The sequence below is a fragment of the Alnus glutinosa genome, chromosome 4 (assembly GCF_958979055.1).
Source record: "Alnus glutinosa chromosome 4, dhAlnGlut1.1, whole genome shotgun sequence".
NCBI lineage: Eukaryota > Viridiplantae > Streptophyta > Magnoliopsida > Fagales > Betulaceae > Alnus > Alnus glutinosa.
The window spans coordinates 10728681-10800769 of NC_084889.1; the positions used below are offsets into that span (position 1 = coordinate 10728681).

At 38.3% G+C, this 72089-nt stretch overlaps 4 protein-coding genes across 5 annotated transcripts; 1 reads left to right on the forward strand and 3 right to left on the reverse strand.

Moving 5' to 3' along the window:
* Positions 1-727: 727 nt before the first annotated feature.
* Positions 728-8974, reverse strand: LOC133866119 (uncharacterized). Its single transcript, XM_062302676.1, has 7 exons — positions 8790-8974; positions 7582-8706; positions 4921-5061; positions 4285-4695; positions 3709-3849; positions 2036-2125; positions 728-1930 (listed from the first exon to the last, which is right to left on the reverse strand). Exons 1-7 carry the CDS (start codon positions 8826-8828, stop codon positions 794-796), a joined length of 3084 nt encoding a protein of 1027 aa, XP_062158660.1. The 5' UTR covers positions 8829-8974; the 3' UTR covers positions 728-793.
* An 8279-nt stretch (positions 8975-17253) lies between these two features.
* Positions 17254-27340, forward strand: LOC133865571 (uncharacterized). Of its 2 annotated transcripts, XM_062301992.1 has the most exons (9): positions 17254-17489; positions 17630-17676; positions 24357-25242; positions 25426-25670; positions 25771-26004; positions 26114-26206; positions 26321-26422; positions 26515-26935; positions 27043-27340. In XM_062301992.1, exons 3-9 carry the CDS (start codon positions 24363-24365, stop codon positions 27213-27215), a joined length of 2148 nt encoding a protein of 715 aa, XP_062157976.1. In that variant the 5' UTR covers positions 17254-17489; positions 17630-17676; positions 24357-24362; the 3' UTR covers positions 27216-27340. The 2 variants fall into 2 exon arrangements, with proteins under 2 accessions (XP_062157976.1, XP_062157975.1); XM_062301991.1 differs by lacking the exons at positions 17254-17489; positions 17630-17676 and adding an exon at positions 24034-24179.
* Positions 27341-28777: 1437 nt separating this feature from the next.
* Positions 28778-31036, reverse strand: LOC133866459 (3-oxo-Delta(4,5)-steroid 5-beta-reductase-like). The gene is made up of 2 exons (XM_062302994.1): positions 30861-31036; positions 28778-30104 (listed from the first exon to the last, which is right to left on the reverse strand). The coding sequence occupies exons 1-2, from the start codon at positions 30897-30899 to the stop codon at positions 28971-28973; spliced, it is 1173 nt and encodes a 390-aa protein (XP_062158978.1). The 5' UTR covers positions 30900-31036; the 3' UTR covers positions 28778-28970.
* A 21692-nt stretch (positions 31037-52728) lies between these two features.
* On the reverse strand, positions 52729-54418 carry LOC133866458 ((S)-8-oxocitronellyl enol synthase CYC2-like). Its single transcript, XM_062302993.1, has 2 exons — positions 54227-54418; positions 52729-54115 (listed from the first exon to the last, which is right to left on the reverse strand). Exons 1-2 carry the CDS (start codon positions 54263-54265, stop codon positions 52982-52984), a joined length of 1173 nt encoding a protein of 390 aa, XP_062158977.1. The 5' UTR covers positions 54266-54418; the 3' UTR covers positions 52729-52981.
* Positions 54419-72089: the final 17671 nt, after the last annotated feature.

Sequence of the window (72089 nt, forward strand, 5' to 3'; positions counted from 1 at the left end):
TTGCTAACAAGGCTTATGTTGAACAAATGCTGCTAATGCTACTGATGGAGATAAGTTTGAGGAAATTGCTGACTGTGCTGCTTCTTTAACAACAACCCCCAAATTTTTTTAAAGGATATTGATCGATTAATGAGTTGAAGAGAATACCCAAGTTTTAAAGACAACATTTGCAGTGAAAAAATAAATTGAAAAGTTTTTTTTTTTAAACTCAATTTGCATCAAGGGAAGGTAGACAATTTATTGGTGCTATAGGAAGTCCATTGATTAATTTGTTCGTATTTTTACTCTGTTAATTTACATCGATCTTCCTTTGTCAAGGGAAGGTAGTTAACCAACAAGGGCCTGCAAAATATGCATTTCAACCACAAAAACCTCAGCGGTTGCCCTTGGAAAAGGCTGCCTATCAAAATCCCAAGTCACCAGAGCATTCATACCTCCGTGTTTGATGACTGTAATCCACTGTGGAATAGCAAAGTTATATATGTATATATTTTATTGAATTTTCTTAGAGACTTGATGGTAATGTGATTCCTTCTAGCAGGTAGCTAGTCAGCAAGCCATTTTTATGGAAGGCCCTACAGCTTTGAAGGCTTTCTAGAAGGCCCTCAAAACTTCATATCCGAAAACTAGGAGGCTCCAACAGAAAGACAGGATAAAAATTAGTTTGGTAGCCTTGACAGGATAAAAATTTATCCTCAAGCCCCCTTCCACACGTCAACAGAGAGAAAAAGGAAAGCATGCCTCTCTCGCATGGTTATTATTTAAAACAACAAAAACATTCCATCTACCTCTTTCAAGGCACAATTTTGTTAGCTTTCATCTTATCTATCCACGCAACGAACGAATTCTTGGAGTTTCTGAACCCCAAGAATCCATGCTCCTTGCTCTTATTCATGCTGTCAACGAAATCACCCCCAGAAAGTACCGCGTCCGCAAACCACCACAACCCAATCTCTTCAAACTTTGTGGGCTGCAGTTGATTCTCCCTCACAATCTCCTCCCACACAGGACCCTTGTCCTTCATCATCTCCACCAAGCTAACCTTCTCACCCTCCTCGAATCCGTACTTGTCAATCCCAAATTGCTCTGCCAACGCCTTCCAAAGATGCTTCCACTTGAACACGTCTCCGTTGTTGCAATTAAACGCTTCGTTCCTTGCATTCGGCTCCACCGTCGCCCATATATACTGCTCCGCAGTAAGATCAGCATCGGAAGCCACCGAGTAACAGTCCCAGGCGACTTTGCTTCCAGGGAATCTCAAGGGAAGCCCCTCGTGCTTGCATATAGCAGCATATGCGCAAAGTGTGCCTATTATATTCATCAAGCTATAGGGGGAAAATCCGAAAATCAGGTTGGGCCGGTGGATGGACCAAGTCAAGCCCTCTTTGTTCTTAGCTTCTTCAAATAAAATGTCTTCCTGAGTGTAGTAGAAATTCGGCACGTTCAATCGGGGCAAATCTTCCGTAAAAGGTGGACTGTGGGTTTTGATGTTGCCGAGGGTCTCGAAGGGTCCGGCGTAGTGTTTGGTGCCGGTCTGGAGGCAGATGTGGCGGAGATTCGGAGCGTTTGGTATTAGAGCGCGAAGCACGTTGCGGAACATGGCACCGTTGGGCTCGCAATTCTGGGACTCAGTGCCTCGGTTAGTCCACGTGGCGTAAAAGATGTGGGTGACATCGGCTAATTGGGAGAGCTTGATTTGGGTGTCCTGGGAGTTAGAGACGTCGCATTGGATGTATTCTACTGCAAGATGATCCGAGTTCCATTTGGGGCGTCGACGGCGGGCCACGCCGTAGACCTTCCAGGGTCCGCCTGGGGTGTTTGGAAGTGTGAGGATTTCAGCTAGGCTGTTGCCGACGATGCCAGTCACACCGATCACAAGGCCTACGCTCTGGTAGCTTCGAGCTGGTGCCTCTTCGTCGTCATGTTTCTCCTGCAAAATTCACAATAGCTGAGAGTTAGCATGTGCACGTATGATTAGTATTAGCATGTGCCCCCCCACACTTATCATAGAAAGGATAAGATCTAGAGTTCGTACCTTTGCAGCGCCGATAGCTCTAGCCCACCACCAACTCATTCTGAGGCTATTGCAGGCTAGTAGATGGAAGCTTGACACTCGGTGATTCAACTACTAAAGAACGAAAGGAAAAATCGATAAAAATCCAAAAGAATATAGTCTACAAGACTATGGCACGAGCCATGACATATACAGTTTGCTGCCTACGAGTCAATGAAATCAGCTGGAACTTTATTAAAGTCATCGATAAGATTTCCTGCAATGTGACTGGACTGAAAATGTCGACATATACTAAGTGACCTGTGACCACAACTAAAGACATGAGGCCAGGGGTTTGTACTGGTTTTTGTTATGTACACGTAGTTGAAAAAACTTCAAATTACACGTACCATATCTTCCGAGGTTACTCAAGTTGGCTTTGTTCTCTTGTTTCTCTTTTTTTGCCGCTTTAGTCCCTAAGTTTAATCTCCTGTCTCTTTAGCCCCGGCCCCCCAATTGAAAGTGATGGCCAGCCCAATTTCATTGACGATTGAAATGGCGCAAGGTTTTTTTGACGCGCACAGTTCATGATAAGCAAGAGAAAATGAAACGACAAAAACAAGATGCCATATAGTCAAAAGATGTCCCTTAGCTTGCCGTAAACGACAAAGAGCAGATGTCATTTGATCAAGGTCCCCACACCATTGTGGTATAACTAGTAAGAGAGCCCCAGAGGGTTTGCCTGTCGACGTCTTTGCCAAGAGGTGGTAGGAGGCTAGGAGCACAACAACTATCATGGAAATGAAAATGAAAATGAGGATTAGAAGAGGTGAAAGTAGGATGATAAGGAAAAATAGATTCATGGAAAACAACGTCACGAGAAACGAAAATAGAATGAGTAGATAGATCAAACAACTTGTATCCTTTGATGTTATAAGGATAACCAATAAAAAGACAAGGCTTAGCTAGGGGATCAAACTTAGAACAATTTCGGGTAAGAGTAGACGCAAAACATAAGCAACCAAACACACGGAGATAAGAAAATTGAGGAAAAACAGAAAATTAAAAAAAAATAATAATAAAAAAAAACATTCAAAAGGAGTTTTGTTAGACAAAGTGGGAGTAGGAATGCGATTGATAATATGAGCAGCGAAAAGAACACACTCACCCCAGAAAAACAAAGGAAGATTAGCCTGAAATCGTAGAGCTCGGGCAACATTGAGTAGATGCTGATGTTTTCTTTCCACAACAGAATTCTGTTGTGGAGTTTCAACACAACTGAGTTGATGCACAATACCCTTGGATTGATAGAATTCAGGCATCTAAAATTCAATACAAGTGTCCCTTCTTAATATTTTGACCATGGTATTAAATTGATTGGCAACAAGATTAATGAAAGAAACAAGTAAAGATCGGGTTTGAGACTTAGAAACCATTAAATGTACCCATGTGAACTGAGAAAAATCATCAATTATGGTGAGAAAATATTTAACACCATTAAGAGAATCAGTGAAAAAAGGGCCACAAATATTACAATGAACCAAATCAAAGATTTTATTAGATGTGGAATCACTTACAGGGAAAGGTAAGCGATGTTGCTTAGTCAATGAACAAACAATACATCAATTATTGGTATTAATAGAAATGCTAGGATCATACTGACTAAGCAATTTTATTCTAGAATCAGACAAGTGTCCTAAACAAAAATGCCATACATCAGAAGAAACTTGTTTAACAGAGAGACTATGAGCTGAAATAACAGGTGAAGTAAAAGAAGGCAACACTGAATTATCGAGCAGGTGGAACAGGACATCATTCTCTCTACCCACTCCAATCATCTTCCATGTCAACAGGTTCTGAATGAAACAATAGTCATCAAGAAAGATAAGACAACAAGAAAAGAACTTTGTGAGTTTACTTGCTAAAATAAGATTGAAAGAAAATGATGGAACACATAAGACATCAGTTAGAATTCAAGATGCAGAAATTCTAATAGTGCCTATATGTGTAACCGAGGCAAGTTGGCCATTTGGTAGCTTAACAAATTTAGAAGTAGTGGCAGTGATAGTGGTAAAAAATGAAAGGGAACAAACCATATGGTCAGTAGTGCCCGTGTCTATAATCCACGGTTGATCAACAAGTCTAGAAGCAACTTGAAATGTGGAAATGGAAGAAAAAACCGAATGATGAGAATAATTGGGCAAAGAGGCAGAACAAGTAAAGAGATTGCCTGACATGTTGGCAACAAGGCGGTTTGAAGGCACGATAACCTAATTCACTGATGAAACTACATCAGGATTGTTGGATTTGATCAAAGCAAACAGTTGCTGAATTTGTTCTTGGATAATTGGAAAAGCATCAGTAGATGAATCAGCTTCAAATACTTGATGAGCAGAATGATGTTCTGCAGTCGACTGTCCTTTGGTGAACTTCAAACCAGGAAAAAATACATGTAGCCTGTAGCACTTTTCCATAGTATGACCATACACACCACAATGCGTACATATGGGATGATCCTTGTGGATGGTATTTGGCTTACCAGTCCGAGGATTTGAAGAACTTGCAGTAGGTCGATGATAAGAAGATGGAGAAGGAGAAATGGAAGGACCTTTTGTGAACAAAGCAGATGCATTGTTTTTCATTGTGCTCAATGAACCAGATATCTCTTTTTGTCGTTCATGTTGAACAACTAAAGAGAAAACCTTGTTAATGGGTGGAAGAGGATCCATTAACAAGATTTGTCATTTCACATGAGAGAAAGATTCATTCAATCCCATAAGGAATTGAAGAACATATTCCTGATGATGGTATTCAGTGAGAGTTTTTAACACACCACAGGAACATTTTTCACAGAGGCAAACAGGTAAAGGACGATAGATGAGAAGTTCATCCCATAGTCCTTTGAGAGAAGTAAAATAATTGCTTACCGATTTATCCTCCTGAGACATAGCTGAGATAGCCTTCTGAATTTGGAATATTAATGGTTCATTTTCCTGAGAAAACCGATCACGAAGATCATTCCACATGGTTTCTGCGGAGTCAACAGAGATTACACTTACTGCGATCTCCTTAGATACAGAGTTGATGATCCAGGACAACACCATATTGTTGCAACGAGTCCAAACATAAAAAAATCTGGATCAAAAGAATGAGGTTTAGGCAAAGCTCCATTGATAAATTGAAGTTTGTTCTTGGCAATCAAGGCCATGACATTGATTGGCTCCAGGTATAATAATTGTCGCTGGTGAGCAATTGACTTACTAGAAACGAACCAGGGCTGTCGCCGTGATGAAGATACAATGGATTAGAATTCATTGTAGAAATTGTTGAATTTGAAGAATTTGATTCCATGAACAATATGAAATCAGATTATGAGAAGAAGAAAAAAATGAGGAAAGCAAGATTGAATGTTTGAGCGAAAAAAGAACTAGGGTTTACTATTGCTCTGATACCATATCAGAAATGAGAACAGAGAGAATTTGGAATGGTATTTGATAAATGATCAAGAGTTTACAAAACTGCATATATACATTCTACAGAAAAGAAGTAAACTAACTATCTGAGGTAAAACTAACTAGCCAAGTTAACTAACCAACTGGTATAACAGAAAAGAGCCAGCTAATCTGCTAATCTAACACGTGATTTACATGTGTAACTTAATAACAACCCTAGTGTAAACCTACTTAGACAAATCAACAAAGAGTATGAAGGGCGCGCGTGATGCAAGACCATAGTTGATGGTGACCTATCTGATGCAGACGATGGCGCTGGCATACTTAGAGAGAGAAGACCAGCGCAAGGATCGGAGGATAAAAACCAGCCTAAGTAGACATGATTGGGGTTATAACGTGTATTGTACAGTTAAAAGAACATAACTTTTGTTACACTTAATTGGAATCGGGTCTATGACCCAAATTCGAAAATCTTATTTCAGTGTTCATGTTGTGGCCAACCAACTATGCTTCTTTTTTTTCTTTTTCTTTTTTGCAATTTTAGAAAGAGAAATGATAAACAACAGTCACTTTTTAATAAAAAAAAGTATACTATTTTATCATTCTTTTATTTTTTTTTATAAATAAAATACACTTTTAATAATAAGTGACGGACAAGGGATGGTTGAACGTCCCTTGTCTATCATTTCTCTTTTAGAAAATATTTCAATTAACATTTTAGGGAGGATTAGGGCACTCGATTTTGCCTGATTTTTGGCAGGATCCTAATTTTGGTTTGTAAATTGATTTTGTTTAGAAATTACTTTTTTGCTATTTTTGTATTTTCCCTAGCTATTTATTTAAACCCGACTTGTGGGTTAGGATGACCATTCGAATTTTAATAATAATCCAGTGTTTTCCAGATAATTAAGAGTGAATTCTTTCTCTATATATTGGGCGACTAGGATTCTTTCTCCAACTCTTTTCTCTCTCTCTCTCTCTCTCTCTCTCTCTCTCTCTCTCTCTCTCTCTCTCTCTCTCTCTCTCTCTCTCTCTCTCTCTCTCCCTCTCCCTCCCTCCCTCCCTCCCTCCCTCCCTCCCTCCTGACATACCTCCAACCTTCAATCCCCATTCTCCGTTTCCCATTCTTATGGCATCAAAGCCACAACCCTTCTTCTTAGTAACTCCAAAAGATTAAACAACATAACCCGTGGGAAAATTCAAAGAGATATGATACATTGTCACCCTTAAATACAATTTCTAGCTACCTTTGTCTATGTGACAACTTTTTTTTTAAAAAAAAAAAACTCTAAAGCTAGCTAGAGGACTACCTTACCACATATGTAAGGTGATCAAGAGTTGTATCTTAATTGGGGTGGCAAAAGATCATATCTCAAATTCAAATTGAGACATGACATTGTCAAACAACTTAGAATGGTTAATGTCCTTAAACTTTGCAAGGTCAATTTATTGGCTTTTACATTTGAAGAAAATAGTAAAGATCATATCCCTTTAGGTGATATTAATCCTAGTATGGGACTCCAAAGTGGTAAGGGGTCATGCCTTTTCTTGATTTTCAAATTTTCTCTTCAATTTTTATTTTTTTTATTTTTTATTATTAAGTTACATATAAATGCTTAAAAATTAGGCTTAACCCTGATCAAAATTGGAATATAATTACTCCAAAAAAGTCAAAAAGTTGGAGTCCAATCCATTAAACTAATCAGCCCCTCAGCTCTTAATTTTTGTTGTCACATTATCATAAGTCGTATATAGTCTACCGAATAACATTATTCTAAATCAGAACATAAAAGAGAAAGTTTTGTCGAATTTTACCCACCTGTGGCCTGCCATGCCTGCAAATGCAATCTGCCCTCCCCCAAGTCCACAATAAGAACAAAACAAAATGTGAAATGTGAATCGAGTCTTGTCGGACATACCTACCGGGACTTGTAAATTCTGATCTTACTATGTTAGTTTATTAATGATATTACAAGATCCTTAAAAAAAAAAAAAAGTCCACAGTAAGAACAGAGAGAAAAAGGAAAGCAAGCATCTCTCGCATGGTTAATATATATATTTAGAACAACAAAAACATTTCATAGCCGACTTGACGAGCGTATCCACTGACATTCGTATTTACCTCTTTCAAGGCACAATCTTGCAAAATTTCATCTTATCTATCCACGCAATGAACGAATTCTTGGAGTTTCTGAACCCCAAGAATCCATGCTCCTTGCTCTTATTCATACTGTCAACGAAATCACCCCCAGAAAGTACCGCGTCCGCAAACCACCACAATCCAATCTCTTCAAACTTTGTGGGCTGCAGTTGATTCTCCCTAACAATCTCTTCCCACACAGGACCCTTGTCCTTCATCATCTCCACCAAGCTAACTTTCTCAACCTCCTCGAATCCGTACTTCTCAATCCCAAATCGCTCTGCCAACGCCTTCCAAAGATGCTTCCACTTGAACACGTCCCCGTTGTTGCAATTAAACGCTTCGTTCCTACCATTAGGGTCCACCCCCGCCCATATTTGCTGCTCCGCAATAAGATCAGCATCCGAAGCCACTGAGTAACCGTCCCAGGCCGCTTTGCTTCCAGGAAATCTCAAGGGAAGACCCTCGCGCTTGCATATAGCGGCGTATACGCAGAGCGTGCCTATTATGTTCATCAAGCTATAGGGGGAAAATCCAAATATCACGCTGGGTCGGTGGATGGACCAAGTCAAACCCTCCTTATTCTTGGCTTCTTCAAATAAAATATCTTCCCGAGTGTAGAAGAAATTCGGCACGTAATTCAATCGGGGCAAATCCTCTGTGAAGGGTGGACTGTGGGGTTTGATCTTACCACGTGCCTCAAAGGGTCCGACGTAGTGTATGGTACCGGTCTGGAGACAGATGTGGCGGAGATTCGGGGCGTTTGGGATTACAGCGCGGAGCACGTTGCGGAACATGGCGCCGTTGGCCTCGCAGTTCTCGGCCTCAGTTGGTCGGCTGGCCCAAGTGACGTAAAAGATGTGGGTGACATCCACCAATTGGGAAAGCTTGTTCTGGGAGTCCTCGGAGTCGGAGACATCGCACTGGATGTATTCAAGCTGATGGTCCAAGCTCCATTTGGGGGGTGGGCGACGCGCCACGCCATAGACCTTCCAAGGGCCGCCTGGGGTGTTTGGGAGTGGGAGGATTTCAGCTAGGCTGTTGCCTGCTATGCCAGTCACGCCGATCACCAGGCCCACACTCTGGCAGCTTCGAGGAGGTACTGCTTCTTCCTCCTTTTGCTTAAAATTCATAATAGCTGAGAGTTAGGATGTGCACGTATGGTTACAATTCATATAGAAAGAGTTAGAGATAGAGTTTGTACCTTTGCAGCGCCAATATCTCTAGCCCACCACCAGCTCATTTTGAGAGTATTGAAGGGGACGAAATATAAGGAGGATGTTAATAATGGAAGGCCTTAATCAAAAAAGAAAATCCCGAAAATCTAAATGAAGATTGTCTAAATAGATGACAGGGGCCATGAGGCCCATGACATATTGGTGTACCGGGGGAGACGTTGCTGCCTGGGGCTGGGAGTTAATGGACTGATTCGGAATTTGTTAGTCAAAAGTGTCGGCACAGAATAAACACTTTAACATGGTTGGTCAATTATCGTGGCATTTCATTTTGACAGTTTTGCTCATTGAATATTCTTCCTTCTTGGAACTGGAAAGTAGTTCAACTTGATATATAGCTGTATTTTTGTATTTATTTCTTCGGGTTAAGTACGTATTTGCCCAATGTGCTTTACGACCTTTATTTTTTGCCCTCTCAGTTTCACATTTTACCAAATTTGGTACCTGTGGTATATGAAAAGACGGAAATGGTACCTCCGTCTGATTTTCCGTCCAAAACTAACGTCCACCCACATCATTGGGTACCTAAAAATTTGAAGCCCAGAACTCAATTCTTTACACATCATTTCCAACAACATCCAAACAACAACATGATAGAAAATGCCGTGGGTGGACGTTAGTTTTGGACGGAAAATCAGATGGAGGTACCATTTTCGTCTTTTCATATACCACAGGTACCAAATTTGATAAAAAGTGAAACTGAGGGGGCAAAAAATAAAGGTCGTAAAACACAGAAGGCAAATATGTATTTAACCCTATTTCCTCCAATGTTCTTTGTTTTTTTTTTTGGTTATTGTTTTGATCTTATGGAATCTTTGGCACTGAAAATTATTATAGGTTTCTTTGGATTCTTATGCCAGGTAAAAAGAGTAACCCAAGATTTTGTGGCCCATGAGAATTGGAATTCAGCATTTAGGTGGCTTGAACATTCCTTCCTTTTATGGGATAAATTTTAGGTTATGGAGAATTTAGACATTTTCAAATATAAAGTTTGGAATTAATTTTGTTTATCGAAGAACATGAGTTGAGTTCCACAACTCGAAAAACAACTCATATATATTATGACTCGACTAAGTGGAGATAAACATCTATTGGAATTAAACGTCTATAAGCAATAACATAGATATGGAAATAACTCCTATATGAAAATAAACTCCTAATGAGAAATCAACTTTCCTACGATCTGATGGCCCATAATACAATAAATTACTTGGAATTAACTCATATTCTAACTTTGAGATAAACTACTATAAAGAACAATAGAAATCTACATAGTGAAAAAAATAACAAAAAGATTCTTGACTTAGAAGGATAACTATAACTATCCTTATTTAATTAAACTACAACTACTCTAAAATAAGTTAGAGCAAATATAACTTTAAGAGTTTCACTAGATACGTGCTTGAGTCATGCCAACGTTTTTTAGCTACTTAAAATTCTAGCTATTTTCATAATACAAAGGATAAGATATGTTGATAGGATTAATCATAGAAGATAATATAATTGATGTAGGACGGAATTTATTAATATTTTTGATGAAAATGAAAATAGAAAAGGTGTTCAAAATAATACTGAAGCAGCACCGTTTAATTAGAAGCTTACCTATTCGCAGACAATGGAAGTACAAAAGGAAAGACTTGATCGTCAAGCCAAGACTCTATGTTTTTTTCTTTACTAGGACTAGATTTGCTAGTAGCTTTATTTCTTTCCTTACTAGGATTGAATTTGTTTTATTTCTTTTCCTTTTAGAATAAGTTTTACTTTTACTACTAGAATAAGGTTTACTATTGGTATTAGGAAAGGTTTACTTTTACTACTAGGGATAGGTTTACTTTTTTCTACAAGTATTTCTCTTCTATAAATAGGTTTGCTTATTATGTAAAACTCAGAATCAATTGAATTGTTATAAAATCAGAGAATTCTCTCTCAAATACTCTGCGGAGTTTTATCTTTCTTTTAGCCTGCGGGCTTGTTTTATCTTTTGGGGTAGAAGACGAAGACGCTTCTCCTTGCAGAATCAAAGACGCTGTTCTTTGGTTAGTTACCTTAGTCTTCCGCTACGTCAATAATTCAATTGAACAATTTGATCTTGATCTAACAAACATCCTTAAATATATACTACGCTCTTTCACTCAATTGAGTAAGGCAGAAAACATTCACACATACTGAGATTTTATAAGGTATCAATTAAAGCTATTGCGACTAATTAACGTTCTCTTGGCCTCCTCTTTAAACTTACACTTCTCGTTCCACCACTACCATTCCACCGAATTTGGATTCTTTCCATCTGAAATGGAGAGAATTCTCTCCCTTTCGTATAAAAATGATGGTGTAGTTGTATTTTTCACATTCCATAAAAATGTGAAAAGACAATTATACCCTCACTATTACACTAGATGAAGAGACCCACCCCTCCTACTAGTCTTTCTAATTCCAATATCATCATGCTAATTATTAAGATAAAAGTTACATTATAAATTAGATTTATTGTTATTAATGTATAAGTAGAAGAGACTTGTAACGTTTAGACAATTTTCTTTATAAATAGTATCTTGTATACAATCAAACAAATAATCAAGAAAATATGTAGCAAAGAAAATATTTTGACATATGGATGTAGGCAATAGGCCGAACTACTTAAAATTTATGTTTTCTCTCATTTTCATTTATCTCTCTTTAAGTTATTATTAGTTGTTAAACTAATTAACAAGATATAATTATCTCTTGTGGAAGGCTATATGCAGCTAGTAGTTCCTCGCCTCAAAAGTGTTCATCTCTTTGGATATATGCAGGGCAGAGCCACGTTGGGCCCCCGGCCCAAGGTGGTCCCTAAAAAAAAATAAAAAATTAATTAAATTTTATCTCTAAATATTTTTTATTTATTTTTTTTAATTTTGACCCTTCATATTTTTTTAATTTTTTTTTTTCAATTTGACCCCAAAAATCTCAAATCCTAACTCTGTCCCCCCGATATATGTGGATGGCACAATCTGCCTGTGACTACCACCACCAATAATGTAACCATCACATTCACTCCAAACCCAGAATTGATGGCTAGCTTGGCATATCCAAGACCAATTAGTTCTCACTGAAAACATACATACCCACGTTCTCGTGGAAGTACATAAATTAATGAAAGTAAAATAAAAAAATTATATAAAAAATTAATGAATTCTTGGACACGAATGTTAATATGTTTCTTAGATAAATATTATTTCCTATTTATATAATAAGTTTTGTAAAAGGGAATACAACAATTTTATCCTCAAGATACAATACTGTCCGAATTTAGTGTGCAGATTACAAATTTTAAACACTACTAAAAAAATACACAAATAATAAGTTAAGTGCGTTTAAAGCGTCAAAGCGACATTCGCGAAGGTGACACAACTAGTATGTGTGTACTTAAAATCAAATATAGCATAAAAGCAAGATAAATGCTTATAAAAGCATTAAAAAAAAAAAAAAAAAAAAAAAAAAAATCATAGCTTTTCAATATAGAATAAAAAGTAATTAAAAAAATAAGAAAAAACATTCAAATTAAAGGAAAACTTAAATTTTTATGTAATAATTTCCAACAAATCCATTAAAATCAGCTTACTACCTTGTAGAAAGCCAACTCTAATATTGCTGATTATTTCCACAAGTTCACGTGCCTGACTGCAACTCAAATTCCTCTATTCCTGTTCCACATCAGCCCAACATCCAATACTCATTGCATGACCATGAGCTCCAAAAATGATATTTCAAAGCCAAAGGTGTTTAATGATGGCACCACTTATTACCGACTCCCTTAGCCTCAATGTAAAACTCCGAAATAAAAATATTTCCCCGCTTGCGCCAATCATATATATAAGCCAAATTAAAAATGTGTGGGGGTATGCTTTGGGAGTCCCAAGATGATATTGATAAGACTTTTATAAATTATTTTAATAATTTGTTCACATTAGATACCCCCTATGATATGGAGGAGTGTCTTAGAGCCACAAAAAGAAGAGTCACAGCTGATATAAAATACTCAACTTTTGAAAGAGTTCACAATAGAGGGGGTTGGTTAAGCCTTAAACCAAATGCCTCCTCTTAAAGCTCCAGGACTTTATGGGTATGCAGCTTACTTCTTCCAGCAAAATTGGGCAACTGTGGGCGTTGAGGTTAGCAGTGTTGTACTTGGAATTCTAAATTCTAGTAGTATGACTAAGGATTTGAATTCCATCCACCTACATTGCTCTCATTTCAAAAATAAAAAATCCATCTTGTGTGGTTAAAATTAAGCCTATTAGTCTATGTAATGTTTTGTATAAAATAGGATCTAAGGTCATAGTTAATTGGTTGAAGGTCATGCTCCTGCATATTATTTCTCCTTATTAGAGTGCCTTTATACCTAGAGGGTTGATCGCTGATAATATCTCAATAGCGTATGAGACTCTACATTCTATGCATAACCGGTTGTGGGGCAAGAAGAGCTATATGGCTATAAAAATAGATATGCGCAAAGCATAACTAGGTGGAGTGGAGATTTCTCGAAGCGGTAATGGGGAGAATGGGTTTTGATTCCAGATGGACACAACTCATCATGTCTTGTGTCCGGACAGTGAGTTATGTTGTGATTGTGAATGGTGTTCCGACGAAGCAGATTTCTCCTACTAGATGAATTCGACTAGGGGACAAAATTTCTCCATATTTATTTATTATGTGTACGGAGATGCTTAGTCCTCTCCTCTATCATGCTGACGAAATTAGAAATTTGAAGAGTGTCCCACTTGGGCCACTTCAAAAAAATAGACCTCGTCTAAACCTTTTTTTTTAACCGATGATAGTTTAACTTTTTGCAATGCAAATCCTTTACAGGCGCAAGTTGACCAAGCTTTTAGAGTTCTATGGAAGAGCATCAGGGCAGAAGTTAAATAGGGAGAAAACATCGATCTTTTCAGTAGGAATACAAGTTTAGTTAATAAGCAGAAAATGTTGGAACTCTTATAACTAGATGGATATCCCTTGCCACATATAACTGTATACGAACAAATTGTGGGTGCTCTTTAATACTGTACACTCACCAAACTAGATATTGCCTTCTCTGTAAATCAATTGGGTCAGTTTATGCATAATCCTACAACTCATGGGATTGTTGCAAAGCGTGTTCTTCACTATCTCAAAGGTCCATTTCATCATTGGTTATTTTTTTGCAAAGGTTCCCTTCTTCTTAATGCATACAGTGACTTAGATTGGCCGGAAATCCTGATGATCGATGATCTACCAAAAGATATGCTATTTTCCTTGGTCCATGCCTCATCAACTGGAGTGCAAAAAAGTTGCCCGTGGTATCCAAGTCCAGCACCGACGCTGAATATCGGTCTATGGCATTTACTATTGCTGAGCTTTATTGGCTTAGAATGCTTTTTCATGAACTTGAGTTACAAATTAAAGTTCTCCCAATTTTATGGTGTGATAACATTGGTGTTTTATCCTTAGCTTCTAATCCTATCTTTCATGTTAGGACGAAACATGTTGAAGTGAACTATCATTTCATTTACGAGAAAATTGTTCGCAAGGATCTTATCACTCAGTATCTCCGTACTCTTGATCAGATTGCAGACATTTTTACGAAGGAGCCGACATCAGGCCCCTTTTTTACTTCTTCGTGACAAGCTAAAGGTATGTTTCTCCATCATTAGCTTGAGGGGGCTGTTAACACTCATACCGCAGATGTCCACGCTGCAGTAGTCCATACCGCATATGTCCATACTACAGCCCAATCTGCAACCACTACAAAAACACCTTCATTTTGACGCGTGTCTACAGTACCCGTTACTGTAGACACGCGTCCAAATTGACACGTGTCATTTTAGACACGTGTCAATTTGTGAAGCCGTCCAAAATGGACACGTGTATGACATACACGTGTCCATTTGGACACGCATATGAAATACACGTGTCCATTTGGACATGTGTATTTCATATACGTGTCCAAATGGACACGTGTATTAATACACGTGTCCATTTGGACACGCATATGGAATACACGTGTCCATTTTGGACGCGTGTATATAGACACGCGTCCAATTGGACACGTGTATTTCATATGCGTGTCCAAATGGACACGTGTATTAATACACGTGTCAAAAATTTATTAATTCGCCAAATATATATTAAAAAAAAAAATTCTGTGTTGTATTAATTATTTAAAAAAAAAAATCAAAAAAAAAACTCCTTACATTATTAATCATACAAATCTAATCCAAAAATACGGTGTAGATTACCCTAACCTAATTTACATATTGTACTATATGCTATATGTAAATTTGTTGGTTGGAATTTATACTTTTTAGGTTCCTTATTTATATATATATAGTATACTATTAAGCACGTAAACCCTAACCTAATTTACATATTGTACTATATGCATAATTATACAAATTTGATGCTAAATATATAATTAAACTAAATAGTTTAAATTAGGGTTTAGTTTTGTACACCATCTACGTTTAGAAACCAAAAAAAAAAAAAAATTAAACATAACAAAGTTAAAAAACCTATAATTAATACTATATATATAGATATGCATGCATGTAAACGGTTTAGAAACTATATACAGTAACCTTTTTATTTATGTCTATATATAGTAAATGCAATTATTTTTAGAGTTCTGCGCTACATAATGAATTAAATACTTATAGTTTAGTCCCTCGTAAATTTATGGCTATATATAGTACATACCCTTAGGGTTAGGGTTTATAGCATATAGTATATACACTTAGGGCTAGGGTTTATACCTATATATAGTATATATACTTAGGATTATGGTTTATCGATATATATAGTATATACACTTAGGGTTTGGGTTTTAGGGTTTATAGGTATATATAATATATACACTTAGGGCTATGTGTTATAATTTTATTGATTTTACGTTTAATGAATAATAATGTCAATATATTTTTCACGTGTCATTATTGTACACTTTTAAGTATATATATATATATATATATGTTAAATCATGAGCAGTTCAAAATTAGATTGTTCCGATATATATATATAGTTATAGTTATAGTTATAGTACATTTACTTAGGGTTTAGTTTTATAGCTATATATATATATATACACTTAGGGTTTGGGTTTTAGGGTTTATAGGTATATATAATATATACACTTAGGGCTATGTGTTATAATTTTATTGATTTTACGTTTAATGAATAATAATGTCAATATATTTTTCACGTGTCATTATTGTACACTTTTAAGTATATATATATATAAGTTAAATCATGAGCAGTTCAAAATTAGATTGTTCCGATATATATATATAGTTATAGTTATAGTTATAGTACATTTACTTAGGGTTTAGTTTTATAGCTATATATATATATATATATATATATATGTATATATATATTATATACTTTTGGATAGAGGATTAGGGTTAGGGTTTATGACTAGATATAGTACGTACCCTCATGATTAGAGTTTATAGCTATATATAGTCTAGCACTTAGGGTTAGAGTTTAATTTTATGGTTAGGTTTTAGTTTTTATTTTTTATGGTTTTAGGTTTTAGTATAGTACGTACCCTTAAGGTTATAGTTTATAGCTATATATAGTATATACACTTAGAGTTATAGTTTAATTTTTTGGACCATTAAATTATTATTTTTTAAATAATATATTTATTTCTATATATAATTATTTTTTATTATATATATAGATATATTTATTACTTTTTAAATTAAATACAATTTCTACTATGGGGGACGTGTATTTTAGGGTTAGGGTTTTTTTCTATATATAGTACATACAGTTAGGGTTATGGTTGTTTGCTATACAAAATACATACACTTATGATTAGGGTTTATATGATGAGTTATATATATATATATATATATATATATATATATATATATATATATATATATATGGTGTACTTATAAGTACGTAAACCCTAACCCTAAATTGACATATTGTACTATATGCATAATTAAACCAACTTTGTGAAGCATATATGTAGACCCAAAAAAATAATAATAATAATTAACATGAGTTCATGCAGTGCATGTACATGCAGTACATGCATTGCATGAACTTAGGGTTGCATGGGTTTATATAAAATAGATATAATATATATATATATATATATATATATATTAAATATTAAATATATATAGCATGTGGAGACGTGTATTTATAAACACGTCTCCAACTGTTTGGCCGGATGCCGCGCGGGAATTCTCCCGCGCGCCACCTGGCCAAACATTATATATTATATACGTAAAACTAATTAATAATATAAATATATATTATATTATATAAATTATATACTTATATTTATATATAAGAAATGGGTAGCTTCCAGAGGAAGCTACCCATTTCTTCTCTCTCGCTCTCTCTCTCTCTCTCTCTCATTTCTTCTCTCTCTCTCTCTGTCTCTCCGGCGAGCTCAGCCGGCCGGTGTGGTGAGCTCCGGCGTCGTCACGTCTCCCTCTCACCGACTGTCTCTCTCTCACCGATTCCCTCTAGCTCTCTCGCTCTCTCTCTCTCTCTCTCTCTCTCTCTCTCTCTCTCTCTCTCTCTCTCTCTCTCTCTCTCTCTCTCTCTCTCTTTCTCTCTCTTTCTCTCTCTACTGGGACGTCCCTCCGGCAGGGGTTGGCTAGGCCGTCGGTTCCCTTTCCTCCGGTCGGGTCAGTGGCTCTCTCTCTCTCTCTCTCTGTTCAGTCGCCGGTGCTCTTAATATATATTGCAGATAAATTTAGTGTTATATATATATATACATTTGCTAACTTTTTTTTCCTTTCTCCATAATGTATATCCGAATATGCAGGTATATATATAAAGAAGGAGCCCTAAATCCACAACCTACCGTCGACAGTGAGTAATTTCCCCTTAAATTTGTATTTCATTTTTTTTTTCAACATGTAAATGAAATACTGATTGAATATATATTGTAATAATTTTTATTGTAATAATTTGGACATTTGTTCTTGATTGATAATTGTAATAATTTTTGGACTGTGTTATATTTTATTTTTTCAATTTTGCTGAATCAGTGTAAGCTTAAATTACTGTTTTTTTTTTTTTTTTTGGGGGGGTTTTCTTGGAGTAGGTATTTCATTTTTGCTATAGTTTGTGTTTTTTTTTTTAACAATGCTGCATGTATTTTTGTGTTAGTACAGATTTGATATTTAGAAATTGTGTAGGCGTTTGTATTTTTGTGTCATTTAGTGTTATATGTATTTTTATTTTTTTGAAAGCCATGTTCTTTTTTGCCATGTTGTGTTTTTTATGTTTTTAATTTTTCCTATCCTAATTTTTTATTTGAGAGGTTATATATATATATATATATTTTGAATGTGTTATTATGGATTACAATGTTTTTTTGTTAGTCAAACAAAATCAAACAATGTCCGATATTAGTTTAACGTTATAAACCAACGATGACACTTTTGAAAATAATAAATGGGAACAACCAATAAAATGGGTTTGAATAAAAAAAGAAAAAATATTAAAATTGACCGTCTACTTTTTAAGAAATACTTAAACTCCAACCCTAAACTTTATATCTTCAAATCATAACCATAAAACCAACACAATAATAAACCCTTAAATAAACTTTGAATCCTACACGTTCTTAAAAAAAACCCTTACCCTAAACTCTAAACCCTAAATCGTAAACCCTAAAAAAAAAATTCCTACACTTAAAAACCCTAACCCTAAACCTTAAACCCTAAACCCTAAACCCTAACAAACCCTAAACCCTAAAGCCTAAAAAAAAATATCATACACTTTCTAAAAAAAGAAACCCTAACACTAAAAACAAAAGTCCTATCCTTAAACCCTAAACCCTAAACCCTAAAAAAAAAAATTATCCTACACTTTCTAAAAAAAGAAACCCTAACACTAAAAACAAAAATCCTAACCTTAAACCCTTAAAAAGAAAATTTCCTACACTTTCTAAAAAAAAAATTCCTAACACTAAAAACAAAAATCCTAACCTTAAACCCTAAACCCTAAGAAACTAAAACCCTAAACCCTAAACCCTAATCCTAGATCCTTTAAAAAAAAAAAAAATTCCTACATTTTCTATAACCAAACCCTAACCTTAAACCATAACGAACCCTATATCCTAAACCCTAACAAAAAAAAAAATCCTACACTTTCTAAATTTATACCCTAAACCCTAACAAACCCTAACCCTAAACCCTTTAAAAAAAAAAAAAATCCTACACTTTCTAAATTTATACCCTAACCCTAAACCCTTTAAAAAATAAAAAAAAAATCCTACACTTTCTAAATTTATACCCTAACCCTAACAAACCCTAACCCTAAACCCTTTAAAAAAAAAAAAAAAAAATCCTACACTTTCTAAATTTATACCCTAACCCTAACCCTAACAAACCCTAACCCTAAACCCTAACAAACCCTAACCCTAAACCCTTTAAAAAAAAAAAAATCCTACACTTTCTAAATTTATACCCTAACCCTAACCCTAAACCCTAACCCTAACAAACCCTAACCCTAAACCCTAACAAACCCTAACCCTAAACCCTTTAAAAAAAAAAAAAAAAATCCTACACTTTCTAAATTTATACCCTAACCCTAAACCCTTTAAAAAAAAAAAAAAAAAATCCTACACTTTCTAAATTTATACCCTAACCCTAACCCTAAACCCTAACCCTAAACCCTAACAAACCCTAACCCTAAACCCTAACAAACCCTAACCCTAAACCCTTTAAAAAAAAAAAATCCTACACTTTCTAAATTTATACCCTAACCCTAACCCTAAACCCTAACCCTAACAAACCCTAACCCTAAACCCTAACAAACCCTAACCCTAAACCCTTTAAAAAAAAAAAAAATCCTACACTTTCTAAATTTATACCCTAACCCTAAACCCTTTAAATAATAAAAAAAAATCCTACACTTTCTAAATTTATACCCTAACCCTAACAAACCCTAACCCTAAACCCTAACAAACCCTAACCCTAAACCCTTTAAAAAAAAAAAAATTCCTACACTTTCTAAATTTATAACCTAACCCTAACCCTAAACCCTAACCCTAACAAACCCTAACCCTAAACCCTAACAAACCCTAACCCTAAACCCTTTAAAAAAAAAAAAAATCCTACACTTTCTAAATTTATACCCTAACCCTAACCCTAACAAACCCTAACCCTAAACCCTAAAAAAAAAAAAAAAAACCTAAACCCTCCTAAACCCTAACAAACCCTAACCCTAAACCCTAATCCCTTACAAACCCTAACCCTAAACCCTTAAGAAAAGAAAAAAAAAAAAAACAAAATCCTACACTTTTTTTTTTTTTAAAAAAAAAAAAGCCTAACCATAAACCCTAACAAACCCTAACCCTAAACCCTTTAAAAAAAAAAAAATCTTACACTTTCTAAATTTATACCCTAACCCTAACCCTAAACCCTAAACCCTAAACCCTAACCCTAAACCCTAAAAAAAAAAAAAAAACCTAAACCCTCCTAAACCCTAACAAACCCTAACCCTAAACCCTAAACCCTAAACCCTTACAAACCCTAACCCTAAACCCTAAAAAACCATAAACCCTAAACCCTAAACTCTAACAAAAAAACTAAAACCCTAAACTCTAACCATAAACCCTTTAAAAGGGAAATAAATTCGTACACCCCATGTTGCGTGACATGCTCAACTTTTTTACACGTTTATTTGTTTGACGTATGATTTGTCTTGTCCTCTTAACCCTATACAGAGGAATATGGACAAGTCTTGGATGTCAGCACCTAGGGGTACGACAACGTATAACGACGGGTGTAGGGCGTTTGTGACATTTGCCGTTCGTAACTGTACGGCCGTCGATGGAAAAATTTACTGCCCATGCAAGTATTGTCGAAATAACCAGCGTCACACTCCTGATTACGTTCTTGCCCACCTGACTGGAGGTCGGGGGATGAATCCGGGATACCATTTGTGGTATATGCACGGTGAGACTACGACTGGATCCGCTATTCCTGGTCAGTGTTCGAGTTATCACAGTGGCACAGAGGCCGCTGACCATAGCACTGAACATGGTGAAGTCACAGAACAGGAGGGTGTCGCCGTGGAACAGGATGATAACATGCACGCCATGTTGCGTGACGCCTTCGGCGTGCACGATGTTCCTGAAGCCGCAAGTACTCTTCCACAACAAGTTGATGAAGATACGTCGTGCGAGGACGCATTGAAGTACCAAGAGCTGTTAAAGACTGCCGAGAAGCCCCTTCACCCTGGTACAAAGCACAGTAAATTGAGTGCTACTGTACACATGTACAACTTGAAGTGCGTTGGAGGTATTAGTAACAAGATTTTTTCAGACATTCTGGAATTCATCAATCAGTTGTTGCCTCCTTGCGATGAGGCATTGCCAGATAACACGTACGAGGCGAAGAAGTTCCTAAGTGGCATGGGTCTGGGGTATGAGAAGATTCCGGCGTGCCGTAACGACTGTATGTTATTCTGGAAAGACAATAAAGAATTAGATTCATGTACCGTATGTGGAGAGTCTAAGTGGAGGGCTGATACACATGTAGATGATGATGGTGAGATCATATCAGCGAGAAAAAAACGCCCGGTGAAGATCTTGAGGTGGTTTCCACTCATCCCACGGTTGCAGAGGTTATTCATGTCTGAGCATACTGCGCCCCATATGAGATGGCATGCAGAAGGCCGCACTAGGGATGGCGTATTGAGGCACCCGGCCAACGGTGAGGCATGGAGATCGTTCGACATTTTACATCCAAATTTTATGGCAGAGAGTAGAAACGTCCGGCTTGGTTTGACAGCAGATGGATTTAATCCATTTGGGAACATGAGCACATCTCACAGCACATGGCCCGTAATGCTTGTGCCGTACAATTTGCCACCTTGGATGTGCATGAAACAGTCGTCCTTCATCCTTTCCTTGGTTATCCCTGGACCGAGCTCACCAGGTATGGATATTGATGTTTACCTTCAGCCATTGATTGATGAGTTGCTGGAACTGTGGAATGTAGGGGTACGAACATTCGATGCTTCAAAGAAGGAAAATTTTATTATGCGATCTCAGTTGATGTGGACGATAAACGACTTGCCAGCGTATGCAGATTTATCAGGTTGGCCTAACAGGGGTGCGAAGGCATGTCCTTGCTGTATGCAATCGACGCGTTCTATACGCTTAAAGAACGGGTGCAAATTTTGCTATATGGGGCACAGGAGATATCTGCCGCCTGAACATCTGTGGCGGCTTAACAGGAGGACATTTGACGGTACCGAAGAATTTGCCAGCGCACCGATTGTGCCATGCGGATACGAGGTTCTCCAACAGTTGGACGGAGTTGCGTTTGGAGATGAGACCGCGGGTAAGAAGAAGAAACGAAAGAAGCGGAAGAAGGGTGCAGGGAGTTCCGATGTTATATGGAAGAAGAAAAGTATATTTTTCAGATTGCCGTATTGGAAAGACAATTTGCTTCGGCACAATCTTGATGTTATGCACATAGAGAAAAATGTCATGGACAATATACTTGGCACTATTTTGGATATAAAAGGGAAAACGAAGGACAACTTGGCAGCTCGGCTGGACTTGCAGGAAATGGGGTTGAGACCTAAGTTGCATCCGTTCACGGCCGCCAACGGTAAAACGTATATTCCCGCTGCCTGTCACACAATGTCTAGAGAGGACAAAGAAAATTTTCTGAAGGTTCTTCGAAATGTTAGGGTCCCGGACGGATACGCTTCGAACATTTCACGATGTGTTCGGCTCAAGGACCGTACAATTTCTGGCTTGAAGAGCCATGATAGCCACATACTGATGCAACAGCTTCTTCCAATTGCACTGCGTAAGTCATTGCCTGATAAAGTGGTTAGACCTCTTGTGGAGATTTCTGCATTTTTTAGAGGCATATGCTCAACAAAGCTATCACAAGAAGATATGGACCGACTGCAGGGTGACGTCTGTATCACTTTGTGCAAGCTAGAACAGATATTCCCTCCAGGGTTTTTTACCAGCATGGTCCACTTGGTTGTGCATCTTGTGCGCGAGTGTAGACTAGGCGGACCCGTGCAGTATAGATGGATGTACCCGGCAGAGAGGTAAAATTCGGCGTAATATGTAAATAAATATTTTTATTTAATTGTAATCCTAATTGACGACAATTAAATTGTCGTGTATGTGTTTAAACCAGGAGTCTGGGGAATTTCAAAAATAATGTGCGCAATAAAGCAGCTCCTGAGGGGTGCATTGCGGAGGGGTACATAGCGACCGAGCTGGTAACGTTCTGTTCAAGGTATCTGAATAACGCACCAACATTCCACAACAGACCTCAGAGGAATCCTGATGGATCCAAGGGAGCGGGCACGCGTGTTACCATGAACCGGTTGATAATGCACCAGATTCATCGTTATATTGTGTTCAACTCTGAAGAGTTTCACAATTTGCGGACGTAAGTAGTCCTAACCTTATATTTAGCAGAATTCGAATAAAAGTATTAATAACAATTATTACATAATTGTATACGCTGAATGTAGGATGCACAAAGACGCGCTTAGGCGATCATGCACTAGGGGTCGCATTACGGAGGCTCTTATTGAAGCACAACATCATGAGCAGTTCTGCGAATGGTACCGTGCATATGTAAGGAAATAGTTGTAAATTTTAAATTGGATAAATTTATGCGGGTTCAGGATTATAACCCAATGTGATGTTTACTATTTGTAATTAAAACATAGGTCGATGGCCTGGACGATCAACGTAGGGAGGAATTGGGCCACAAGTTGGTTATGCGTTGTAGAGGGCTAAAGGAGACAGCGGTGAAGTACAACAGGTACGTGGTAAATGGAAAATTATTTCGCACGCTTGCTCATGATGTGGGAAGGAGGACTCAGAATAGCGGCGTCTGTGTTCCTACCGTTGAAGGCGAAACGTACTACGGACAGTTAACCGATATATTTGAGGTCGAGTACTATGACAGGACTACGTACGTCTTATTTAAGTGCAATTGGGCAGACCCCACAATGGACAGAGGATTCACAATAGACGAGTATGGCCTAGTGTTTGTCAACTTCAATCACCTCGTCCACAGGGGAGAACAGATTCAGGACGAGCCGTACGTGCTTACATCTCAGGTGGATCAAGTATTCTACGTAGAAGATGGAAGGAACCCAAATTGGGTTTGTGCGGTTAGGACCAAACCGCGCAACGTGTACGACGTTGGACAGGGGGATGGGAGTAATGAGGATGGTACAACCTACCATGAGTGCGTACCGCTCGTACTAGCCACTGCTGACCTACCAGATACGAATGACGAATTCGAGTACGACAGGCCCGACGTAGATCCTATTGAAGCTCCCGTGATACAATGATTGATGTATTTGTTGTGAGTATAATTAGCTTGAACTCAATACACTTGACTGATATATATATTGCTTGTACAATTCGCTTGTACTGAATACAAATTTTTATTAATTGTATAAATTTCGCTGTTCTTTAGTATGTTCATTAAAAATATATTAAAAAAACATATTCTAATTAATTTGTCTGCATTTGTTCGCAGGTATTGATGGACCAGAGACCCCCTCATTATGCGTATCGGGCACCTAGCCCACCCGTGCCCCCCATGACCACGCCCACTGTTTCGACGGCATTGTATTCTGCAGCGTGGCCACACCACCCAGACGGGCCTTATAGACCATTGTTGCCGGGTACGGTGGCCGTGCCCACGTCAGATCACGGACAGAGCAGCACAGCTGGACCTTGCAGCTCTCCATTGTCGGAGCTGCCGACATTATCTCAGATAGGGTTCACCCAACCGGGTAACGCATATCGATGGTGGCTGCGAGAAGGGATGGGGTCACAGGGTTATGCGCCGTACTTTCCGTATACGTATAGTGGACCTATGACGTGTAACCCTGATAGTGAGACGCAGGATGTAGGATTTCCACTGTCACAGACCGGGGAGATGCAGATGCCGGCTATGGGGTTGGGACAGATACCGGCACAGGCGGCGATGCCTGGCCAGATTTTGGGGCCGAGACAGATGCCAGCATCGGGGGCGAGTCAGGGCCCGGGCCCGAGACAGATGCCAGCATCGGGGGCGAGTCAGGGCCCGGGGCCGAGACGGATGCCAGCATCGGGGGCGAGTCAGGGCCCGAGGCATGTAGAGAGCCAGATGCCTTTATCTGGTGAGAGCCAGATGCCACTTTCCGGTGAGAGTCAGATGCCACTTTCCGGTGAGAGTCAGATGCCAGATGTGGGGGGGAGCCAGAGTACCCATGAGGAGGACGTTGCGATGTTGGGTACCGATCAGTTGGCCCCCGGTAGTCCCCAGGATATGGATTCAGATGATGATCAGCAGAATCCACAAGCCGGAGGGGTTGGGGAGGAGGTTGCGGGCGACCCAGCGACCCAGCACATACGGATTGAGCAGATTCGGTTGATGGGTAAGTACATATTTAGACATCCTTAAAACTCATATTCTCTTACCAAATTTTTTTTTTTTTTTTTTTGGTTTTTAAATAAATAAATATTTGATTAGAAATTGTTTATATATATATATATATATATATGTTCTTTAATCTTATGATTAAATTTTTAACATTAATGTTGAATATTTCTTTCATTAGGGTACAACCCAGACGGGACCATTTATTATGAGGTGATTGACGACCCAGCGAGAAACTGGGTCCTCCCGAGGGGTAAGAAGGTTGTATTGCAGTACAATGCTGCTATACAACCTGTAGGACGGGCCTGCAATCGATTTCGGCGGGCTGAGGGCAAGATGATCAGGAGTGGGTCCTACATACACATGCGGGACGAATGGGCGAAGGTAAATAGGCAGATTAAGCAGGCAATGTGGGACGCGTTGATGGTATGTCTATGAATATAATTTAATTATTTATTTGAATTAAACTTGAGATTAATGTATTTCTTGAAGTTTTTAAACCTATAAAAATGTGTTGAATGTGCAGGAGGAGTTCTATGTACCTGTATCAGTAGACGCGCGCAGGGCACAACAGGAGGCTTTATGTGATATTGGCCGTAAGCACCGCTCGTGGAAGTCGAGGTTCAAAACCAAACTACGTATTAGAGACGGTGACACGCCCGAGATTATCCGTGCGAGAATGCCGGACAATTTTTTTGGCAACTATGACGCAGAAGATGTAGAGTTCCTGCTGAGAGATTGGTGCCGTGAGCAAAAAATCGTATGTAAGCCAAGAAAATGTTGTGGTTTTTTAATAACAGTTTATTTAATTTTAGTTTTAATTTAAGTGTGTCAATGCTTACATTTTTATTTTCATGTTAAATGCGTAGGCAACCTCTGAACGGATGAAGAGGCTGCGTGAGCAGAATGACCTTCCTCATTGTACGGGATCTAAAAGTTATGCCAGATTTAATCACGAGGAGGTATGAAAATATATATGTTTATGTTATATATATTTGTTGATAATTGTTTTTATTTTTATTTATACTATTTTTATCGCTATCTGTTTCTTATATATGTCAACTGCATGACGACAGACATGTACATCTGGCACGCCCCCCACTCGCGCCGCGTCGTTCGTGAAGACCCACACAAGGAAGGACGGCACTCACGTGAACGAACGTACACGGGTCCTATGCGTATGCTACTGATTTAATTTACTACTATTTTTAAAATTATGTGTGATTTGTCATTATTCAATATATGACTTGTTCATGTTGACGACGTACAGGAGAGGATGACGCAGAGTTTATCCAGTGATCCAGCCGCCACGCAAAGCGTCTCCGCAGACACGGTGCGTTGGGCACCGAACGACGCTTACGAACAGGCGGTTGGGAGGCCTGAGTATGCAGGGAGGGTTCGGCAGGTTGGGCCGAACGTCACACCTGTTCGGGGGACATGTTTCTCATATAGGCCTCGGTCACAAGGGGGACCATCTCAGGGCACGTCTCGGGATTGGGCCGAAAACACTCGGAAGATGGAAGAGATGCAAGCGGAGCTACAGGCTGAGCGAGCGAGGAATGACCTGTTGGAGCAGCGCCTGCGACAGGTTGAGGTCTTCATGTCCTCCATGGGAGCATCAGCACCATGTCTTGGTACGCCTTCACCTGCACACGTAGGTAGTACGTCGTCTGTTAGTAGTGCATCTGCAGGTATGATTTATACTGTGTGTAGGAAAAAATTAATTTCAATTTATTTTAATTACCCCTTTAATTTTGCAAGTAATATTATATACTTTAATTGTCTATATGATTTGCAGGTAATTCGACAACGGTTGGTACGTTGTCGCCTGTTGGACGACGGCTGACCCAGCATTCCATTGTCGCTACACCTTCGCCCGCTACACCATTCCTTGCTCAGCAATCGCCGGTTGGCGATAACACGCCTGGGACGGTACCTCCTCATTCGCAGGGACGCCCTTCAGATTTGTAGATATTTTGTGTAATTAATTTTTATGTGTAAATATTTGCTTAGTTAACGAATACGTTATTAACTTATGATTTGTGTAATATTATTTTGTGTAGTTTTTCTGTAAAATCAATATTTTGTTATTTGTGGTCGGAAATAATAAAATTTGAAATAACTATTAAAATTATTATACCAAATAATTTTAAATAACCAATACCAAAACTAAATTGAAGAAAAAAAATCCAAATTGGGTTTTTTATTTAATTAAATTTTTAATTTAATTAATTAATCGTATTTTTAATTTAATTTAAAAATACAATTAAATAATTAAATTAAAATTTTATTTAAATGAAAAATTCGATTTGGATTTTTTTTAAAAAAATATAACCAATTTGACACGTGTATCTAAATACACGTGTATTGAGATACACGTGTCAAATTTGACACGTGTATCTCAATACACGTGTCAAAGTGTTTTGACACGAGTATTTAAAATACTCGTGTCAAACGGTTTGACACGTGTATCTTAATACACGTGTCAAAACACTTTGACACGTGTATTGAGATACACGTGTCAAATTTGACACGTGTATCTCAATACACGTGTCAACTTGTACACTTAATGTCGTGCACATTTGACACGCGTCTTACGCGTGTCAAAGTGCACGTGTCTAAATGTTTGACACGTGTATAGCACTGTACACGTGTCAAAATGCACGTGTCAAAGTGCATACATTTTTGTAGTGAACCCATACAGCAGAGATCACATGAACTACATTGCAATCCATACTGAAAATCTCTTGAACCACATGTCAAGTCATGAAGACACCACAATATTTTCTGCAGTACCTATGAATCACAAAGACCCTGCAACGACATCATCAACAAGCCAAACCTGTAACTAAAAGTTCGGGGTAATTATCTTTTTTCCCCATCAACTACTAGTCATTGTTAACATGCCCCCATGAACTGACACCTCGACCAAAAGAGAGTATCCAACTACCAACTTTACATATTTTGCACCCTTCCGTCAGTTTAATTCGTAAAAAAACTTAAATACCCTAACTCAAATTCAAAAATAACATAATTGCCCTCAACTTTTTTAAACATATTAATTTTAATATATTTTTTTTATTAATTACTGTCGGAGGACATTTTGGTCTTTAAACCAAAATTAATGCTCAAAAATGGCATATTCCGTCCAAGTTAACGGGATTCCCTGTCAGAAGAAGGCAAAGTATGTAAAGTAGGTAGTTGAATGCTTTCTTTTGGTCGATGTATCAGTTCATGGAGGCATGTTGACAATAGCTGGTGGTTGACAGAAAAAAGATAATTACCCATGCAAGTTTTGTTTTATCTTTACATCAAAGTACACTAACAGTATATAATGGTGTGTTGCACAACTATGTAATTATTCAAAAAAAAAAAAAAAAAACAGTTTTCTGCGAAAGAACATTTTCAATACAGAACTTTTTTCAATGGGAAAAAGGTAATTACCCATGCAATTTTGTTTTATCTTTACATCAAAGTACACTAACAGTATATAATGGTGTTTTGCACAACTATGTAGTTATTCAAAAAAAAAAAAAAAAAACAGTTTTCTGTGATAGAACATTTTCAATACAGAACTTTTTTCAACTACTGCTACCTCAAGCCCTCACCCAAAAGTCTACAACAAAAACAAAAATAGAAAGGGAGAGCGTGCTTCTCTCGCATGGTTATTATTTATTTAACAACAAAAAAATAAACCATTCCATCTGACATTGATATTGATTTCTTTCAAGGCACGATCTTGTAAACTTTCATCTTATCTATCCACGTAGTGAACGAATTTGTGGAGTTCCTGAACCCTGTGAAGCCATGTTCCTTGCTCTTATTCACACTGTCCACGAAATCACCCCCAGCCAGGATAAAGTCCGCAAACCACCACACCCCAACATCCTCCAACTTTGTGGGTTGCAGTTGATTCTCCCTCACAATCTCTTCCCACACAGGACCCTTGTCCTTCATCATCTCCACCAAGCTAACTTTCTCACCCCCCTCGAATCCGTACTTCTCAATCCCAAATCTCTCTGCCAACGCCTTCCAAAGATGCTTCCACTTGAACACGTCTCCGTTGTTGCAATTAAACGCTTCGTTCCAACCATTAGGGTCCACCACCGCCCATATTTGCTGCTCCGCAATAAGATCAGCATCCGAAGCCACGTAGTAGTCCTCCCAGAACGCTTTGCTTCCAGGAAATTTCAAGGGAAGCCCCTCGTGCTTGCATATAGCAGCGTATACGCAAAGCGTGCCTACTATGTTCATCAAGCTATGAGGGGAGAATCCGAATATCGTGTTGGGTCGGTGGATGGACCAAGTCAATCCCTCTTTATTCTTAGCTTCTTCAAATAAAATGTCTTCCTGAGTGTAGTAGAAATTCGGCACGTTCAAACGTGGCAAATCTTCCGTAAATGGTGGACTACGGATTTTGATCTTGCCGATGCTCTCGAAGGGTCCGACGTAGTGTTTGGTGCCGGTTTGGAGGCAGATGTGGTGGAGATTCGGAGCGTTTGGGATTACAGCGCGGAGCACGTTGCGGAACATGGCGCCGTTGGCCTCGCAGTTCTCGGCCTCAGTTGGTCGGCTGGCCCACGTGACGTAAAAGATGTGGGTGACATCCACTAATTGGGAAAGCTTGTTCTGGGTGTCCTCGGAGTCAGAGACGTCGCACTGGATGTATTCGACTGGATGGTTGGCGTTCCATGCGGGGCGCGGGCGACGAGCCACGCCATAAACCTTCCAGGGGCCTCCGGGGGTGTCATGGAGTGGGAGGATTTCGGCTAGGCTGTTGCCGACAATGCCAGTCACGCCGATCACCAGGCCCACGTTTTTGTAGCTTCGAGGTGGTGCTTCTTGGTCTTCATATTTGCTCTGCAAAATTCACGATAGCTGAGTGTTAGCATGTGCGCGTGTGATTAAAATTAGCATGTGAGCGCGCTTATCCTTGGTGTTTTACCGGACAAAGAAGAGGAAAGAAAGAGGAAAGGAAGTGCACAGCAGCACAGGTGCACTTTCCTCTTTACATCGAATAACCTCCAAAACTACGAGGGAATAGAGGGATTTAGATAAGAGAAGATTCTTCGCCTGGCTTGTGGGTCTGTTTCTGTTCTTTTGATGGGGGTTTTTCAAAGTTTTGTTCTGTTTCGGGTGGAGCTCAAACAAACAGAGGAAGAGATCAAAAACTCTTCACCAACACCCACTCGGTTAGAGCCAAGAGTCCAAGACAACCCAAAAATTTCCCCATCAACACCTCTGAAACTCTAGCCACAAGTGTTTCACTAAAATATCAAACCAAACATAGCACCCAATCAGTTGCTTAGCAAAATTCAAAGCTCACACAAAACACCCACATTCGGTTGGCCGGGTTGGGTATCAGAACAATTCTTTGAAGCCGAACAGTTCTCCTCACTCCCATGTTCTGAAGCAAAAGAGACGTTCCCCTTCTTCAAACGGCGTCAAGCTAGAAAACTACAAGTAAACGCCGGTCTGTTTGCATAACCGACAGAGTTTCGTAAAAACAATTTTCATTTTTTCTACGGCAGACGTGCTGTAGTTTAAACTCCAGCACTCACAATGATCGAAGCCAAATCCATTATAGAAAGAGTAAGTAATTAAGAGAGTTTGTACCTTTGCAGCGCCTGTAGCTCTTGCCCACCACCAGCTCATTCTGAGACTATTAGAGTGGAAGAAAGAAAAGGATGAAAATAACAGGAGAGAGAGCGGGATTGGGAGCAATAGAGACTTGCCCGACTCGATCTAAACGCTAAAGGTTTGTTTGAGTCGTCTATTCACCAGCTTTATGCTTCAGCTTATATAGAACGAAAAAACAAAAAAAAAAAAAACCTTCTAGAAAATAATGGAAGGCAGTTTGTCTACATAGATGACACGAGCCATGACGAATTTTGGAGAGCACCTGGCTGCGTAGGAGTTAATCGAATGGAATCGATTGGAACTTGTTAGAGTCAAAGTGTGGATAAGATTTCGTACAATGAGATTGACTGTTCACAATGTCGACATTGATAGATGACACGAGCCATGACGAATTTTGGGGAGCACCTGGCTGCGTAGAGTTGATGGAATGGAATAAATTTGAAATTGTTAGAGCATTCCATCTACGTTTTTATTTTGAAAGCTCCACAAAATTTTAAAGAAAATTTGCTCTATGCAGCAAGCTTTTTACTCTTTCCTTAAAATAGGTTATGTGAGAAACCCTTTTCAAATTTAGCTCACAAATTTTATGAATTATTCAATTTTTATTTTTTTTGAAAAAGTACAATTTACCTTCTTGAAGTTGACATGAATTTGCAATCCTAATACCAATGTTTCGATAGCGTCAATTGCAGCTTATAAAGTTTAAAAAATTTGCAGTTCACGCCCTTTATCCAATTGCTCTGTCTAATGAGAAGAAATTGCACCCACGTGGGCGGCACGTGACTTATAGTCAGATAACATATGTTAGTGTTTTAACTTATACATTTTAAAGGCTCGCAATAAGCCTATTTTGACCGTGCTAGAGCAGATAAAGAAAAAGTTGATGAGAAAATACCAAGCTAAGAGGAATGGCATTCAAAGTCTGATAGCGAACTTAACTCCTAAAATCCAAAAGAAGTTGGATGCAATACTGTATGAATCAATGGACTGTGTTGCCCTATATGCTGGTAATGACATGTTTGAAGTAACTGGTTCAGATGGCAAACAGTTTGTAGTGAACATGAGGAGAAAAAGTTGTGATTATAGAGTGTGGGAAATGTCTGGAACCCCCTGTGTGCATGCATGTGCTACTATTCGACATAATTGTAAGAATGCAAAGGATTATGTTGATGAAAACTTTACTGTGGAGATGTACAAGAAAGCATATGAACTAGTTATGTACCCAATGCCCAATCAAAAGCAGTGGATAACAACCCAGCATGACAAGTTAGAACCCCCAATATCAAGAGTGGCCCCGGGTAGACCAAAGATGTTAAGAAAAAGACAAGTTGATGAAAGTAGAGATTCGAAAAATCCAAATAGAATGAGAAAATTTGGTGCAAGGACAATATGCTCCATCTGTAGGGGTAAAGGGCACAATAAAATGGCATGTCCGATAAGAAGTACCCAAGCAAGTGTGGAGCTGCCTACCCCACTTCCAGCAAGTGTGAGTTTATTAGTCTTTATTATCCTTGATGTAATTATATACTATATGCATACTGAGAGTCTCACACCTTATTTAACTCATTTGGAATAGACACAAAGTACCACCTCAAGAACTCCTACACAAGCTACAAGAACAAATCCAATCCCACCGCCTCCACTAGCAAGAACAAATCCGGTCCCACCGCTTCCAATAGTAAGAACAAATCTGGTCCCACCTCTTCCACTAACAAAAACAAATCCGGTTTCACCTCCTCCAATGAGACGAAAGACACAAAGGGTCACAGTTATTTTTGAAAAGTCCAAACTGGGTCCCACCATACCTATTGATCTAACTGAAGGTGAGAGTAATGCCCGAAGTGACCCTGCAATCTGAGGTGGCCCTGCAAGTAGCGGTGCGAGAACCAATGGGACAACAGATGATTCGGCATCCAAAAGAAGGTCACACGCCTTTTTTAATGTTGATGAGGCTTTATTTCTCATGCATTCATAGGCGTCACACTTTATTTGAGTTCTTCTAGCTTTGGAGTGGGGTCGGTTGATGTGGACTCTCCTGGTCCTTTACTTTCTTGCGCGCTTTTCTCCCTCCATCAGGGGATCGAGAGGGGACAAGTGCTCCAGCCCCTTATCTCCCAAAAATTTTCTTTTCTTGTAATTTATTTTTTGAATATCCTTGTTGTCCACCCTCAATCACTCATTAAGGAGCAAATTATTTTTCAAAAGTACTGAGATTTATGACTCAAGCTATTGAAGTAACGGTTTATGACTCTGCCATAGTTTAAACCTTTTAATTTCAGCTTTTAGGTTTAGGTTAAAGGAGAAGGGAGAAGACGATGACAAATGACACATAGGGTCCGTTTGCGTTTGCAATTTTAAAAAGTGTAATTTTAAATAACGATTTTAAAATGTGCGATTTGAAAAAGTGATTTTTTTAAAAACGCAGTTAAGTATTTGGCAAATCGCAGTTGAACCTTTAAAATCACAAATTAACCTTTAAAATTCTGCATTTTCTGAAAAGCGCCATCTAACCTACAATTTAAAAAAGTAGATTTTTCTGTGTTTTTAAATCTCAATTTTTTAAAAACGCAATTTTCAAAAGATTTATATTTTGCGATTTGGTTTAAAATTACACTTATTGTCTACAAAATCGCAATCTCAAACGGATCCATAATACCATTTATTAGACGCAACATTTAATTAAGTTTGTTGCTTGACTTTTTAATACCACACACACGCTATATTAAGGGTCCGTTTGGGTTTGCGATTTCAAAAAGTGCGATTTAAAATAACGATTTTAAAATGTGCGATTTGAAAAAAGTGATTTTTAAAAACGCAGTTAAACGTTTGACAAAATCACAGTTTAGCCTTTAAAATCGCGAATTTACCTTTTAAAATTCTGCGTTTTCAAAAAAGCACCATCTTATCTGCGATTTGAAAAAGCAGATTTTCTGCGTTTTCAAATCGCAATTTTTAAAATCGCAATTTTTAAAAACGCAATTCGCAAACGATCTATGTTCTGCGATTTGGTTTAAAATCGCACTTATTGTCTACGAAATCGCAATCCCAAACGCACCATAAGCCTACAGACTTGTTTTTTTAATATCTGGAGCCCACTCTTTTTACTTAAGCGTGCACAGGCTACACGTTCTCTGGAGAAACCACCATTTTTAATCTGCAGGGCCACCAAACCAACTCAAGGCAACTTTACTCGTCAAAAAAACAAAAACACTTAAATGACAACTTTAAAAACAAAAGCCTAAACCATATAAGGTTTCAAAGGGCATCGAAGCCAAATTGTGAATTGCTATTTTAAACTTCTACAAAACTCTGGAGTTGTTCTTTCAAAATGCTAAATTTTTTTTTTCTTCAAGCTGTTCAACAATTTAAATCGATTGCTTTTTGATAATTTTCATTTTTTAAAAAGTTCCAAGTACATAATTAAACTTTTATATTTATTAATATTTTATATTTAAATTGCTAAATCAAAATAATTGTTTATAAATAAATATAATTTTTTAACATTTTTTTATTCAATGAAATATGTAATTGTAATAAAAATTACTTAAGATTATATAGCGTAACAATGATTTCATTGAGCTTTAATCAAATTATAATCAAGCTCGTCTAAGATAAATTAAACAGAAATGCCAGTAGATCATTGCTTAAAAACAAAATATTCTCATTACCATCAAAGTGATATAGACCAAATATGAAAACAATTGAATAAATTAACTCTAGGCATGAAAAAATAAATTGGAAGTTACATTTATGTATTTTCATTAGTTATATTTTTTAATATTTTTAATCAATTTTTGTTTACTTTATTTTTTTCATTAAAAAAAATTAACCCCCTGAACAAAAACTCTTGACTCCGCCACTGCCCTCCATCATATGTTGGGTCTGGATTAAGATAGTTTGTCATGAGCCTTTCTCAATGTTAGGCTTCATTTACTTCAATTAGTTATTGATGTTGGGCCACCGCCGAGCGTCATGGAGGTGTCTTGATCGCAATGATCGGGCCTTTCTAGACTCGTCAACCCAATTGGTAACGAGTCGAGTTGTTGCTCCATTCTCTTCATGTCACATGTTTCGGTGGTGAGTCGATGATGGGGTCGTTAGCCTTTTGTATGGAAATCATGATTCATGGCTGGGTGGTTGACCTCGTTTGTTTGAGTTGGATTACTAGCTTCTTAACGTGGTTGTAGAATTAACAGCCTCCTTCAGTCCATGCCGAGTGACTAGTTGCTCAATGGCATGAGTGGGGTGTATGATCTTGCTCTGATCAATCGCCCCATAAAATATGATTGTGGGTGCATTATCTTACTTTGATCGATTAACGGAGTATTAAGGGCTCATTTGGTTTGCGGAATAAGTCCATTGAATAGAATGATTATTCCATTACAATAGCTATTCTTTTATTTAGTATGGACCTATTCCTTGGAATAGCTATTCCCTTACGAAGAGGAATAGTTATTCCTATCATTTTTTTTTAGAAGAATAGCTATTCCTGAGGGAATAGACAACTTTTTTTTTAAAAAAAAAAAACATATTTTTCTTTAATTTTTCCAAACTAAAAAAATTTAAAAAAAGAATTTAGATCAGATCTTTGAGTGGCCGACCACCCAAAGATCTAAGGTCCAATATTTAAAAAAAAAAAAAAAAAATTGAGTTTTTTTTTTTTTAAGAATAAGAAATCATGTGGGTTTTTTTTAGTAATTTTGAGTCAATTCCAATTGTGGTATGTGTTGTCACCAAACTAAAGAGTTGGAATAATTATTCCATTCCATTTTTCTTTATTTCCAGTAATAACTATTTATTTTTTAAATGAAATACCCATTTCGCGAACCAAACGAGGCATAACGATACATGGTCTTCCTCTTACCAATTGCCCAACATGGTATGATATGTCATACATGACATTTCTCTAGTCAATCGCCCAATGAGGTACAATTCGGGTACATATTCTTGCTCTGATTAAATATTAATTGCCCGATGAGAAATAATTTGGGGTACATGATCTTGCTCTAATCAATTCTTCAATGAGATATAATTTGGAGTATATGATCTTGCTCTGATCAATTTGATGATGAGATATGACTTGCAGTACATGACCCTGCTTTGGGGAACATGGTCTTGCTTTGACCAATTTCTCAATGGGCTTGTTTGGTAAGGGAAGATGAATTGGTAGTGGGAGTTAGAATTGATAGATGTGATATAAAGTAAAAATAATTTGTATAAAACAGTATAGTGAATTTTTTTATTTAAATAATAATAAAAAAATTATTTATGTGATATAAAGTTGGAATGTTTTGAAGTTAGTTATTTTTGGGATAAGTGAGGAAATGGAATTCTCATTCACCTAGGGTGTGTGACCTCGCTCTGGTCATTTGCCTAATGAGATATGATTTGTGGCACATGGTTTTGCTCTGATTAGTTGCCTAATATGATTATATATATATACAGACACGTTAGTGCGTACAAACATACTTATAATCGAGCTTTAAATGAGTTTGAATGAACCGAAGCGGAAGTCATTAGTTTGAATTCTACCTTCCCCTCTCATGTGGACATGTCAAAAAAAAAAATAATAATAATATTAAAACTCAACCCATTTATTAAACCAATTGAAGTCTAGCCCAATTTATATGAAGTAAGCTCAAGCTATTAATAAACATCGAAATCTTGTTGTTGTACTTACGAAATGGACATCATCTTGTTGTCGTTAATTTTATATTGCTTTATCATAAACTGTTGAGCCAAGAAAAACTTGGGCCATTTCAATCGTCGAGTGAAATTGATCGTGTTCACCACTTTCACTCGGACACTATCAATTCTTTTACAAAATTTGGACTTGAGAGACGAACAATTTTATTTTATTTATTTATTTTGAAAAAAGGTCTCCATTCAATTAGGCTTTGAGCCTAAAGCTTGTGCTGCCCAGCGAGACATTGGACCTATAACTTTGCATGAGCTTGAACTCAAGTTCTATATTAATTAGCCCATAACATGTGATATGCGCGAGAATCTTTATTATATAATTTAATTTTAAAACTTAAACACATTTTTATCGTACTTTTCATAATAAACTAAAAAAGATGTGTAAAAAAATCCATCAGACTTCTTTAAATATATATATATATATATCACACACAATAAGGGTTATACACACACACACACAATAAGGGTTATACATAATACATCATTGAACATAGTGACACAATTACACACAGAATATTACATGAATGTATAAATCACATAAAATTTTATTATCGTAAGACTCTTAATTTTAGTTTAATCCATGTCAATTAAAACATGTTAAAAAATTTGACCCTATAGGTGTAGTTTAAAATGAAAACTATAAAGAAAAAAAAATAGCAAGAACAAAACTTAGATTGTGATTATCAAAGAATTAATAGAAAGTTAGCAGGAATCTTTATTAGTGTGGTACCAAAGATTATAATTTAATACAAATTATAAAACTCATATAATTCTGAATATTCGGGAAAAAAAATATAGGGCAAAATAAACAATTTTTTTTTTTTTATGAATACAAAATTAACCAAATCTTTTAATGCAATCAAAGAACTCCTCTCTCCTCATATTCAATGCTTAATTATCTGTTTAGTATTTTTAAAAGAGTTTCTGCATCTTTTCTACACAATAATCAAATAATTATTTTTTGCATTCTTTTGCTTTTACAGCACCAGCAATTCAAAATCAACTTGTCTACTCATCAGCAATTCAGCATTACTTTTGGGGAGTGATCCTTGCACTCTTTGAGCACAACAATTATAACACCCCAAATTTTTTTTCAATATTTTTTTGGGCTTAAAAGAATAATATATATATATATATATATATATATATATATATATATATATATATATATATATATATATATATATATATATATATATATATATATATATATATGTATATATATATATGTATAGATGTATATATATATATACATATGTATATGTATATATACATATGTATATATATATATATATATATATATATATATATATATATATATATATATATATATATATATATATATATATATATATATATATATATATATATATATACATATATATATATATATATATATATAAATATGTTTAAAAAAAAAAAAAAAATCAAATCATCAGTCCTCTTGAACGGCGTCGTTTAATTAAAGAGGTATTTTTTTTTTCTCTCGCACGACGTCTTCCACCTTTCCCATCTTTAAAACAGAAACCATGGACACCTTGCAGAATTTCAGCCATTTCTTGCCATTTTTCAGTCCAAAGAAAAACACGTTGAGCCCATGCAATGCCCCTTTAAGCCACGATAGCTGCATTTTTCTCCTATTTAATCACTCCCCTCGCCATGCATCAAGGCATCGGCAGAAAATTCAGTCCTTGGCCATTTCAAAACTTAACCCAGCAGGTATTCTTTTCCTCTTTGTTTCTTTCGTAAGCTTCTGGTGATTAAATTATGGTGATGTAGAGTATTTTAGTTCTGTGGACTCTCTGCTTTTAAATCAAATGACCTGTGTTGAGTTGAAGCTTTAATTTCTGATATTAGGTTGCGATTATTTGACTCTTGAAGTGTTATGTTGCTGGAAGTTTATTTTTTATTTTTATTTTTTTTCTTCTCCCTTCTTTTTCGTCGGTTGGACGCCCCCTTAGCATTTCTTTTCCTTCCCCTGTTTCTTTCTTCTCTCTTCTTTTTCTTTTCTTGTTTCTGAGACAGAGTTGGGTTGAGGGGAGAATTAGAGAAGCCGAAGAAGGGAAAGGGGGGGAGAGACCGGCCGAGTGAGGGAGGTGGGGAAGAGAGAAGACCCAGCCGGTGGGCTAGCCACCGGACTGGGCGGACGGTACCGCAGGGCCGGCCGATCGCGGCCCCTCGCCGGCGACGCCACCGGAGGGCGTTTTTCCGGCAATTTCTGGCTCCCTGTGTGTGTAAATTTTTGGGTTTTTCTTGATTTTCAGAATATGGGTTGAATGGGTCTTGAGAAATTTTTGATCTTGTTTCTATTTGGGTTCCTTGATTTCTTTTCCTGTTGAGCCCAACTGAGAGGAAGAGATGAGGGAGAGATCGAAAGAGGGAGAAGAAAGAGAGAACCGGTGGGTGAGCCACCGGTTGGGGCGGACTGGAGCAGTGGGCCGGTAGGCCACGGCTCAGCGTCGGCAAGCTGCAGGGGAGTCTGATTTTCGGTTTTTCAAGATGGGTTTTGTTGGTTTCTTTGTTCAGATTTCAGTTTTTGTTTGTGGGAAGTTTCTTTTGGTTCGTAGAGCAGAATGGGTTTCGGGTAATAGGAAACAAAAATCTGGGTTGTTTTTCAGGCAGAGGAACCGAATGGGATTGAAGGATTTTTGGAGTTTTTTTTTTTTGTGTAGAATTCAGTAGCCACAGAATGGGTTAAAGGACTGATTGGGTAAAAATTCTTTTTGGTTCGGTCTGTGGTTTGAAGATCCCCTGTTTCAGTTGGTGCTGGCTGTTTGGGATTATAGGGTTGAATTTGATTGGGTTTTGGATGTTCTCTTTCAGTTGTAATTGGCTAATTAATTGATTTTTTTTGGATATGTTGAATGGTCTTATTTTCTGGTTGATTGTAGACTTATTTATTGGGGATTGGTTTGCCGAATTGGGCTTGTATGTGATATTGTTGGTAAGGAATCAAGTAGTTTTTTTTAGAATATTTCGGAGGATAAAATTTTTTTAGCAAAACAAATGAGTGCTGTAAAATCTTTTTTTTGGTTTGTTCAGTGTAGAAACAGAATGGGTGCTGGATATTTTCTTTTTATGATTATCTTTTGGCTTAGTTTAAATCAAAGAAGTCATTTTAAGTTGTTAAAAATTTGAATTAATTCATATGGCAGTATCATATACTTGGAAAACTTGGAGTGAATCCACATCAGAATAGTGAATAACGTAATATGATTGAGAAGAAAAATATGACTTCAGGCCCAAACAGTGACAATTGTTTTAATTATTTGACATGGTATTTAGTCCAACTTCTATAGACTATATGACTGTTACATGGTGCACATGCATTCAGACTGGTCATCATTGGACCATTAGCCAACATTGTGCTATAAGTGATTTGTCATAATCAATATGGACTTTAAGGTTCTTTAGCCTTACTTGTATCTTTCAAATTTGCCATTGAACATGTGGAGAATATTGGTTTGATGCTTGCTGTAAAATACAGTAGTCTTTTAGCTAATCTAATTCAATATATTATGCACCGAATTTGATTATTTTATCCTCTAAAAATATATTCTTGTGATCCAATCTAGGAAGGAGGAACTAGTTACACTCAGAAAATCCAGGTAAGGAAACACAACCCTAAAAACCCCGGCAAGTTTTTAAATAAAATCTTGTCAAAGGAAAAATGTCGGGAATTTTCGAAAGACTTTCACTTTAACATTAATTGTTCTATTATCTCAAGTATGAAATAATGAATATGTTATTTGTAATCACATGAATGAATGGAGCTGGTGATTATATGCTAGATGTGCATAATGAGAATGAGGATGAGGATATATGTGCTACATGCGCACTATATGAACATGATGATGAAATTATGATTGAATACTTGTTTTATGTGCACCACACAAAGTTTTGTCACACGGTACCATAATGCTGTGATCCGGATCTTATAATGATTATAATGATGGGTAGCGGGGCAACCACACCAAAAGTGTGGAGCTATCGGCCGGGGGGTTCTCACCTAGGGAGCTTCCTAACCCGGCAGCTCTCCCCTGTGACGACAAGATGAGCCATGGGTCCTTCGGGATCGGTCCTATGGACGAGCCCAACGTGCACCGCTCATGGTAAAAATGCGGAATTGGTCCAGTGGTAGACAAAACTTACACATTATGAACGATAATTATGAATACACATTTCTCATTGTTACTGATTTTTTTTTAAATTGTAAATTTATTTTATATTATATTTTATGTTTTGTTGTGTTACTTACTGAGTTGTTGAACTCACCCCCTTACCCTTACAATTCTTTTCAGATGGCGCTTCATATCATCATCCTCATAGCGGGCGTACCCATAGGGGTCGCTACCTATGATGATTCACAGTTCTGGCCCATTGATGCCGATCAGTGGGTTTATGTTTGTTTTGATAGCCCGTGATCATAACGTTTAGTCAGGGATTTATTTTTGTTTATGTATAGTTAATGACACTGCTAGTCCGGACCAGTTTGGAGATAGTAGAAGTTTCCTCCAAGAAGTAGTTCGAAGACCGGATTGATTTTTTTGTATATGAACAGTGTTTTATTTTGTGATCCCTGACTATTTGTATTAGCTGAAATATTACTAAGACTTACTATATATGTGAAATTATGAGTATTAATCTACATCTTGTGTTTATTGTGTCATTCTCTTTAAATATATAAAGATTTAAATTCGTGGATGATTTTATTTTTCTCAAGTTCACGTATCCCCTTACATTCCAAAAACGGGGGCGTGACAACAATGGTACAACACCAAGGCACATTGGGGTGGGACCCAATTTGTAGGCCACACCTCAATGTGCCTTGGTGTTGTGTCATTGTTGTGCATTGTGAGTGTTTTGATCATTTCCCATTACTTTTTGGTTACTCAGCAAGAATTATTAATTATTGCTTACCTCTGTAAATGTACTTCCTATTTTCCCGAAATCCCTTTCCCAAGGCAGATTTTGATGTCTGCTCCTAAAAGATATAATAGCAGATAAACAAACAAAATTCAGCATCAAACTAACTCCTTTTGAGGTAAAATTCCTCTTGCAAACTTGGCTCTCACAGCTGTTACAGTATATCTATCACTACCAAAACGCATTCTGGGTGTTCAGCACATTCTGTGTAACAACTATGTGCCAACAAAAGAAATGGATAAAATAGTAAGCTAAAACTAAAATGAAGCCACAATTAAGAGAATCAAACCATGTCACATTACAAAAACATGCACATTTTTTTTGTTAAGTATCAAAACATTAGCCAGTATGGGAAAAAAAAATCGCAATACACTAACAGACACAAAACAAGAAGTAATATATAAAAGAACAAGAAATGATTGAATATAAACAACCAGTTCGACTGTTCGAGTATACAGTTTGTCAACTCTCCAAATTGCTTCAAAGGGCTGTCTTTGCCCAAGTACAAAAGTCCAAGCATGGAGAGCTTGCAATAAAGCACTTCCAGCAAAATTTATGAAACAACATGTGTGTTGGGGATAAAATTAATCTCAAAGACACATGGATCCTGATCTTGAAACATCTTGGTGTTACGTCTTGGAGATTTGTTAAGAACAGTAGAAAATGTTGTTTAGGTATAATGACGCCTTGGTCTTATAGAACCTAGTTACGGCAAGGAATATACCGAGACCTCCAAGTATAATCGGAGCGAACATGTCTCGGATATTTATGCCTCGGAGATTTGACAGAAACTACAAGATCATACACGAAGTTTGAGTTACAACCCGATATAGAAGAATGCCTCGGAGTGATAACACCTCGGATAATATCATCTCGGTATACTAACATCTCGTATCTTCCACAACCCTGTTATGGTGCAGCAATATTCCGAGATCTCCTAGTCTTTTTGGAGCAACCATGTCTCAGATATTATCACCTCAGGGGTTGCTCGAATTGCGCCGCGGTTGTCTTAGAATATGATAAGGCCAGTATCCTAGAAGATCAGGGATAGGCCTCTATTCTATAATTAATGGGATAAGGTAGATAATGACATAGAATTAAGACTAAAAAGGTACGAATGCAATTCAATTTGAACTCTGCAGCCTCATTCGAATTCCCTGAAGATAAGGTTAGGGTTCAACCAGACTAGGACTCAAACTCCTAATCCAACTGGGCTTCAAGGATTCTAATAAGACTACAACTACCGGCCTATAAATAAGACCACCGCACCAGGTATGAAAATACATGCATTCTCTGTGCTTTTGAGATTACAGATATTCTTCAGAAAATCGATTTAGATCTGACTTAGGCATCGGAGTGGGCGTAGTCGGCACCCCCGACTAGTTGTTTGTTGTTTTACAGGAATCAAGGTTTGCAAGAAGCGGCGAATCAATTGGAGACACGTCACCATACCGGAAACTGTACCAACAGTTTGGCGCCGTCTGTGCGAACCGACTAGTTGTTCTTACGAAAATCAAATCCGTGATGGTGACTACGAGACGTTCCAATCCGGTCCAAAACGAAACCCAAGGAGAGGTGCTACCTACTAATCGGGATGATGTCCGCGGAGAAGCAGAATCTGCTGGTCCAGAGGCCAGAATAACCCAACTAAGTCAATAGTTGGCCCAGGCACAGAAGAATGTGGAGGATTTGCTGGCTCAGAATGCTTTGCTCATAGCTGCTCAGACTCCGCCACCATTCAATCACGATGCGGTTGAAGGAACAAATCCTGATGGAAACCCCGAAGGGTCAGGGGAGAGAGTCGTGCAGCGGAACGAGGACCATGTGGAGCCCACTAATCCGGTTCCACCTACAGACTCCGAAAAAAGGCTGCAGAAGATGGTCCTAGACTTGGGCGCAAATTATGATGCACTATTGAGAACTATTGATCAGAAACGTGACGGGAAGGAGTCTCTCGTTGACAACCTTTTTCAGCACAAGGAGTCAATATTTACCGAAGAAGTATCCAACTTCGACCTGCCCGGAAGGCCGAGACCCATTCCAGGAGATCCACCTCCGCGCTTGGCTCACAAATATTGTGCCTTCCATGATTCATATGGTCACCTGACCAAGCAGTGTGTGTCACTGAGGCAGTTGATTGAGAAGTTCATTGAGAACGGGAAACTAGTCCGATTTCTCGTCAACAAGAGAAATCAACAGGAGCGGGACCAATACCCGCGGCCAAGGAGAGAAGAAGATCGGAATGAAAGAAGAAACTATCAACCGAGACAAGAAGAAAGAAGAGGAAGAAGCAGAGAACCATCCCCTCGGCCTCGGAGGGACGAAAGAAGGGAGAGAAGCAGGAGCAGAGCTCGGGTGGAGCAACAAGGCAACCTTCCTATCATCCACACCATCTCGGGAGGATTTGGAGGAGGAGGCGAGTCCAATTCGGCTCGGAAGGCATATGCCAGGCAGCTGGATGATTTCAAGGTATATTCGGTCCAAAAGTCCCCAAAGTCTCGGAAATATAACCCTCTGATTATAGGGTTCTCGGATGATGATTATGCTGAAGTCTCACTTCCGCACACAGACGCCCTTGTGGTTACCCTAACAATAGCAAATTATCAGACTCGACGGATCCTCGTTGACACAAGGAGCTTGGCTGATATTCTGTTCAAGTCAGCCTTTGATCACATGGGAGTCCCAAGAGAAAAGGTGGTCCCGGTCTCATGCCAATTACAGGGTTTCGCTGGAGAAAAGGTGTTGCCTCTCGGATCTATCGATCTTCCTGTGACAGCGGGAACTTATCCGAGGCAAAAGGTCATCATGGTGAAGTTCTTGATAGTTGACAGAGTCTCGGCCTATAATGCCATTATCGGAAGGACAGCTCTCAACGACTTAAAAGCTGTGACCTCAACACCACATCTCAGTATGAAGTTCCCGACAAAAGAAGGAGTTGGAGTGGTTAAGGGAGACCAGAAGGAGGCTAGGCGTTGTTACAACTTATCCTTGAAAGACACCCCGAGGCAGCACAATCTGGGTGAGAAAGCTAAGGAGGACGGGAAATAGCAGTCACTGTTGGGGGAGCCTGTGGAAGGCTTGGAGGAGTTCGAAATAGGTGACTCGGGAAAGAAAGTTCATATAGGCTCACAACTCCCCCAACTCGTGAAGGAAGATCTGGTGGCGTTCTCAAAGCGCAACAGTGATGTATTCGCCTGGAGCCATGAAGATATGCCAGGGATTGATCCCTCGGTCATTGTCCATAAACTAAATGTGGACCCAAATCATCGGCCTGTGAAATAGAGAAGAATGACTTTTGCCGCCGAACGAAATCAAGCTGTTGCAGAAGAGGTAGAGAAGTTATTGAAAACCGAATTTATTCGAGAAGTGGATTATCCCGAGTGGTCGGCCAACGTGATACTGGTGAAGAAGTCTAATGGCAAGTAGAGGATGTGCGTCGACTTCACTGACTTGAATAAGGCATGCCTAAAGGATAGCTTTCCTTTGCCTCGGATAGATTTGTTGGTCGACTCAACGTCCGGACACGAGCTCTTAAGCTTTATGGATGCCTTCTCGGGATACAATCAGATCTACATGCAAGAAGCAGACCAAGAAAAAACTGCTTTCATCACAGACCGAGGACTTTACTACTATAAGATGATGCCCTTCGGTTTGAAGAATGCAGGAGCCACTTATCAGCGACTGGTGAATCGGATGTTTCGAAATCAAATTGGTAGAAACGTTGAAGTATACGTAGATGACCTACTGGTTAAAAGTATTCAGGCAACCAAACACATAGAAGACCTCTGAGAGACTTTTCAGACTCTGAGAGAATACAACATGAAGCTTAACCCTACAAAGTGTGCCTTCGGAGTTTCTTCAGGCAAATTGCTGGGGTTTATGGTGTCACAGAGGGGCATCGAAGCAAACCAGGAGAAGGTCAGAGCTGTCCTCGAGATGGAAGCCCTGAGAACAACGAAACAGCTCCAACGATTGATAGGAAGGATTGCGGCCCTGAACCGTTTCATATCACGGTCAACAGATAAGTGCATTCCCATTTTTAAAATTTTGAGAAAAACATTTTATGTGGAGTGAGGAATGTGAGGAAGCTTTCGGGAAGTTGAAGGAATACTTAACAAAACCTCCATTGTTGAGCCGCCCGACCGAAGGGGAAATACTCTATCTCTATTTGGCAATATCCGCCTCGGCGGTAAGCTCGGCGCTAGTCCGAGAAGATTCAGGAGTTCAGAAACCTGTTTACTTTACGAGTAAAGCATTACATGGAGCAGAAGAAAGGTATCCCCGGATCGAAAAATTGGCATTCACTTTGATTATCTCAGCCAGGAGATTGAGGCCATACTTTCTGGCTCATGCTATTAGAGTCTTGACCGAGTATCCGATGAAGAAGATTCTGTAAAAACCTGACCTTTCGGGAAGATTAGTCAACTGGGCAATGGAACTCGGACAATTTGATATCGAGTTTCATAATGGGAAGCAGTTTGATTGTGAACCATTCCGGAAGTGGTGTTCGGAGCTTCGTATCCGAAACTATTATGCCTCGGTACTTTACCCAAAGGCGAATGGTCAGGTAGAAGCGACGAATAAGACCCTGGTGAAGACTTTGAAGAAAAAGTTTGATAAGAAGAAAGGAGCATGGGTTGAATTCGTTCCAAAGGTGTTGTGGTCGTACCGAACCACAAGAAGAACTCCAACAGGCGAGACACGGTTCTCACTTACATATGGGGCTGAGGCTGTGATACCAGTCGAAGTAGGATCTCCAAGCTTTCGTGTAGCTTACTACAATCCAGGGCTTAACGACGAGAAGGCCAAGGTATACCTAGATCTTTTGCAGGAGAAAAGAGACGACGCTCAAGTCACATGGGCAGCATATCAGAATCGAACAGCTCGGTATTTCAACAAACAAGTGGTCCCCAAGAAGTTTCAGCTCGAAGATTGGGTACTCAGGAAGATGAGCTTAATGACGAAAGATCAGACGAAAGGCAAAATGGGACCCAAATGGGAAGGCCCCTATAAGGTAGTGGGATGCCATCAGAAAGGGGCTTACCGCCTGATGACCGAGACAAGGAAGATACTCCCGAGATCATGGAATGCCGAACACTTAAAGAAATATTACATGTAAATCTTTGTTTTTCTCAACAATTTTATATTCAATAAAGAAGGTTCATCTCCAATTCATATCAACAATTGTAAAAGTCTAGGAATTAGCCCGACTCCCCCCCCTCGAACGACTCAAAAGAGTTATGGGGACACTTAGAAAAGAATCCACTTGCATCTTTTCCTCGGACAACCCGAGAGGGTCATGGAAAGGATGCAATGGGAGAAACCCCTCGGTTAGGGGTTATTAACGGAATAACACTACGAATGTCCGATTCCTTTCCTCGAATGACCCGAAAGGGTTATGGGAAGGATATTAAGGCAAGAAACTTCTCAGTTAGTCCAACACTGAGAGCAAAGAAGAGCAGACAGTCCTCTGGTATTGATTGATCTCTGCTAAGAATAAAGCAGCAATCCGAGGCAAAATGGAAGCACTTCTTCATCAAACTTCTCCAAAGATGATCAAGCTACATCAACGTCCATCTGACTCCTTCCCTCGAACGACTCAAAAGAGTTATGGGGGGATGCTCAAGAAAGAATCCTCCCGAATCCTTTCCTCGAACAACCTGAAAGGGTCATGGAAATGATACAAATGGTTAAAACTTCTCGGTGGGGGGTTTCCGAACGACTCAAAAGAGTTATGGGGGGGATGCTCAAGAAAGAATCCTCTCGAATCCTTTCCTCGAACAACCTGAAAGGGTCATGGAAATGAAACAAATGGTTAAAACTTCTCGGTGGGGGGTTTCCGAAGGATGAGGACTAGAATCCGCCCGATTCCTTTCCGCGAACAACCCGAAAGGGTCATGGAAAGGATACAAAGGGTTGAAACCTCTCGGTTAAGGGTTTTCGAAGGATGAGGACTAGAATCCGCCCGATTCTTTTCCTCGAACAACCCGAAATGGTCATGGAAAGGATACAAAGGGTTGAAACCCCTCGGTTGGGGGTTTCCGAAGGATAAGACTAAGGATATCTAGAAAAGAATCCTCCCCGAATCCTTTCCTTGGATAACCCGAAAGGGTCATGGAAAGGATACAAAGGGTTGAAACCTCCCGGTTGGGGGTTTTCGAAGGATAAGGTTATGGATATCCCGATTAGAATCCGCCCGAATCCTTTCCTCGAACAACCCGAAAGGGTCATGGAAAGGATTCAATGGGAAGAAACCCCTCGATTGGGGGTTTCCGAAGGGATAAGATTAAGAATTGGTCAAAATCCTTTCCTCGGACGACCTGAAAGGGTTATGGAAAGGAAACCATGGCAAAATTGAAAGTCTCCGGAAGGACAAGAACCTTCAGGATAGTTCGGCCCAAGACAAGAAACCTCTCGGTTGGAGGTCTCCAGATGCTATGAACATGGATCATCTAAATTCAGAAATAAGGAAATTGAAAGGTTAAGACTTCAATTCAGTAATTTCATTTCATTGATATATAAACTCTTTTACAGATAACAAAGATTTTAGAAATAAAGAAAAATTCAGTCCCGAGAACAGCTTTTAGCTTGCGGGATTGTCAAGAGGATCCTCTCGGGGATCCGGTGCGTCGTCACCCCAACTCGGAACGTCTGGCATGAATTCTTTACCGAATTCGTCCATTTCTAAGATTGCTTCCTCAGGAAACCCAACCAGTTGCGGCCCAACTGTTTCGGGGTCGAACTTATATTTGGGGTTCGTTACCAAAGTTCGAAAGTTTTCGAAACCCCAATTGCATCCCCGAGCCCAGCTCTGGTCCCGAAGGAATGGCACATAGCTCAGTTGCTTCAGATAGCGCTTCAGTTTTGCTTGGCCCGCGTCATATCTAGCCCTAAGCCTAATTAAGAGACTCTCTGAATGATCCTGCGCCTTAACAACTTTGTCTCTTTCAGCCTCAAGCCTTTCAACTTCGGCCTTCAGCTTGTCCTTTTCTGCCTCAGCATTTAAGGCATTCTTGAACGCTTCGGAGCATTCGTTCTGCACGGCCGACAAGCGAGAAGACAACTGATCTGCACGATCAAGCTCGATAGAAAGACTTGCAACAGAGCGAGTATACCGCTCATTTGCCTCCAATACTTCCTTCTTCAAACGAGCATTGGCAGAGCGCTGCTCGGATATAGTTAAGTCCCGGGCAGCAAGCTCTTCATCTCTAGATTGAAGGAGGGCCTTCAAAGTTGCCACTTCCTTCTCCAGACTCGAGACTCGAGCTTGCATTTCGGGGGCTGGAGCAGTAGGTTGCACCTGACGATTTTCATACCTCTGCCAGAGGGCAGTCATCTTCACCAGAAGATACAAGAGAAAGGTAGGCAAACTCAGGATTAAGAACTAAAAATTGGTTAAAATGAAGGCTTGTTCTCGGAAACTCACCTGATAATGAGATATAAGGATGCCTTGCGCAATTTTGTCGGGGGAGGAAACCCATGCATTTCCTAAGAACCCTTCCGGAATCAGATTTTTTATGGCCTCCATTGGATGACCAAGAAGGCCTCGGCCCAAGACCTCAAAGCCTGCGGAAATTCTGGAAGAAGAACTGGGGCCTACAGAGGGAGCGGCTTTCGCACTCGGAGTTGCCTCAGACTCAGAAAGCCTTAATTCAGAAGTGCTGGCCTCGGTATGGGACCTGTCCCTAGTAGAAGCTTCGGGATGCAGATCTGCTTCGGGAGTGGTGGCCTCGGCATTGACCCTCGATCCCTCAGGCTCTCCGAGACCAACACCCGATGTATCCTGAACACCCGCTCGCTGAGAAGTCTCTGGTTCTTCGGTATTCCCCCTCTCAGTTGTTTCTGTTTGAGCTTCGTTTGGGTCAGGAGCTGTACATGGTTCTTGGGGGGTTTCATGCCCCATTTCACAATCACAACCGGGGGGGTGGTGGAGTTTCTAGACGCTCTGATGAAGGAGTCCGAGGAGTGCCTTCCTCCACAAAGTCTTCGATCGAAACTTCATCTCGGGGAGTGCCAACATCCTCATCCCTCTCTTCAATAGATTCACCACCCGAAGGGGCAGACTCTTGCCGTACCTCCTCGGCGTCAGAAGGCCTTATGACCGCCTTACCCCACATCCGCTCAGCCTTCGAAATTATTTCGACAAGACGATCTTGGACACTGAATTTCCGCTTCCTCACCGGATGTTTCACCCTACGTGTGACTTGCACATTATGGGCCTCAGGTCTCGGTTCATCCCCCTCTTCAGATCTCTCTGGTGCCGGACTAGTTACTGTGGAAGCTCCGACATGAGTTTCCTCAAGAGGAGTATCGGGGCCCTGGTACGACGCCTCGGAGCAGGACTCATCCCTTAAAACAAAAGGGGGCGTAAAACCAGCTTCTTGTGGAGATGAAACTTCCGGAACGAAACCCCGAAAGCTCGTTGATCCCTCTTCGGTATTGGTTCCAGCCATAGACACTCTCGGAGGGGTTCTCTTCACACCCGAGGCAGCCAAGGGGATTTTCTGCTTCTTCCTCAAAGGAACATCCTCAGGGATTTCTTCGGCTCGGACAGAAGGTCTCTTCTGGATGACAGGCCTCGGAGATGGAGGCGCATCATTTCTTTTCTTGACCGCCCCTCTTTTGGTGATTGTCCTCTTGTCTCTCGGAATATTGTATCCAAGAAACTGCCTCAAATTCTCCTCGGTCACAAGATTGTCGAAATCGACTTCCTTAAATTTCTCAGCTTTGACCCTAACTGCAGACCAATCACTTATCTTCTTAACATCCTCCTGGTCGGATATACTAAGTGAAGGGGTCTCGCTTTGATCAGGCCGTAGCAATTGCCAAGTCCGAGGCATCCTACGGTTCTCGGGCAAAAGAGTACCTTCGGGGCATTCCCATTCCCCTGAAACTCGGAAAAACTGCTACTCCCAGAACTTGTTGTTTGTTAACCCACTCTTGAGTTTGATGAATATAGGAGGGTGACGAACACATAGTTCAATCATTTCCTCTGAAGTCTGCCTTGGTCTATAAATATTGAAAAACTGCAGAATCTTCATCTCCTTCTTCAACACGAGCCTCCAAAGGATGTATGAAGCGAACAAATATCTCCAGGCGTTAGGCATGATCTGACTAGGAGCTACCATCAGAAAGAGGACAAAATCCCGAGCAATCTCCGGAAAAGGCAACCGGAGTCTAGCAAAAACATCCGCTCGAATAACGTGATGTCGCCGCCGTCGATAAGCCGAGCGTCAGTTGCTTGATAAAATATCCTCACTGTTTGAGGAATGTCATAGTTCAGACGCAGAACACCCTCATGCCTTTCAAAAAGGGCAGTTTCCACCCTACTCTCCAGAGGAGAGAGGTCTACGTAGCCATCAGACCTTTTAGTTCGGGCCCGAGATGTAGCAGGAACATTCAAAGCAGCCTTCTTAGGAGCCATTTGAAAAAGAAAAGGAGGAACAGAGGTTTCAGAGAAAGAAAAGAACTTAGGAAGAGGGCGACAATGGAGGATAAAGAAGGAGAATGAGAATATGTCGAAGAATGAATAGTGAAAGTATTCCAAAACATTAAATCCACCTCCCACGTGTCCGAAATATCAAAGGGCGCCATCATGTCAATATCTCCGAAAACTGAAAAGGCGCACGTTCCATATCCAGGAATTAAATGGCACTACCTCGATAATATCGCGACATGATGATAAAGGACGGCGGTACAGAGCTGACGTCGTTATTGGAAAAAGAAGCGGTAAGGTTCAAACATTTAAACTTTTGAAAAGACGCGCCTTTGACAGTAGCAGGTACAGGTTGGCAGGCGACGAATAATTCTCTTATTTCAATTTATTTTTGAAATTAGAGAATTAGGGGGGTGACTGTTGGGGATAAAATTAATCCCGAAGACACGTGGATCCTGATCTTGAAACATCTCGGTGTTACGTCTCGGAGATTTGTTAAGAACAGTAGAAAAGGTTGTTTAAGTATAATGACGCCTCGGTCTTATAGAACTCAGTTACGACAAGGAATATACCGAGACCTCCAAGTATAATCGGAGCGAACATGTCTCGGATATTTATGCCTCGGAGATTTGACAGAAACTACATGATCATACACGAAGTTTGAGTTACAACCCGATATAGAAGATTGTTTCGGAGTGATAACACCTCGGATAATATCAACTCGGTATAATAACATCTCGGATCTTCCACAACCCTGTTATGGTGCAGCAATATTCCGAGATCTCCTAGTATTTTCGGAGCGAACATGTCTCGGATATTATCACCTCGGGGGTTGCTCGAATTGCGCCGCAGTTGTCTTAGAATGTGATAAGGCCAGTATCCCAGAAGATCAGGGATAGGCCTCTATTCCATAATTAATTGGATAAGGTAGATAATGACACGGAATTAAGACTAAAAAGGTACGAATGCAATTCAATTTGAACTCTGCAGCCTCATTCGAATTCCCTGAAGATAAGGTCAGGGTTCAACCAGACTAGGACTCAAACTCCTAATCTAACTGGGCTTCAAGGATTCTAATAAGACTACAACTACCGGCCTATAAATAAGACCACCGCACCAGGTATGAAAATACATGCATTCTCTGTGCTTTTGAGATTACATATATTCTTCAGAAAATCGATTTAGATCTGACTTAGGCATTGGAGTGGGCGTAGTCGGCACCCCCGACTAGTTGTTTGTTGTTTTACAGGAATCAAGGTTTGCAGGAAGCGACGAATCAATTGGAGACACGTCACCATACCGAAAACTGTACCAACAATGTGATAGATTTTTTTAATGGAATATAGCTTTAAAAACCACGTAGCTTAAAAAATCAGACTTGTACGCAAAATTTTTATGAAAAATTAATCAAACAGGCCAAGTTGCACTCATCAGTAGCATTTCCTGTATCAATTGAACTCAAAATTCACGACCCATTGACTCAGATATTTTGTGTTGTTTTTTTAAATTATAGTTCATAGAAACATCTAAAACTAGTTGAAAAAAGAAAAAGAAAAAAAAGCTCAAGCTAACAAAGACCCTAGTCATCCCAGGCTAGTTATTTCATCGAGCAGAACATGTAACACCCAAAACTACCATTCCATTCTGTTTTGCTTTTTTATGTTTATTTTCTACAGAATTCTCAGCAACCAACCAGAGAATTCCCAAACAAAATAAAATCAAATATCCGAACAAAAACCCGTAAATCACAAATCAAATGTCTGAACCAAAGAATCAACAACATTTCAAAACCCACGATTTTACCATCGACCCATCAACCCCTAAATCCAAATTGCCATTAATTTGCCTACGAAGTACAGAACCATCACTCTTTGGTCATGCCATTACTTGAAAATCCACGGCAACAAGGTAGGAGTGCAATAATTTTGTTCAAGGAAACCATACATCTTTCCGTTGATGCTTATTTAAGAACACCACCAGCATACATTCAATTGGCAATAACACCGGAGGACCATAAACATTTGCCTAATAATTTTTAAGGCACAATCTTGTAAGCTTTCATCTTATCGATCCAGGAGATGAACGAATTCTTTGAGTTTCTGAACCCCAAGAACCCATGCTCCTTACTCTTATTCATGCTATCCAACAGGGCCTCCCCCCCTCCCAGCATCATGTCCGCAAACCACCAGACTCCAACATCCTCGAGCTTGGTGGGTGGAAGTTGATTCTCCCTCAGAATCTCCTCCCACACAGGACCCTTGTCTTTCATCATCTCCCTCAAACTCAATGTCTCACCCTCGTCGAACCCAAACTTCTCAATTCCAAATTGCTCAGCCAACACTTTCCAAAAGTGCTTCCACTTGAACACGTCCCCGTTGCTGCAGTTAAATGCTTCGTTCCTCGCATACGGATCCACCGCTGCCCAAATAAGCTGCTCCGCGATAAGATCAGCATCGGAAGCCACCGAGTAACACTCCCAAGCCGCTTTGGTCCCGGGGAATTTCAAGGGAAGCCCCTCATGCTTGCATATAGCGGCGTACACGCAAAGCGTGCCGATTATGTTCATCAAGCTATACGGCGAGAACCCGAATATCACTTGGGGCCTATGAATCGACCAATTCAAGCCCTCTTTTTTCTCGGCCTCTTCAAACAACACATCTTCAAGAGTGTAATAGAAATTAGGTACCTCCAATCGAGGCAAGTCCTCCGAGAAAGGTACTTCGTAGGATTGGATCTTGCCGTAAGCTTCGAAGGGTCCGATATAGTGCTTGGTCCCTGTCTGAAGGCACACGTGGCTGAGATTCACTGCGTTCGGGACTACGGCGCTAAGCACGTTGCGGAACATCGCGCCGTTGGCCTCGCAGTTCTCGGCCTCCGTGGATCTGTTGGTCCAGGTGACATAGAAGATGTGGGTAACATCAGTCAGGGGAGAGAGCTTGGCCTGGGTGTCCTCCGCGTCGGAGATGTCGCACTGGATGTACTCGACTGGGTGGTCCGCGTTCCAGTTGGGGCGTGGCCGGCGTGCCACGCCGTAGACCTTCCAGGGCCCGCCTGGGGTGTCTGAAAGTGGAAGGATTTCCGCCAGGCTGTTGCCCACGATGCCAGTCACGCCGATCACCAGCCCCACGCTCTGGAAGCTTCGCGGCTGTTCATCTTCCCCGAATTTCTTCTGCAAAATCCATTACAATTAAGAAATTAATAATAACAATCACATAAGAGTTGGATAAACATAGAAAATGATTCGATTTGTTGTCGCTGTTGTTCTCCTTATCGTTCTTACCTTGGCAGCGCCAATAGCTCCAGCCCACCACCAGCTCATTTTTTCTGAGTTAAGATGGACGGAGGAGAAGATGATGGAGTAATAGACAAATGGGATTGGGAGCGGAAGATTAGGTGAATCCGTGAATGGCAGCTAACTGTCAGAGTCTAAGGTTGAGCGTGTTTGGGTTCGATCTTCCGTTGCGTTTGGGTTTCTGCTTCAACTAATAAATGGAGGGGAGTTGTAACTTGCAAGGGCAAAACAGGACAAACATGCGGTGGAGATGACACCAGCCATGACATCTCCTGGACACTGGACAGCAGCGTGGCCGCTTGGACGGCGATCTAGGGACTTATCTGGAAGCTCTTGGGGTTAGTATTGTCTTTTCCAAGGATCACTTTTTTATTATTCTTTTGTGGCATTTTCGTAAATATGTATCCTTGGCATTTTAATATCTTAATCAGCAATGATTTGCTAGCTTAGAACATTTTAATATCTTAATCAACAGATTACTATTGTAATCGGACACCAGTCACATATGGATTTCTGTTTCTTTCCATATTTTTCCTTGATAATGGATAATATAAGAAATACCTCTGCGAATTAATTGAAATATTCTTACCCAAAATATCTAGTAAGAGATTATTTTATTTATGCTTATTATAGGTTAATACTCATTCAAGCTCGAGTAATTTTAGAAGTTTTTTTTGTGTTTCTCCAAAAATAATATGTCTTTTAAAATCATCATTTAATCTATTTGAGTCAGCTGTTCGATCGGGTCTTCTCAAACTTTCGTTCGTCCTAGACTGTCCTAATTAAGCTCAATCTTCTTGTTTTCTAACTCATTTCACAACTTACTCAAGCTCAACCTTTCGAGCTTCAGCATGAAGGCCTCAAACTTTTTCTTTTTCGTTTAAGCTGGCTAGGCAATCTTGCACTTCTCCGATAGCAACTCGTTCCAAAGGGCCTCAAGCTCGGTTCAGTTGTCTCCCTCAGCCTATGGTTGGGCTTGAGCCTCTTGGAGCTTGGCCTGGAGCATCAAGCGCTCATTTGAGAATAACTAGTTTCTGGCTCTAAGATCCCTATCCCATGGTGCGAAGGTTCTTCGGCAAGGCTTGTGTGACTTCTCAAGGTTCTTTTTGTCCGGCATAAGATCGAATTAATTGAGTTGGTCGCTGCAAGAACCTTTGTGTAACCCCCGAATTTTGACTCTCAAATATAAAAGTCTTAACTTGAAAAATTAAGACCCAATAATAATGATTGAATTATTTAGTAAAAATTTTGAATGGATCTAAAGGAAGTGTGAGAATATTTATGAGATTAAATATTCATTAAAATTTAAATGTCTTAATTATATTTCTTGAAATAAGAAATTATTAATTGGAGAAAGATAAGCTTTCAGGAGGCTACATTTGAGATTTATGGAGAGATGTAATTAATGGCTAGAAAATTTAAAAAATAAAAACAAATGTGTGAATTAAAAATGATAATAAATAATATTATTATTTATATTACCATTTCATATTAAAAGAGTGTAGTGAAAGATCTATTCGGATGAACTTTTCGACTAAAAAATTATATGTGATTTTTCGACTAAAAAATTAAAAATCTAGAGTCAATCGAAGATCATTTTGTAGCCCAATTAAATTAAAACCGCTTCAAGCCACCCGTCAAAATGTTTTCCTTGAAGCAATGAACATGCTCGTAAAAGTTTGTAACAATCGGAGGACGGGAAGGAGCCGAGATAATTGGAGGGATAAAAACAATAAAATTTAATCAAATTTAACAATATATGTATATAATTAGGATATGTGGCAGAGCACATGCTGAGGGGCCCTCCCCTTATAAAAGGGGTGTGACCCTCCTTTTCTCACATCAAGTGAGGAAGGGAAGGGAAATGGAGAGAGGAGGAAATAAAAAACGTCTGCCGAGAGAGAGGATGAAAAAAGAGGATTTGCTGACTTGGCTCTAGGTGAATGGTGCTGTGAGATTTGAGACCTTAATTTTTATAAATTAGCTCATCGAGTTCGTTTTGAAGTTGTCTTCCATTCTGTGTATGTTCATTTTTTTTAAAAAAATTAAATTAAATTAAATCGTTACAATGTTCAAATTAATCTGTGTAGTTTATATTAATATTTTAGAATATTATATTTATATAACGCTGTTCTATACAAATTGTTATAACAAAATTATAATAACGTCGTTTTAATGTCCAACTAAAATGAAAAATTTTATAATATCGTTGTTATAATGTTCAAGTAACGTTATAATATTTTAATAATATTTATATTAATGTCATAATAATGCATGTATAAAAACAAGGAGCAAATACTATAGATACGCAGTTATGATGCACATGTGACAATATGACGACATCATAGATATACCGTTACTCTAATGAAAATATAGCAATATGCGTAAAATAATAAAATATTACTTAGGATTATGTACATGCTATCACGTTGGAAGGTCATGCATTCATGTAAATAGTACCAAGCATACACTCCAGCGGTGTCATGCTCGCGAGATATTTACAAATTATAAATATGTGATTATGCTGCCCATTTTTTTACAGAGTATAAGGATAAAAATTAAGAGGTCGTTAGTTTAGACTTTTAAAAATAATTTAAAATTGACATATTGTAGCGCGCGAGTGCACTAAATGCAGTGAATACTAGAATTAAGGAATAGAAGCAGAGTCTAATTTAGCGTTTTACGGAGGAGGTAAGTATAATTACTTATTGAGACTTGTACTTACTTTTAAATGTGATATTTGTTTTAGAAATTGAACCTGATTATTTTATGAATTATTATGATTATTTACTTTCGATAAATGTGATATATCATACGATTGATGAAATGAGATATGAGCTGCATCTTGGACTTGTCATTATAAAATGGATAGTAAGATATTTAATATATTGGGAAGAAGGTCCCCAGCATGTGGGTGGGGAATAGCCTCAATACTGTTAACAAAATCATGAAATGGTTGACAAGATAGACCAAAGGGAGGAAGGTCCATGTGGGTGTTATTGAAAGGAAGGTCCCAATGATCATTTGTTTTTGATGAGTTTTGTATGTTTTGAGAAGATATATGGAATGAAATGTGAAATGCATCATGATCATGATACATACACTACAAAAAACAAATGGTTGATTCTAGTCGGTTTTTTTCTAGACGGTTTTGAAAACCGTCTTGAATTATAGTTTTACAGTCGATTTTATAAAACCGTCTGTAAAGTTAGAAATGGTTTTATTGAAACCGTCATAAATATATATGTATATATATTGTTTTTTTTTTCTCCCATTTCTTTCTTTTTAAAACAAAAGCCATGCTTTGTTTAAAACAAAAGAACCATTGTTCTTTTTTCTTTTTTTTTTTTTTTTTCCCTGTTTGCCTTCTAGAAAAAACTAAACCATCTCTCTCTCTCTCTCTCTCTCTAGGTCTCTATCTCCGGCCGACGACTGAAGACGGGCGACGGGATCTGGATGGTTGGCGGCATCTGTATGACGGGAACAGGACAACGAGATCTCGCGACTGGAGAGAGTGGGTTTTCGGAAGGATTTCTGGCCGGAATACAGAGAAAGATCCAGTCTGATCTTTTATTTATTTATTTATTGTTTGGGTAAATGAAATTTTTAGGTTTGATTTACATTTTGTGTTTGTTTTGGATTTGGATTTGGATTGTGATGATTCACGGCTGAAAGAAGGGGTTATGAAAATTTTTAGGTTTGATTTGTTCAGGATTTGTGAAAATTTTTGGGTTTAATGTGTAGGTTCAGGATGTTACTGATCTAACTGTGAGAAAATTGGGAGTTGATGGTTTTGAGAAAAAGAACAAGAAGGCAGGATTTGTAAAGGATCTAGGAAGGCACAAACTAGTCGTGAGTTTGTGAAGGATTTGTTCAAAAGGCTTAGTACGAATGCTATTTCCGTCCTTTCCATCGTCGACCCAGCTACACCGTTGACGAAAATGAATCGAGACAAAAAAAAAATTATGGAAAAGAAATAAATAATTTTTAAAAAAGAAATATTAATTAATGATATTAATATATAAAAATAAAATAAATAAATCGAGACAAAAAAAAAAAAAAATTATTAATTCTGGACGGTTTGAGCCAAACTGTCCATAACCCGAATTACCAACCCATATTTCTGGACGGTTTAAAACTGTCCAGAATAAACCATCTAGACTTTGTTCCAGAGAGATTTTTGCCATTTCTGAACGGTTTCAAACCGTTCAAAAATCCTGAATTTTTTGTAGTGCTATTGCATACATGTTGCCAAAATGGTAATAAGACACTTTAATATTGGGTGGACGGACCTCAAGTTGGGTGTGAAAGGGCCCCATCCCAACCTGTTAGTCTAATAATAAATTTGAGGGAAGGTCCCTAGTATGATGGTGCAGAAGGGCACCAATACTGTTAACAAAAATCATAAAATGGTTAATAAGATAGAAGGGGGGTCCCTAAGAATGCCACTAAGGGAGGAAGGTCCTAATAAGCGGTCGCGTGGGAGGAAGGTCCCAGCAAGCCGCATAGTGATAGCTCTTGATGAGATGTGAGAGGATGAAATGATTTAAGGAAATAAGACATCTTATATATTATACCAAAGAGCTATAATATATTTCCACTACATATGATTAAGGAAATATTATTAAATACATCTGTAGTTCTTATTTTATCAATTATGATCTTATATGCAAAACACTTCTTTTTATATCAAATCATAAATGTTATTATAATCACATGTGAATATATTTTCAAAAAGCATGTTCAAAATAAGGACATTAATCTTTATATTTACTAAGACTATGGACTCAATAATCCGTCTACGTGATTATGGTAACCCGACAATTGCATAGATTGTGATGTAGGTTAAAGATAGTGGTAGACCCAATTGCAAGACAGCATATGTTCGTCCAAGAATCTCGAAGGTCTCTAGCCTGTGGAGTGCTGACTTGCAATATATAAGGCAGTCCATTTAATTTATTTATATGCCGAATGTTGCATATTTTGGTAATTCAAATAGTTAATTTTATTTTGTAATTAGATGTTCTCCTATATTTTATTAATGAATTTTATTATTTTATTATAAAGAAAAAAAAAAATTTGTCTGCTGTGTTATTTGAGGTAATAATAGTAGTGTAACGTAAAAATTTAATTATTTCCACTTTTGCTATTATAATTTAGGGCGGGGCACACTTTGTCACACCGTCACTCACCCCTCGCTCCTTGCAAAGAACCATAGTACCCAGCCCAGCCTAAACCCAAAACAAACGGGTCGATTGAGTACGGAGAGAGAGAGAGAGAGAGAGAGAGAGGAAAAATAAAAATCAGTCGAGGCTCTCACCGAGATAGAAGATCATAGAGCTCATCGTTGAGGACCCTAAACAATTCATTGCTCCTCGCTGCCAATTATTCGTCAAGAAAGAGCCTCCTAAGTGGCCTCACTGGATTCCCGAGCAGCTCTCTCCATCTAGCCGAAGAGCCAACTCTAGATGGCATTTTGGGGGGGGGGGGGGGGGGAGATGGGACTTGCCCATCAAAATCAGAGACCTTGGGCAGATTAAGAGCCACTTCCTTTCCTTTTCCCTTGGGTACTTGGGTGGTCAAGTGATGTGGGGCTCGAGGCTAGTTTGATTCTACTTCACCTATCCGCAAGCCCGGGAAAACAGGACGACTGGCCACGAATCGACTTCAACATGGACGAGGTCAAACCTAGGAATCGGACAAGCCAAACTTGGGAACTGTAAGCCCATATATAGCTCAATAAGTAAATAACTAATTGAAAGAGTGTGTGATGTGAGCCCTCTTTTATTCTGATAAAAATATCTATTTCTTGTTAAGTAGGAACATACAACAAGCTGGAAATATTTCTAAATAAAAATAATTATCTGTAGTTGAAATAAAAATGAAATCCCTTTCTTGAAACATAACGAGAGAGTGTTTTTTTCTTAAACTGAAAACTGTTCTAACACAAATTTATGTTCATAATAAGTGCTAAAACTATTGTAACATTAAATACTTGCCTTTTTAAATCCTTGAATGCATTGAAATGCTTAAAAATGTTTCTAACTTAAAATAACATTTTTCTATTTCCGTGACTATGTTGATTGTATAGGGAAACTAAAATGACCTGGGGGAACACATCTCCTTGACCAACCTTAATTATGATGACACCAAGAGTGGCACTAAACTGAATTGAAAACACATCCTTACTCGACCCCGACTATGTTGACGTCACGACCATGACTATTCTAATTCCATGGGTGACACACACAAGGATGAAACCTCGTTTTCTAGCTACTCTCTTTCATAACATGGTACTATACTTTCATACCACTGAATCTTCTCCTATAAACTTTTCTAAAACTTTCCATAAGACTCTTCCTTTCTAAATACTCATAAAACTCTACTGAAAATTGATGTCATGGATAGATAAGTTTTCACATATATAGTAATAATACAAACTAAACTAAACTGGAGAGACACTTCATTGCCCAAACCATGAATATGTTGATGCCATGGGTGACCCACAACCACAACTATACTAACACCATGGGTGACACACAAGCCTAACTATTTTGACATTAGTAATGACACCAATCATGACTATGTTGACACCATGGATGGCACACCCAAGGAAGGAAATCATATTCAGTCTAGTCCCTTACTTTAAAACTTTTCTAATAAAAGTATGTAATAAAGTGAGCTGTAACACCCAGAAACCAAAAATGGTGGATTATAAAGGCACTCATGTAATACCTCAACTAATTAATTAGGGTTAAGTAAGCCTGAATTAAAGTAATGGTAATGATAGGGTTTGTTAAAAAGTAAAACTCTGATTTTCTGTCATAGTGGAACGTTCGACTAGGGAGACCGAACACCCTGTATAGTACACCGAACGTTAGATATTATGTCACAAACGTTCGATCCTATGGTGTATAGCATTGTACAGGTGATCAAGCTTTATGTCAAGAAGTACACCGAACATTCGATAAAACCCTAAGATCGTTGGATAAACAATACACCTAACGTTCAACTTTTGGCAGAACTGTGTAAAAGTATTTCATTATTATCTTTAAACTTCTAGGTTTATAAATACCTCACCCACTACACCCCCCTTCAGCTTATTTCCACCCATTCCACTCCGTGTTCTCCTAGAGTGAGGGTGTGAGATTGCTTTGGTGAAGAAGGAACCCTCTTGGTGTTTTTGTCCTTCTAATGAGGTAACCTTACTATCCTAACTCATTTCATTAGTTGTAGTATTACTATTTGGGTTTTTTTTTTTTTTTTTTAGCTTGACTTGTGGGTACAAGCCTCTAGTTAGTTTTGTTGGTCCTAACCCTAGTTTAGTGTTGGTTTCACATATTGATAATGTTGGACGTAACACTTTTCTGTATGGATGTATTATCATGACCGAGGAATCTGTTAAGAACCATGTTAAGACCTTAAGATTTGACTAAAAGTAGTTTTGTGGTGTTTTGGTTCAAAAATGGGTTTCTACCCATCACCGAATGTTCGATCATTCACTGGACGAACATTCGATATCGATGTTAAGAACCATGTTAAGACCTTAAGATTTGGCTAGAAGTAGTTTTGTGGCATTTTGGTTCAGAAATGGGTTTCTACCCAACACCGAATGTTCGATCATTCACTGGACGAACGTTCGATGTCAATGTTAAGAACCATGTCAAGACTTTAAGATTTGGCTAGAAGTAGTTTTGTGGAATTTTGGTTTAGAAATGGGTTTCTACCCAAGACCGGATGTCCAATCATTCACTGGAAAAACGTTTGATGTCGAGACCGAACGTTTGACTCTTTTGTCTGAACGTTCGACACTCGGGCAGTGAACCTATTTTAAACCCATTTAATGTTTAGGGCTTGTTTTAGGTTGGGTTTAGAACTAATGATAGGTATTTTCTCCAATTTCGAGGTTAAGGAGTGTCGATAGAATTTTATGGAGGAGCCTTACGACGCAAGTGAGTAAAACTCACATGGATACTTGTTATTATTTTACCCATATAGCATGATTATTTTGTGTACCAAACATGCATGTTTACAATACACATGAAATATATTTTTAATTATTGTGAACTTTATTTTGCAAAAATGATTGATAAATAACAAGATAATGAATATGATGAGTTTATAAAAGCATGAATATTAAATTTTATCGTATAATATGGTACACCAGTACATACATGATAATAGCCATGCGCTTAAAATTATACAGGTTTTCCCAATGGTCAAAGAGATTTATTTTTATATTTAACATTGGATCTAACGGGTGTTTTGTGATGGGTGCACCATATACGGATGGGGTCATGATTACGGTTTCGCTAGTAAAGTGGGCCACCCGAGGTCGGACTCGGTCAGGCTACTAGTATAAGACGGTATGCGGCAATATCTAGGGCATCGGTATTGTTTATAGGTCCATCGGAACAACGTCAAACCTGCCAGAAAGGTAACACTATCATGGGTAGACCATATGGAGTTGAACTATAACGTGAAGGGGCGGTCCTACATTGGGCCCCCCCTAGCCCCAAAATTTTCCCCTAAATTTTTTTTTTTTCACCAAAAAAAAAAAATTAAAATTTTACCTCCTAATTTTTTAATTTTTTTAGTTTTGCCCCCTCAAATTTATTTTTTTTCGATTTGGCCCCTCCATTTTTACAAGCTTGGGTCCGCCACTGATAACGTGATTCTCTTATTACAACATATACTATATCTATATTACATCCATGACCACTTTGTGAAATGAAGAATGATAACTATACATTGTCGCATGTAATTTGTATTTTAAATATCTGAGTTCACCATATGAATACATGCACCATGCATATTTATGCTCACTAATTCGTGGACTTACACTTATATCTTTTTTACCTATAAAACAGTTTTGGCGATGACAGATCCAACGAGACGTTATGTGACGTCCAACATCGCCTTGGAATCGAGATGTGTTTATATGTATAAACGTACAATTCTTCACACAATGCGTTTTAAAAGTGTGATGGCCATAAACCTATTAGAACTCTGAGGTTAAGCGTGTTTCTGCGAGAGTAGTACCGGGATAGGTAACCTTCTGAAAAGTTTGGTTCAGGAGAGCCAAAAGTGGACAATATTGTGTCGTTAGGGGTGGGTCGTTACACGTTATGTCTGCCTAGAGCACATAATTTAGGTTATCTTTGAAGAACTAGATCATATGTGGTTGAAAGGCATCTGGGATGGCGATGAGAACACTCGTTGTGATATGCTAGAGATTCTTCACTTGCTTTATCCCCTTAAGACTAGGCCCTAAGACCTTATGTTATTTTATGACTTTTAAACTTGGCTTGTAATACTTAGGTTGTTGACGATTGGTCCTTGAATGTAACACTTGGAGATTCATCTATGTTATGATGTTTAAGGTACTCTGGTTGTTTACGTTATTGTGCGTTTTAAATTAGTAAGCTATCTCTGTATGTAAGTGAAAAATCTTTCGTTGCAGACTCTCTTCAGAGAGTGTAAGATCTTTGGGTCTTATTCCATAAGAAATAGGGCTGGGAGGCGAACTATGAAGTTAACTACCGGTTAGTTAATTTCACTGAAGCATTACAACTCATGAGTACTAGTCACATAGTGGTTACTTACTAGGTGAGACTATGCTTTATAAGTGATTCTAGAAAAACTTCAAATTGACTAGTTCTTTTAGAGTGATATCACATATATGGCTTGGCTTTCTCTGGGTCGTTACAAATGGTATCAGAGCAGCTTAATAACACCATATGGTATTGGAGCATAGCATGACGTGTCCTTGACGAGACGTCAGAATTTAAATGGGGAGTTTGTAACATCATTATCCCACATTGAGAAGATGATTAGCCCACACAGAATTTGTGGATTATAAAGGTGCTCATGGGTGCTAGTCTCACATTGATTCATTACTATATGAGATTGGCATTTATAAATGATTACAAGAAATGTCCAAATGATTAGTCTTTTTGGATTGATAGCACATATATGACTAGGACCTTGTGTGTAATTATACATGTCAAAGCCCAACTCGTGACTCTGCTGGCGGCCTGGAGCCATGGGTGGCCTACAACCATGACTATGCTGACGCTATGGGTGGCAAACTTGAAGAAAGGAATCTATTATGTCTAGTCTCTTACTTAAAAAGGCTTTTTCATAAAAGCTTTTTTCTATAATCTTCTCATAAAAACGTTTTCTGATTAGTCTACTCATAAATCGTATAAGAAAAATCATGAAATTATGCTAAATATTTCATGCCATGAAAATACTATACATTGGAGCTTATACCACATTAAACATGGTTCACATTGATATCTTGTAATGATCCTGATTCTCTTTTGAGGAGAGTATAGTAATTTATTTATAATTGAGACGTTAGAAAATGGTAGGTTCAATCAAGTAATGAGAATAGATAATTACATGCATAATATAGTTATATAAATATAAATAAAATAAGAAAATGCCATTAAAATTTGATATATATATATATATATATATATATATATATATATAGTAATAATAATAATAATGTTAATAAAAGAGAATTCTAGAAAACTACTTCTATATACGTTCTTTTTAGGTGTCTTAAACAAAAGTTGATATTTTACTTCACGAAACCCTAAACCTAGCCGCCAAGTCCAAAAAAACAAACCTATCTCATTAAGGAATATAATAATAATAATAATAATAATGATGTTGATAAAAGAGAATTCTAGAAAACTACTTCTATATACGTTCGTTTTAAGTGTCTTAAGCAAAAGTTAATATTTTACTTCACGAAACCCCTCAACCCTAGCCGTCATGTCCAAATAAAAAAAATAAAAAAATAAAAACCTATCTTGTTAAGGAATTTCTTGTAAACCGTCTCTCTCTCTTGCAAAAAGAGACCTTGGTTACGCCGCCTCTATTTCTTTCAATACACTGCAAGTTTGTCAACCTCTCATCATGTTTTATTTTCTTTCTTTTATTTTTAGGAAATTGATCATCTCCATTTCACTTTAAATAGATAAGCCGGTTAATGCATTTAGAAGAGATTACTTGAACCAACGTTTTTTTTTATATATAAACAAAGGTAACCCCAAGTTTCGGTTCAGACATTGGTGGGGTAGGTAGGAGTAGACTTTTATTCCCTCTTCATCTTCCTTGTTGCATTACATGGAAATTTGTTTGTCATGTAGTGAAATGCCTTTTACGCATGACCTTAGACTCTTCCATTTAGTAATCCTCCTCCCCTCTCCTCCCCTTCCCTTATGGGAGAATATTTTTGTTGAATGAAAGTGAAAAGTGATTGATGTGATATAAAGTAGAGAGAATTTATATGGAAAGATGAAAAAAATTTGTATTGTAGTAGGTTTTTTTATTTAAATAATAATAAAAAATTGTTGATGTGATATAAAAAGTAAAAAGGGTTAAGAATATTTTGAGTTGATGATTTTTTGGGAGAGGTGAAAATAAGGGGAGGGGTAGGGGAGGGGGTTATTAAACGGGGCCAAATTTCTCTCTCTTTCTTTCACCTTTTGTAGTAATAGTGCTTACTTCCCCTTTACCACCTTCTTTAGTCTTTTGTGATATGGTGGATCTTCATGCTATTACGTGAATGCACACTTTTGGAAGCCCAATATCTTTGCTTTTCTTTTAACCATTGTTATATTTTCCTTTATTTTCCTTTTACTGAAGAGCTATTTATTTATTAATACTCCGTTTGTTTTGCCATAAAATGATTTTTGAAAAATAATTTTGACATTTTTTAGTATTTGATTGGGCGAAAATAATAGTCAATTGAAAAATGATTTTCGTTTGATAAAAATTGCTTAATAAATTTTAGAAAACGTCCCAGATGGTATACACATTCGACTCTCTTTTAAACGACACAGTCGACCTTCACATTCAAGCAGTTGACCACCACCGGAATCCGACAACGTCCGGTCAATGTCGTCGGATTCCGACTAGACCGGTCTGCTTCCAGCCTACTAGCCGGATTTCGGCACAAATGGCCAGATTCCGGCCACCTTCGCCGAAATCCGGCCAAACCAGATTCCGACGAAACTGTCTGGATTTTGACTTTTATCTCGGAATCCGGTAAAAGTTGCCAGAATCCTGTCAGTCAGTGACAAAATCTTGTCACCAGTGATTTTTATATATTTTACATTAATATTTCTATGTTGTGAATAAAAATTTATTTTTATAAGTTAATATGATTGAATGAAAATATTAAAAATATTTGTGATTTTCCGTACGCGCCAAACACCATAAAATGTTTTCAGTGAAAAACATTTCCTTGAAAAATGACTTCCCTGAAATCATTTAACGATGAAAACCATTTTACGTCGAAACAAATAGAGCATAAGTTTCAAACGGTTGCATTATCACTAGCACTCTGTCACGTAAATTCTTTTAGAAAAATCCATTGGTATTTCATAAACATAACATTTTGGTTGAAACATAATTTATTATTTTTCCATTACTTCTATATCATCTGTTTTATGCATGTCCAAACATGTCTATAAAAGTGTAGTAGTTATACTGTTTTGATCCCAAATTCAATATGGGTGTTTCTTGATTCCACACAAGGGTTTTAAATAATATCAATAGTAATAGTAATAACTAAAATTCTAGAATTTTAATGCAGTAGCAGGCCAAAATAAATCAAAATATCTCAATGAGTTATTGTTCATAAAGAAATTAAATAATTATATTGTTTTGTAAAAAATATGAGTGGTCATAAATTGCAGGTATATATATCATAGTATATTTTCTGCATTAATTTCCAAACGTTTTGTAGTATAAAGATTTCACAGTTTCAGATGATATAATTTAGCTATCTAGAAAGAATTTCTAAAGGACTGAAATTTATAAGTTAATAATATAACAGATTAATTTAAAAATATCTCGTGAGTTCATTCTCAATAGACTAGCAAGCCGAACCCGTAGTTGTGACAGTATGTTGCCTAGTTGTGAGTATGATTGTAGTAATTTGTTTAAAACTGTACTGAGGTAACTAATTAGCTATCAAGGATTTCTCTTAGCTGGATTCAGAAAGGTAAGTAGATCATCTGTCCCTTCTAAGGTTATTTTGTGTCCTGTTATCTGATCCATTGTTTTTAGCATTATAGTTATGTACATGTGAATAATTGTTTAATTATTGTATTGCGAATTTACCTTTCTTTAATAAAGGGTTTCCAAAGAACTTTTGAAAATGAAAGTTGTCTATAGAAAATTATATCATTGAGAAAATATATTTCTTTTCTTCTTGAAAGTTTCTATCGTGAAATAATTTCTAAATATATTCAATTTTTAGTCTTAGAAAGTTCCCAAATTGGGAAAGCTTTATTTTTTTTTTTTTAAAGTAATAATTAAGAGAAGTATGAGATGGACACCCTCCTACACGTCGCCCTAAAGATATCAAGAGTAAAAAAAAAAAAAAAAAAGGATGAAAATGTTGGGAAGATGAGGGCACGTGCGGATGATATATTTTTGGCCCAAGAGAATTAAAAGAAAACACGGTTTGGTACCGACATTGGGATGGAGGCGCAACCACTGAATGAAGTTTTGCCAGAAGGTGTTATTCCATCAATAGTCACACTAAGTGCACTTTAATTGATTAGCTGACAGACAGATCTATGGCCACAGTCGCTGCCATGGTCGCAAGGACCGCGCAACCCTAGTACACTGGACGTAACAGTGTACATGAGCCTTATTATGAGAATGTTAGTTATAAATAAATATATTTATGTCTTCTGAAGAAAATGAATGGTTTTATCGTAACTTTATTGGAAATCGATTCATTTCGAAATTAATGTGTCTTCTTTTAAATAGTGATATGTGTTAAACATGCTTTGAAGTGTTACATAAATTAAATCGTTTTAAGCAAAAGGTTTTAAAGAAAATAATTTTAACCCAACTGATTTATGGTTAATGATTTACTTACTAAGTCTTTTAGCTCATTTAGTTTACTTTTTATTTTTAGGCCTTAAGCAAGGACTAGGTGGGTTTGGTTGAAGGCATTCGAAATGAGGTGGGTTTTTCTAGAAGATATTATTTTGTCCATGTAGCCAGAGGTCTGAATGAAGCTGCTCATATTCTGGCTAAGACTGCGATTACTAATGTTGTTGATGATGTTTGGTTAGAAGATATTCCTTCTTGTATTTTGGAGATTATTACAAGGGACTTTCAAGTCCTTAGATCCTAATTTTGTTGTAATGTTGGGATCAGTTTTTTATTCTATCTATGAAGAAGTCGAGCTTTATGTTCAAAAAAAAATAAAAGGTGGCCGAGATGTGGGGCTAGGATATCCATAAGGAACATATAATGAACGGTTTTTCTTCAAATCAAATAAGTTCAGTGGCACATGATCATTTTCAATTATGAACTTGTTACTATCGAAATCTCATTTTAGAAGTTTTAATCAAACACTTCCGCATTTAAATAAATTTTTAATTACAGTCATTTTTTTTTACCATGCATTTATTATCTCATTTAGTTAACTGCTTTGGTATGCCTTATAATTCTTTGCACCTCTGAATGGAGAAGTTGATGAACCTACCTCTTTTCGGGCTGAGGATGTTACATATCTTTTATGAAAAATACCCATATATTGCATGATTCATAAAATATAACCTCATCTATTTCAATGGGAAATTTATGTAAATAAATCAATGCATTACAATTTTAACTACTTCCGAAAAGATTTTACTTACATTGTGTGCCTAAACTTCATTTTTACTCTCCCGTCATTGCGATCAATCCCTAGAACATCCTCTTAAAGTCTCTACTAAAAAACCCACAATTGCATTACATTTTTTTTTCTTTAATTAGAAAGGTCCTGTCCAAAAACAAGGACTCCCTAACCCTCAACTTTGTTTAGCTTACTCCTCAATCCTTCATTCTCATTTTCATAGTCATGCAACATTTCTAACTTATTCTAAAACTAGGGTTTGACTCCAAAACTAAAATCCTATTAATTTACCTTTCCCCTTTGACCTTAAAATAATAGTGCCTTATTTGGTTTAAACCTAATTCCGTAAATCCTCAATGTACTAACCCTCTTTCACCCTACAAATAATAAAATTAAGAGAGCCCTTTGATACGATCATACGGATTGGCCGTAAAACTCAACTTTTGCAACCTCTAATCAGATATTAACACATTATCTAAACACACACTAAACATTAAACATGAAAACACCAAATTTTTTTATATTTGCCACCTCTTTCAGCAGTTCCACCATAACAGCATGCTCTTTCTGAGCCCGTTGCTGCAGGTCCAAAATCATACTCTCCAGCGTGCTCTTCTCCATTCTATGAGACTCAGCCTTTCTAGTCAATCGCCCAATCTCCAATTTAGACAACTTCTGCTCCTCCGTCACCTCCATTAAGTCCACCAATCCTTTCCTCAGCTGAAACACATTGTATCCCAAAGGACCCAAACTCTAAAGGTCCTCCATAGTCTTCCACAGCTCCCTGGCTTCAACCTAGAAATTCTTTGCCGTCAAAGAATGGATTTCTTCGATTGCTTCTTCAAATGCTCGGTCCCACCCAGCCATCAAGTTCTTCCTCGCCACTTCAGAATAGCTCCGAAGCTGAAGAAAATGAGGACAATGAGGCATGCCTTTCAGAATTCGCGAAATGGGTATCGGTGGTAAATTTGGACACGAAGCCTGTTCAGAATTTTCTTCCATTTGCGAAACCTTCTTGTTCTCTTTCTGGGTTGGTTACTGATTGGGTTCAATATCTTTACCTGAATTCTCTACTTGCTGAGTTAACCAGTTTTTCTACATCGCAGTGTTTTAAAAAAAAAATACAACGAAAAATGTGATAAAATGAAACTCAGATATCAGCCGGAAGAAAACAAAGCGGGGCAGGTCCTCGTCTACCAAATGAGTCGTAGAGGGAGCGATTGAAAATGGGTTTACTTGCTGTGGGATGAAAGGCCGTAGAAAGAAGAAATCCCGAGTAAGACAAACCAGGTGAAGACTTGTCATTTGTTTCAGAGGATAGAGTGTTTTTGTGTTTATAGTATTTTATGGTTTTAGATGACTTGTTTACTTATAATTAGTTGCTGTAAAATGAGGGATTTACAGTCCATCCGGATAGAAGGTATTCTTTAAAATTAAACTTCTTAATTGCCACTTCCTCAAAAAGCCTATTTAATCTTTTATGTTATAGTTCGATCAATCGAACCTTTATGCCACTCGTTCAATCCAACGAACTCCCACTTCGATCAAACGAACTTAAAACACACTTTTTTACTAACACATGTGACCCACTTCAACCCTGATATGGTTTGATCGATTGAACTACGATCGAACCCCTCTATGCTAGCTAGGTCTAATCAAGCAAAACAAAACTTTGTTCAATGAAATGCACTGCCATGCATTTTTCATGTTCGGAAGACACCCGAACCCCAAATTTTTCTTCCCCACTTTAACTCTTCCACACTACAGCAATCCAAAACGTCATTCACCCATCAAAACCCTTTCTCCTTCACAACTTTAACATAACCATCACACAACCATAATCACAAAAACATCATCAAAACAAAAATCGACACCCTAAAATTCAACAGTACTCAAACCTCCATAAACTCTACAACATAACACCTTCACCAGCGAAAATCCCTTCACAACATCAATATATACAACTTAACACTTTCAATATATCCGATATTTATGACATAGAGTTACAGTCATTTTAATTTCGAGGATAAGGAGGGTTTACAATTTTACTAAGCTTTACACTGGAGTTATATATATGAACTAAAGTGGGTAAATGGACTTAACTTGGAAGATGATCATGAGAGTGACTAGTTACGGTCATACCCTTCCTTTTTCATTTTTCATAAGCTTGATCACACAAATCTCAAATTCAGAATAACTCAAATTGATACATCTAGATATGATATGTTGAACCCGTGCCTCCACCTTTGTCTTGGTTATGCAACCTCCATAGGGGTGTAAATCCGGACCGGATATAACTGGCCGGGAATCCGGCTCCGGGCATTAATCGGCTCCGGGAAACCGGGAAATCCGGTTGGAACCCGGATACCCGGATCCGGGTATCCGGGGTACCCGGAGCCGGGTATTTATTTCAAAAAATCCCGGATATACCCGGGTACCCGGATCCGGGTAGTTTCAGCAATTAAAAAAATAAATTTACCCACTTACCCCTGAACTACATGCTTAGGAACTTAAATAGGATCCGGCTTTTTCGTCTTTTTACTTAAAATTTTTGTTGCCCTACGTTTTCTGGTTTCCCCCCAAGCCGCCGTTCTCCTCACAATCTCACTTCTCACTCGACAGTCGACACGGTCACTACATGCTTATTAGAAAGTTTTTCCTCATCAAATCCATTTTTGTCTTTAGGGCTTCGACTGGGTCCGCTCGATCAACCAACCGATCTCAGGTAGGTGAGCCTTAATTCTGAAGCTTTCTCGGTTACGTTTAGTTCAAAAAGAAAGGGAACTCATGGGTTTTGTTCGATCTGTGCTTGTTTGCTCTCTTTTGCTTGTTTTAAGAATTTTTCCTCATCAAATCCTACCTTTCTGTCTTTGCTGTAGTTTGTAGCTACTGTGAGTAGCTCTGTTTTTCCAGTTTTGCTGAGAGGATTTTGGTTCTTGATATATACCACAGGTTGTTTGCTGGTTCTTCTGTCCGTCTATATTTGTTTTCTGTATGAGGATTGGGTAAAATGACGGACACAGATGGGTCCTCAAAACCCCCACAAATCTCTGAAATGTTCCAGAAATTCGCCCTGGCTTTCAAGTCCAAGACCTTCGAGTTCTTCGCCGACATCGAAGCCGTCGAGGACTCCGACGGCTTTTACGTCCTTGAATCCGCCGACGAAGTCATCATCGACCAGAAAGTCGT

Coding starts and splice junctions, on each gene's coding strand:
- LOC133865571 (XM_062301991.1), top strand. Junction 25,671..25,770: donor CAATGTGGGACGCGTTGATG/GTATGTCTATGA, acceptor TTGAATGTGCAG/GAGGAGTTCTATGTACCTGT. Junction 26,005..26,113: donor GGTGCCGTGAGCAAAAAATC/GTATGTAAGCCA, acceptor TTAAATGCGTAG/GCAACCTCTGAACGGATGAA.
- LOC133866459 (XM_062302994.1), bottom strand. CDS start 30,899: ATGAGCTGGTGGTGGGCAAGAGCTACAGGCGCTGCAAAG. Junction 30,105..30,860: donor GAGCTACAGGCGCTGCAAAG/GTACAAACTCTC, acceptor TGAATTTTGCAG/AGCAAATATGAAGACCAAGA.
- LOC133866458 (XM_062302993.1), bottom strand. CDS start 54,265: ATGAGCTGGTGGTGGGCTGGAGCTATTGGCGCTGCCAAG. Junction 54,116..54,226: donor GAGCTATTGGCGCTGCCAAG/GTAAGAACGATA, acceptor TGGATTTTGCAG/AAGAAATTCGGGGAAGATGA.
- LOC133866119 (XM_062302676.1), bottom strand. CDS start 8,828: ATGAGCTGGTGGTGGGCTAGAGATATTGGCGCTGCAAAG. Junction 8,707..8,789: donor GAGATATTGGCGCTGCAAAG/GTACAAACTCTA, acceptor ATGAATTTTAAG/CAAAAGGAGGAAGAAGCAGT. Junction 4,696..4,920: donor TGTCTCAGGAGGATAAATCG/GTAAGCAATTAT, acceptor CCCATTAACAAG/GTTTTCTCTTTAGTTGTTCA.